The sequence below is a fragment of the Quercus lobata genome, chromosome 7 (genome assembly GCF_001633185.2).
Source record: "Quercus lobata isolate SW786 chromosome 7, ValleyOak3.0 Primary Assembly, whole genome shotgun sequence".
Lineage (NCBI taxonomy): Eukaryota > Viridiplantae > Streptophyta > Magnoliopsida > Fagales > Fagaceae > Quercus > Quercus lobata.
Window position 1 is genome coordinate 26,946,131 of NC_044910.1, and position 71,267 is coordinate 27,017,397.

At 34.6% G+C, this 71,267-nt stretch overlaps 6 protein-coding genes across 15 annotated transcripts; 5 read left to right on the top strand and 1 right to left on the bottom strand.

The window, feature by feature from the left end:
- The first annotated feature begins 2,809 nt into the window (after positions 1-2,809).
- On the top strand, positions 2,810-3,891 carry LOC115953148. The gene is made up of 2 exons (XM_031070674.1): positions 2,810-3,368; positions 3,608-3,891. Exons 1-2 carry the CDS (start codon positions 2,916-2,918, stop codon positions 3,722-3,724), a joined length of 570 nt encoding a protein of 189 aa, XP_030926534.1. The 5' UTR covers positions 2,810-2,915; the 3' UTR covers positions 3,725-3,891.
- A 102-nt stretch (positions 3,892-3,993) lies between these two features.
- LOC115953147 lies at positions 3,994-31,403 on the top strand. Its single transcript, XM_031070673.1, has 2 exons — positions 3,994-4,513; positions 30,995-31,403. The coding sequence occupies exons 1-2, from the start codon at positions 4,242-4,244 to the stop codon at positions 31,341-31,343; spliced, it is 621 nt and encodes a 206-aa protein (XP_030926533.1). The 5' UTR covers positions 3,994-4,241; the 3' UTR covers positions 31,344-31,403.
- LOC115953151 lies at positions 5,831-14,625 on the top strand. Of its 5 annotated transcripts, XM_031070676.1 has the most exons (8): positions 5,831-6,291; positions 6,746-6,841; positions 7,590-7,628; positions 9,089-9,144; positions 9,244-9,306; positions 9,415-9,475; positions 12,700-12,957; positions 14,289-14,625. In XM_031070676.1, exons 2-7 carry the CDS (start codon positions 6,816-6,818, stop codon positions 12,755-12,757), a joined length of 303 nt encoding a protein of 100 aa, XP_030926536.1. In that variant the 5' UTR covers positions 5,831-6,291; positions 6,746-6,815; the 3' UTR covers positions 12,758-12,957; positions 14,289-14,625. The 5 variants fall into 5 exon arrangements, 2 of the variants coding, with proteins under 2 accessions (XP_030926536.1, XP_030926537.1); XR_004083656.1 differs by lacking the exons at positions 5,831-6,291; positions 7,590-7,628 and having other exon boundaries at positions 6,333-6,841; positions 8,926-9,144; XM_031070677.1 differs by lacking the exons at positions 5,831-6,291; positions 7,590-7,628 and having other exon boundaries at positions 6,333-6,841.
- On the top strand, positions 29,299-30,255 carry LOC115953150. The gene is made up of 2 exons (XM_031070675.1): positions 29,299-29,852; positions 30,106-30,255. The coding sequence occupies exons 1-2, from the start codon at positions 29,391-29,393 to the stop codon at positions 30,211-30,213; spliced, it is 570 nt and encodes a 189-aa protein (XP_030926535.1). The 5' UTR covers positions 29,299-29,390; the 3' UTR covers positions 30,214-30,255.
- Positions 31,404-56,945: 25,542 nt separating the features above from the next.
- On the top strand, positions 56,946-58,726 carry LOC115954242. 2 transcript variants are annotated; one of them, XM_031072151.1, is made up of 3 exons: positions 57,183-57,463; positions 57,704-57,897; positions 58,201-58,726. In XM_031072151.1, exons 2-3 carry the CDS (start codon positions 57,801-57,803, stop codon positions 58,698-58,700), a joined length of 597 nt encoding a protein of 198 aa, XP_030928011.1. In that variant the 5' UTR covers positions 57,183-57,463; positions 57,704-57,800; the 3' UTR covers positions 58,701-58,726. The 2 variants fall into 2 exon arrangements, with proteins under 2 accessions (XP_030928012.1, XP_030928011.1); XM_031072152.1 differs by having other exon boundaries at positions 56,946-57,463; positions 57,704-58,722.
- A 4,634-nt stretch (positions 58,727-63,360) lies between these two features.
- LOC115953528 (pentatricopeptide repeat-containing protein At4g13650-like) lies at positions 63,361-70,324 on the bottom strand. 5 transcript variants are annotated; one of them, XM_031071244.1, is made up of 6 exons: positions 70,061-70,324; positions 66,737-69,953; positions 66,050-66,214; positions 65,565-65,670; positions 65,237-65,296; positions 63,361-63,647 (listed from the first exon to the last, which is right to left on the bottom strand). In XM_031071244.1, the coding sequence occupies exons 1-2, from the start codon at positions 70,184-70,186 to the stop codon at positions 66,855-66,857; spliced, it is 3,225 nt and encodes a 1,074-aa protein (XP_030927104.1). In that variant the 5' UTR covers positions 70,187-70,324; the 3' UTR covers positions 63,361-63,647; positions 65,237-65,296; positions 65,565-65,670; positions 66,050-66,214; positions 66,737-66,854. The 5 variants fall into 5 exon arrangements, with proteins under 5 accessions (XP_030927104.1, XP_030927103.1, XP_030927100.1 ...); XM_031071243.1 differs by having other exon boundaries at positions 63,361-63,701; XM_031071240.1 differs by having other exon boundaries at positions 63,361-63,704.
- Positions 70,325-71,267: the final 943 nt, after the last annotated feature.

Here is a 71,267-nt window from a genome sequence, read left to right on the forward strand (position 1 = left end):
TTTCATTCTTTTCTTAAATATTTTCCTTATTCATATTACATATATATATATATATATAATACATTCATAAAGCATAATTTGTGTAAGATTGCCATATTTTTTATTTAATTATATGATATAATCTTTTTTATTGCTGCAAAATTATCCCATAGCCCACAATAATAATAGTTTATAAGCTGTTCAAAATATAATCTAGCATCCGTCCTCTTTCTATAACCTACTGCGCAGTAATCGATTAATCAATTAATTTACAAAACACATGAAATAAAATTTGTAGTAATCTTAGTATATCTCTTTTTTTTTTTCTTTTCTAGCTTTCCAAACATAATTTTACAACCAACAAAGGTGCTAACAATATTTTAAACACACTCTGGTAATATTTGTGTGTGAAACGGAAACAACTTCAAAATCAAACAATTTCAAAACCCTAGAATTCGAATATAATAATATCGAAACAAATAAGAAACGGAAAATAATCAGAACTTAAAGAAGTTTGCCTAAATTTCTATTCAAATCAAACACAGAACTTAAAACCCTAAATTCAAAAATTGAAAACAAAAAATGAAAACATAATTACCTCTCTTAGCTTCCCTCTCTTTGTCTTCGACTCTTTGGGTTTCGCTCTCTCTCTCTATCCTTCTCTGCGAATCAACCGAAGATTTGAACGGTGAAGAGGTCCGACATGAAAGGTTTCAAAGTGGAGGGTGAGGGCTACGTTGAGATCAGAGAGACGGAGGGTTGAGATGGATTGGCGATGGAGGAGGGTGAGGGGTGAGATCGATTGGCGATGGAGGAGGGTGAGGGGTGAGATCGATTGGCGATGAAGGGAGAGGGGTGAGATCGGGCTTCAGAGATGGAGGCCGATATCAGATGGGTGGAAATAAGAGTTTAGGCAAAAAAAAATAAGAGTTTAACAAAAAAAAAAAAAAAACTACTGAAGTCCTTAGGCCTCGTTTTTAAAAACGGGGCTTTAGGGTGGGCCTTGGGCCGCGTTTTTTGAGGAAAAAACGCGGCCTCAGAACCTGTCTATGGCCCCGTCTTCAAAACGGGGCTTTAAGGTTCTTTGAAGCTGCGTTTTTAAAAACGGGGCTTTAGGGTGGGCCTTGAGCCGCGTTTTTTTCTCAAAAAACGCGGCCTCAGAACCTGTCTATGGCCCCGTGTTAAAAACGGGGCTTTAAGGTTCTTTGAAGCCGCGTTTTTAAAAACGGGCCTGTAGGGTGGGCCTTGGGCCGCGTTTTTTATGGCTGCGGCTAAAAAACGTGGCCCAAGGCCCCCGCGTTTTGTAGTGTGGGCCTCTTTGGGCTTGCTGTTTATTCTTCTCCTAATGGCGCAGTACGACCATTGGTTCTTTTATTACATCACTGGCAGGCTCCTGTGTCCCATTTGTTTTCTCTTGGGTGTCCCTGATCCATTTGCTTTTCTTGGGCTTCCTTGGCCATTTTCTTAACTTTGCATTCCCATGAGCTTTTACTGAGTTCTTTAGGCTTCCCCGGTTCAATTACATTATCCCTCATCCTTGAGGCTCATGGGCTTGCCATCAACCCTTTACTTTCTTTGCTTTTATTACTTTAGGTCTACTGTGGCCCATTCTCACTTTTCCACATCATATACTGCCCATGGTTTACTTATTTCTCTCTTTCTAGGCTCCTTTAAGCTCATTTACTCCCTCAAGGCCCATTTGTTTATCTCATGGGCCAATGATCCATTATTCATGCCGCTTGGGTTTAATGGGTTTTCTATCCATTTACTAATTTTTTTCTATCCGTGTTGCTGGGCTTCTCCTTTCCACTTGGACTTCCAAAATTAGGGCTCTAGATTGTTAAGTCCCACAATATTCAAATCTAAAGAAAATAAGACAATTTGGATCTGAATATTTGGATACTTGGTCTAGCCTCCAAGCTGTAAGTAGCTTTCTTGATCAATCTCCACTTTTAATTCTTCTAAAAAAAAAAAAAAATTACTTTGAGTACTAGTATTTTTTTTTTGGGATAGAAAGTGCTAGTTTTTTTTTAGTACTATTTAATATATACATAGACAAACACTCTCATGATTTCATCACATATTTCAAGTAGGACAAAATTTAATTACAAAATTAATTGTAGCCTAATTGCCTAAGGTTACAACTTTACTCAATAAAATAAACATTATTATATATTTTGGAAATCTAACTGTTGAATTACATGTTTTTTACCCTCTTAATACACATGTCAAATTTTGTGTTAATTGGATATTATTTATTATATAATCTATAAGCTCATATTTTATACATAATTTTAAACTACAAAAACTTGCAATTTAAACAATTTATTGATGACATAGCTATTGATCTTTAATTTTCTAAAAATTTTGCAAGAATGGAGAATATATGAAGAATATGTGATCCAATTGTAGATTTGTCAAAGTTCACCTTCAATAAAAAATAATATTGAATAAAATATTAGCTTTAGTTTACAATCAATTTTGTAATTAAACTTTATCATTTCAAGTATTATTATTTAATATAAATTCACAGGCAGCAAATCATTGTAAATGCTTTATTTTTTATTTTATTTATGGTCACATTTTTGTTAGATTATTCACTGTTCTAAACTATGGCACACGTGACATGACACCTATATCACTCACTCCATGGACCTAAATGAGAAAAAAGCAAAAAAGTAGGGCAAAATCGAGAAAAAGGTTAAGAAACTAGGGGTAAAGCAGGCCCATCACATTTAAAATTGAAAATGTAACGGTAACTTTCCAAAACTTCCTTTTGTTCTTTCTTCCCCACGTTTGCTTTAAACACAAGTCCCAAACGGGCCAAATCCCACCAAGGAAACTGAAAGCAAAAAAAAAAAAAAAAAGGCAAAAAAGATCACAACAGTTTATGTAGTATCTTATATAGAAGATTCAGAAGAAGATCTCTCTTAGTTATGGCTATGTCCAAAGTAGAAGAAGAAGAGACAGAGAGGCTTGTTATGGGCACTACAAAAGTGGTGTACTACTTAGAACCATTGATGTCAAAAGAGCTTCCCTGCAAATCCCCTGACAAGTCATCGGCTTTTGACTTCGACTACACGCAGAGCTCAATATGGTCCCCTTTGGTCCCTCGGGCTTACAGTGCCATGGACTTGGATTCTGATTTTGAAGATTTGGATTTCATGACACCCACAAATAGAAAGATCTCATTTGGTGGTGGTGCTATGGTGTTGAGCAACAAAACCAAGTTGAAGAAAGTCACTCACAACATCAAGAAGAAGCTCAACATCAATCTTAATCTTAATGTTTTGAAGATGAAGCACATGCACAAGAACAAAACCAAGGCATCTGAGTTCTCCCCAACTCCTCTAAAGCCCACTTTTACTTGTTTCCGACACACCACAAAGGTATTTCTATTCCTATTTCTTTCTGGAGAATTTCTATTATTTTATTTTCTTTATTTCTATATTTTTTTAATCTGAAATTTTGAGATAATTAACCGGAAATACATAAGCCCTTTTAAGAGAAAAAAATTGTAGGAAAACTTCGTCTCTATTGAGTGCAATTTACTTTTGGTTCATCATTTGATTAAAAACAAAATACAAAAAAGCATTTTTCTTATCATATTTTACACTGTTCATTACAGGCTTGGACTAAGGCGTTGAAAGCTGCCTCTAAACATTTCAAGAAAAAGAAGAAGAAAGATCCCACGGCCCATGTGAAGCTCCCCAACAATTTGAGAGATGGGAATATTTCAAGATGATAATTCAATTGGAAATTTCTCTCTGTTTTTCTTTTTGGTCAATTCATTCAAATCTGTATTGCCCTTACAGCAAGCAGGTACACCGTACAATACTATCATGTTATTCAAAAAGTGTAAAACTTTTATTAATTCTTGTAATGCATAATATTTCAAGGCCTTTTCATTCCTATTATGAAATCAATTGCTCAATTTAATCTTTTTATGGTGGAGGATAGGGTGGCAGTTTTGCATTAATATACGTGACAATGTCATAGATGCCTTTGGCCGTGTAAATTATTGTAGGAGTTTAATTTTACTAGAGTTTTACTGGGTATAGAAGAAATCCTTTTCTATGCTTGAATGAAATTAAATTCAGTTCTTGTAGTTGGAGAGTTGGAGAGGAGAATAAAAACTAAATAAAGAGATTGAAATAGTAACGGCTAGTTGGGGTTGCTTGGGATGAAAGTATTCCTCTGAGTCGGTGATCACAAAACAGAGAGTGAGAGTCTCTCCGTCTCCGTATGGGAGTTGGAGAGTGATGTATATATATATATATATATCCCACTTAGGCAAGAAAAAACTAAACGCAAAAATACTTTCTCTTCAAGATTTCAGTACGCAAAAATACTCTCTCTTGAAGATTTCAGTAGTCATGGCCATGGCTATGCTTTTGGGTTTAGATGCAAGAACTCGTGTGGCTATGGGGTTAGATGCTAACCCTCGTATGGGTTTGAAGAGGACTCTCTCTTCTGCTTCTGCTTCTGGGTTTCCTTCAAAGCAGCAAGATGATGGCGACAAGAAGGAAGCAATCTCAACGTTGTCTTCTGCTGCCAGTAATAGTGCCGAGAATGGTGAAAAGAAAGAGAGGATTGTGGTCAAGATTAATTTGGCTGCATGGCGGAAAAGGAAAGCGCAAAAGGAGGAAGAGGAGAAGAGGAAGTCATTGGAGTTGAAACTTGAAGCGTCAAAAAGAAAGCTACAACTTGGATACCAACAAGTTCAAAAGGCCAAAAGAAAGATTCAATTGGTGGATTTGAGAGATATCCCTAAGCCTGAGCCAGAGATTAATCTTTCCAAGAAATCCAAGTGCTATCACCGTCATTGATGATCTACATGTTGATGATGATTCTTTTTGTATATGATTTTTGAATTCTTTGTACTTAGTTCATGAAGTAATGAAGATGATAATTTTACAATTTTAATTTGTTACGTTTGAATGTATATCATTTGTTAGTATTGAATGCAAGTCTATCCGACTCCGAGTCGGAGTGAACAAAACAGAGGGATTTTTATTTATCATTCACATCGGTGAGAACCCTTTTTTATTTTATTTTTATCTTTTATGAGAGAGGTGGTTTCTTGTTGTAAAGGAGAATGGAAAGCAATTCATTCAAGAAAAGTCTTTGTCTAAGTCTGAGAATGAAGGTTTTATAATTCAAAAAACCCCCAATCCCTGAAATCGGTATTTCGAACCACAACATTTTTTTTTTCTTACTCCCCATTTTACCCTCACTTTTACAATTTTACTCATACGTGCCACTTTTTTTTTTTTTTTTAATACAAATATTTATTTTATTTATTTTTACTTCAATTACAATACATATACACCAGAGAAGAGAGAGAAAGAGTTGCGAAAACAGAATGTAGGGTTGGTGTTGGCGGGAATGGGGGATGATGGGTTTCAAAATTATTGTTTGGTGGTCATAGTGATTTGGTAATAGCAACGGTCAATGGTGGTTTCAGATGCCAATTTGGTTTCAATGTGGAGGAGCAATTCAATCCAAGTCCAAGGTTCCTCAATATTTGATTTTTTTTTTTTTTTTTTTAAGATATAATATTATTGATTGTGTTTTCTGTTGTGATGGAGCATTTTTAGCTCTTCATGTTAAGTTTAGATACTTGGTTTTTTCTTTGGCTTTGTGGGATTGTTTATTGAAGTTTATTTGCCATGTTTTTTAATCTAGATCTATTCAGAAATGTCATTGATCTTTGAAATGAACCACTCTGTTAGAATTTGGAATTTTCTTATACAATTAGAGAGGGTTTATTTAGTGGTGTTAGATTTAGATTGGCAAATATCTGTCAATAATGAAATCTAGGTAGAGGTTGTAATCCTTTGTCAAATTTTGAAGAAATAACTGACTCCTGAAACTGCTTGTGATGTGCTGTATGAAGAATCTTGCTCGAGTGAGAGCATAAGCCCACTCAAGCGAGCTTGTCAGATACTGCTACATATTTTCATCAGCGTGCTGAGCAAACCGTGCACAATCTTACATGCATGACTTGCCCAACCAATAAGTCTAGTAGGCATTCAGCCATTTGTTCTTGCTTCTTTGAACCACAAAAAGAGCCCACTTGAGCCAAAAATGATATGTCCTCTCTCTTTTGATTTATTTTGTTCAGGATCTTTTCCCTTGCTTTTGCCATCCCCATGTTGTAATCAAGATCATCAAGAATCCATGCCTTGTCCTTCATATAAAAATATATTTTATTTGCCCAATCATCTTTTGATTCGAAAAGAGTGTTTGAAAGATTGAAACCACAGAGCTAGCTTTCCAGTGAAGTTCACTGTTCCAAACTTACGAGAGGTACCTTGGAGTGCTAGAGGTTTTGATTTACAAGAAACTTGACCTTTTTCGACCCTTTCTTTTCAAGGGTTCACTAAAGTTTATCCAAACAAACACTAATATGACACTATTACTACACTTATTGAGTACCTTTGAAATCAGCTAACACAACTCTTTTTTTTGAGAAGGAAGCTAACACAACTCTTGAAATAACTTTCTCAACCGTTAAAATAATTGCTGGAAATAGGGCCCGCTGGTTTCCACTCTAAAATTTATAAAGATTTTTCAAATTCATCCATTGAAACTGATTCGAAGAGCCTAACTCAGTGGAAACAAAAGCCCTCTCTGAATTTACGCTCTTCCTCTCTGTTCAAATTTCTACAATCTTAGAGTATTTAGGCTCTTATTTTCTTTGATTTCTTTTTCATTTGATTGCTCTCTCTGTCATTTTCTCTGCAAAAATTTTGGTTTGCAGGAATCTCTGATCGGAGTAAGGAATATTCCGGCAAGTTAGGTCAGCAGCACCAACGAAGATCTGCTTCCACATGCATCTTCGCCAATCTCAATCAAGGTCTGTACCTTTTGATGCCCTAATTTTTTATTTTCTAATCTCTGATTGAATATTGTGCATTGCTTTTATTGCTGTATTTGGTTTTATTGATTGAATGTGGCAATTAGGGTTCAGTTTTGGTGTGTGATTTAGGGTTCAATTTTGGTGAATATAAGCTTTTGGTGTGTGATTTAATTTGCTCCTTCAAGCTTTGTTTAAATACTCATCTGATTTTTGGGAGATTTTGCTGTGTTTGTTTATACGATTTGATTTTGCTGTGTTTATACGAGTATTTTTTTTCTTTAATGAGGCTAACATTAAGAATGAATGACATTATTCCTTATTAAGAGTTTATATTTTGAAATATTTGGGAGGAGACCTCCAGAGGACGTAATTCTCCCATGGACTATTGATATAGGGGTGTTGGGTGGATTGGAAGTAAGCTGAGGTGCTTTGAAGCGTATGAATGGGTAAATATGCTAGGTCTAGATAGTTTTTATTGTGGATTTTTGTCCCACCTTGGTCTTGTTGGAGTATGATGGAGGTGATAGTATGCAGGTTTCTAGGGTATTTATGGGAATGGAACTCTATAAGCATCTAAATGTGTCTTTTGCTGCATTTAAAAAAAAGTGTATAACTGTTGTAGCTATAGCTAGCAACAGTCCTACTTCTTTCATAGCTTCTTATTAAAAACCCAGCTGAGCCCGAACCATGTCTCTCACTTGTCATCAACTAGTAACGCATTTCTTTCTATTTATATTTTCTGAAGCTATTCTATTTCTAAGAAGGCCCAAAGTCTTCAGGTAAGGTAAGTTTGATTAGTTACTTCCATGTATGCACCTTTCTTTCTTTTTTTTTGATAGATGATAGAACCAATCCTCAAGGACTAGGATGCTTCTTCATCTTTAACCAACTTTCTCTAATTCTTTTTGCGTTAAACACTGACATTTCTAGTGTGCCCCCCACATGTTCATCATAATGTCTATGTGATTTTGCTTTTCAATTTTTATGTTTCTCTGTTCCTGATATTTTAATAAGTAACATAATATCCAATCTTTTCATGAAGTATATATATGAAACCTTGGTTATTGTATTTCCACTTTTTTATTATCATTTTCTGTAGTATAATCTTTGATTTAGAACATAAGGGCTTTGAAATTGAATGGGTATTAGAAATTTTTATAATTTGAACTCTCTCTCCTACATGTTTATATATAGCATTTTAATTTGAGGTTGAAACCTTGAGTGCAAAAGCTTAGTTGCCCATGAAAATTTAATTGCTCCCATTTGGAATATAGAAACATTATATGCCCAGATGCAATGTATTGGAGAAGGGGACTCTTATGGCTAATGATTTTTTTTTGGATAGTATGTAGTTTGCAATCAGTGGCTCTAGAGGTATGCAGGAATTCGGAAGATATGCTGGTGTGAATGTGATTGTTATGAAAGAGCACAAAGCTGTAGGCCAGTACATAACTGTTTGTGTTGACTGGGGTATTTGGAGTATTTGCTTCCCTTTGAAAAGTAGCTGTCAAACAATTAAGTACCATCTAACGTAGCTTTTTTTGCCTTATCAGAAACTCTAGGACAGATCCTAAGACTACAGATTCTATAGTTGCCATTACTCACTGTTTTTCCCCACCACCGCAACACCCAATAGCCAACCTCTTCTTAGTCTATGTCAATCATCTTACTAAGCACCTCCATTACAAGAATAAACAAAATTAGAGATAACGTTAAAGAACCCAACAGGGCTTCCATTGGTAAGAGCAGAAAGTATGACTGAGGATATACATGAGCCTGTCCATTTTTCCCCAAAGCCATATCTCTAGCAGATAGAGGAGGGTCTCCCAGTTAACATGATCAAATCTCCTTTCAATTTCTAATTTGCAAATAACTCCAGGACTCTTGCTACACATTTTCACTGTATTTAACACAAATCACATATTATATTCTGGTAATTTTCTCTGATTTATGTCTTGCCTTGATCTTCTTCTTCTTCTTCTTTTTAAATAATCTTAAATCATGCCTTCACCACCAGTTTAAGTCATGAAAAAGAATCCACATTCCATTTATAACTATTTTTTCTTCATCCTTTCCAACAGAATTGTGCAGTTAATCACTAGACACTATCCATTAGCAGATACACCTATTTATTCAATATTCAAGTAATGACTTGGGTGTCATTACTTGCACTCTTACTTAATGCCATCTTGCCTTTTGGATCAACTGTGGTTATAATGCATATTTTGGAGTCGTCTTATGCAGCTATACAAAGCTCAAAGGAATATCATTTTGTGTGCGGCAACAATTCTTCTATATTGGTAATTGTCAACCAATGATGTCCTTGTCATCAGATCCTTTATTAGGAGTCTGCAATTCATTGTCATCTGTGGTTCTTATGTCTTTGAATGTGGGTGCAGGTCTGTGTACCGCATCTGTAAGTTTTACAAGGAGATTCAGAGCTTGGCGGCAGCGCAGAAGAGGTATAAGGAGCAGTAACTTTCTTATCTGTGCATAAGTACTTGTTACTAAATCTTGCTTTTCAGAATGTGAATCTGTTGTAAATCTATTTGAATTATTTTCTGTGACAGAGACTCCAAAACCTGTGGTGAAGAAAGATTCAAAGGGTAAATCAGTATCTGATTTGAACAGGTAAGCAATGGCTCATCCTTATAAACATGTAAATCAGAATCTGGAAAGCATTTTAAAATCCTTTGCTACTCTTCAGTTTCTTTGCATTTTCCAACTTACATTGTTACAACAATTACAAATAACAATTTTTTCATAGCTGTAGTAGTAGTAGTAGAATTTGGCAATTTTCTGAGAAAGACACAGGTCAATTATAGTGCGTATAATTGTCTATATCATATGCAATTTTCTCTGTTGTTGACATGCTAAACTATCAGATTTGGTCACCAAATACAGCAGCTCTAAATTTAATTCTTGTGTATATGTATAGCAAGAGTGAGGATCCCATTTAGGTTAGGGATGGGTAGTTTTGGGTGTGTGTATATACATAGTCATATTAATGGATTCTAACCATAACAAATATCTTTAATACACACACACACATACTAGTAGTGTTGATCGAACCACTTGGAAGACTGGACCAAACCAAAAATTTCTATCTATTATGATTGACTAGTCCAATTTTTTGATTTTCCCGAAGCTTCCCCAACTCATATGGACAGTATGCAGACTAAATTTTCAAATTGAAGTCCAACGTCTAGCACAATATATGTTGAATTCTGGGGCGGCATATCTTTATCTTCTTGCTATATATGTAGGTAACCATTAACTTAAAATTATGAACACTTTCCTAGATAACATGACTAAGAGTAAGAGATTGAACAATTTTTGCTATAACTATGTGGTAAAATTTTCTTTCTTAAGAAAGAAATTATGTTTGCCCAATATTTAAGGTTAAAGTTAAACTACCTTTTGAAGCCGAAGATGAACAGATTTTCAATCATAAAGTTGCATGCATAAAGAAAATTTTCACTTAGCCACGATAAGTCAAGTCAATGCTATATCTCTTGGGAAAGTTATTATAAAGTATATATGAATGTTCAACATAGTGAAAGGCAACTATATATGTTACTAGCTACTACGCACATTCCTTTTGTTGGCCTAGTCAACATACTTTTGATAAAATAAAAAAAAATTAACTATTCATTTTTAGGGTTTGGTATAACAAGCCAGACTAAAGGAATAAGCATATTTTGTCGTTTAGGAAGTTCTTGATTTTAATGAAATGCAAACATGAACCAAAAAGAATACAATGCTGCATTTCAGTCCCATCTGGAAGAAGCAACTGTAGTAATGTTAGGGGGTTAAGAGGAGAGCTGAGGCCAGATAACCATTGGTTGTCATCAAAGACTCACCACTTGGATTATATTTCAAAAGTGGGAAAACCTAAGCTCTTTCTTATTTCTATTTCATTGCCTTGCCAAACCTTCTCTCACTCTTTGTCTATTCTTTGTTGGTTGTTAAGAAGACTTTAATTAGTAAAGAAAAAGAACAATCTAAGGTCAACATATTCAACCTATAATTTTGTTTATTTAAGCTAGTTTACTGTACCAGCATGTGCACCCTTAATTTTTATTTTTTATTTTTTACTTGAAACTTTATTATTAGAATGATTTTTGAGGATCTACCCTGCCCAAAAGAATTTAAAGAAACGAAGATAAGGACAGTCACACCATAAAATAATTTTCCTAAGTATCATATTAATTTCTATATCAAGAATTTGTCCTGTTTTTTTGTTGTATGAACTCACAAAGAGTTCCTGCTTTTCATTTATGAACTCATATGAGTTCTTGTTTGATTTTTCAAGATTTTGTATTGCAATATTTATCATCAGAGACTACTTGTTTAACTTTATCAGGTCTTTATCATTAGATACTTTGTTATGTCTTTAGGGGCTTTTGTGTACCATGATGAGAATAAGAAATGCTAGGTAGCTGGCTTTCTTGGTTGCTTGTTCGTCGTCTATGTTGATTACCCTCGCTTGAACAGCACTGCCAAGTCATTGGTTTCATTGATGAATGATGAGTTACTATCTTTTCTTTTCTTTTTTCTTGTTAAATATTTTTGTTGATGCATAACCATTGCCAAATTCTAACCATGCACGAAGGAGAATGATTCATGAATCATTAAATACATTGGTTGGCAATGAAGGAAAAAACAGAAAAAGAAACATGCAGGTTATTCATAATGCCATGCCAAATAGAGTTTTTCTCTCCTACTATCTCATACATGCCATTTATCAAGGGCAGATCTGCCTTAACCTTGCACGCCTGTACTCTCAATTGCATTATGTGGTTAACTATTTCTTCTGGATGAAAAGCAATAAGATTGATTTGTTGGACTAGGTATATACTGTTGAGAAGTACCTGTCATAACAGAACAGGGCTCTGCTAATGTATTAAGTGCAATTTTTTTGTCTAAAACTCTGAGGACTAGGTATATAATTTTTTTGAAAAAAATATTCTGGTGTGTCGGCAGTAAATTCAAGAGCATGCTTGCATACATGCATTCACAGCTGTATTTTTTTTATTTGCTCTGTCTTGCACAAGTATTTCAATTTTAAATTTTTTTGGGTTTAAATAATAAAACATTTGTAATTAAAATTTAGTAAAAATTACTTTTAAAACTCTTTATTTAAGTTAAAGGTTTCATAGTGGATAAACTTCATGCATTGATTCTGATCATAGTCTTCTGCATTTCCCAGAGAATCAAATCCTAATCAAACTTGTTTTAATGGAAATTTTATGGTACTAGGATGTGTGTGCGATTTGTGTAAAGTTGCATGTGAGGAATTTGACTTTGTCACTGTTTTTAGGTGTTTAAAGTAATGTAATTTCCTGTAGGTTTTGCTTTAGTTATGACGAAAGATGCTGGGGATGCAATTACTATTGCTGCAATCCCTTGCTGGCTCTACATTTTAAAGCAGTCAGCTTCTTTTGACTGCTTGTATGGGTTTTTTGGGGGTAACTGATGCTAGATTGCTATAACTGAGAAAAAAAGCACAAATCCAAGGTGCTGTCCCTCTATTCTTCAAACTATGAAAGATTTGTAGCTTATTCTAGTTCTAAGCACTGTTGAATCTTTTTTCTTTTCTTTTTTTAAAATTATCTTTTGTTAGCACATCAATATATGAGTAAATTTTAGTTTAACATATATGTGTGTGTGTGGTACACAACTCATACATCTGTGTGACATGCATCTGATCCAAGGCCATTGAAAACATTTATAATATGTATCACATAAATATAAAATATAAAATATTTTTTTTCTTAGATGGTTCGATTATGTGATCCTAGCTGCCAGTGATATTGCAACAATTGTGCTCATGGGGTTAATGTCCTGTCTAGGTTTGCTGATTTGATTAGAAGTAAGAGGAAACCTAAAAGAATAACCTTTAAAGGCTGATACAGAGTTGAAAGAAGAAGTAAAGCACCTCAAAAGCATGCTCGAACAACAAGCTATTCAAATGGCAGAACAAAGAAGACATTTTGGGGAACAACAAGCTACTCAAATGGCAGAACAAAGAACACATTATGACAATATGATGATGCAAATGTTGAGTTATATCATCTCACAATCAGCTCAATCTAGTAGTTATCACTAAGGTATGAAGATCAACTCAAGCTAGTCACTTGTGGGGTGTGTTTGAATTGGATTAATCTGTGAATGTTTGTGTGTTTTTGATGTTTTGTTAGTCCCTTAGGTGTAATCTATCAAGCATGAGCAATGAACCTGATTGGGTTATGTAGACTTGGAAATTATTCTTTGGGTGAAAGTTCTTTTACTAATTTTAGTTACTCAAAACATGGCTGTATGTGATGAGAGATTCTATGTGACATAAACACCTCAGACATTTCAGATTACTGCATGCTGTCTCTTGTTCTTTGTCTAATATGTCTTTCTAGTTAATCCTTGGCTGAACAATTCTGCATTCCAAATACACTACAAGCATATTACTGTGGAATTGTAGTGTATTTAACAAAAGAATAGGTGCAGGTTAGCTTATAACTATTAAACATAAATTCTAGGCCTGGGTACTCTGTCCTTTCAACACTGAGAATTCACAGCTAGTTGAGATTCAGAGAGCAACATTAAAGCACATTCCAATTACGACGTTCATTCTTATCTTGCTGTTTTCTGAGGAGCAGTTCCGTTTAGTTCATATGATGAATTGGAGTTTGTCTGTGGCTTAATCAATTCTTTCATGCCTTAGTGTACATGAACCAAAACAATTAGAAAAAGACAACGAATTTCAGAGTCACAAGGATGCATCATATCTGATATTTGGGATGACTAGATGGACACTTTTTAATAAAATTTACTTAGTAGCTGTGGTTTTAAATGACAACGCTCTTGACTACTCAATTCTCTATTTAGTGCCCTTACATGTCAGTGTATTGTAAATATGATATTCTACATGGAGCAAGTACATTGCATTATAATCATTGCAGTTTTCAATATTATTTTCCATCACTTGCTTTCAAATTGTTTTTAGTCTATGTTAATGTTATGGTTTCATATTTGTTAATGAGGATAATTTCCTTTGAAAGATCACTGTATCCAGCAAGATTCTAGTGCAGAAATTTTAGTTATTAAAGATCATTTATAAAAAGTTCAAAAGTAATTATGCCAATGACCTTTGGGTAAAATGGCACTTCGAATCTGCATAAGAAAGGTTATTGGTGAGGTCACAGATTTAAGTCATCAGTACTAATGATTTCATTAGCCATTCATATATTCTTGTTCTGCACGCTTTTTCTTTCCTTTGTCTTACAGTCTTACTACTGATTTAGTTGAGTTAAAGAGATTTTGAAGGGTTGGTTTTTTGTGTAGCTAGTTATTTGTATATACTTGTTGTGCACACTTTTCCTATCCTTTGTTTTTAGTTGTGTCAAGAGTATGCCTCATGTTTTGGCTGTTAATGCATATGCTACAGATCTTCACTCAATTGGTGGTTTGGTTCCTCCCCTTGGTTACTTGAAAAACTCTTACTCAAATATTCGTGCAAAGGTGGCAGAAGTTGTAACAATTATTGTCCAGAATAATCCCTATAGTCAACAACTAGTCATGGGAGCAAATGGTTTAGAACCTCTCCTTTCTAATTTTACTTTAGACCCTGATGTGACCGTTCGAACCAAAGCACTTTGGGCAATATCTTGTGTTTATAATAAGGATGGTGAATTGTGGCTTAAAAAACTGTTAATTCAGTTCTTCAGCTAAATGGATTTATCTTCTATATTTGTATTTAGTTATAGTACATTGGACTTTTGATTTATTTGGTTTTATACATTGGACTTTTGATGTATTTAGTTGTATTATGTGGTTTTTGTGCACAATTGTGGTTTTTGTTTTTAAATAAAGAAAATCTTATTTTGAGGGTCAAGAAACCCTTAAATAACTTTATTTATCAAGGGTTGTACTTGTAAATCTTTTAACCCTTGGTAAATAAGGTTATTTAAGGGCCTCTTGATACTCAAAATAAGGTAGAGCACTTGTTTTGAGGGCCACAAAGGGCTTCAAAATTTCCTTTTTGACGGCATAAGTTTCGAAGGTTATTAAGTGTTGATTAGACTCTTAAAATAAATTTTCTCGAGGTTTTTTAATACATTTTTCAAGGATTTTGACCCTTGAAAAAAGTCAGCTTTGTTGTAGTGAGGATGCTTGATCTAGCCTCCAAGCTGTAAGTAGCTTTGTTTTCAACAACTTATGATGATGTGCCCTTGAAAAATTGGAGAAGCCCACACTAAATAAATTTGTAAGTACACCAAAATGAGAAAAAAAACGAAAGTCTTACTTTTTTACCACCATTATGTTGTGTGCTAATTATGCATTATCCCCAATCAAACCCAAGGCAACAATAAGGTTTGGTCAATATTTTTGAGAAAATTTCCTAATCCCCATAGAATGAAAAAAAATTGCATGTCAAAGAAGCCTAATAATTCTTTCACAAATTCAATTTTTTTAATGTTATTATTAGGATAAATTATACTTTACATGCCTAACATTTTTTTTATGTTTGATTTTAGTCCCACAAATTTTTCAAATTCAACTTCAGTGTTTAAAATTTCAAAAGGAAAAGTTTGGTCCCTTAATCAATTATTCAGTTTACATTATCCGCATTATGTTAAGACGCACCTCATTTTTTAGGAACCAAATTGAACCAACCACTTATTTAATAAACAAAGTTGAATGAACCCCATTTATGGAGGGGCGAAATTGATCTCTTTTTGAAATTTCAGAGACCAAATCCAACCTTTTTTAGATTTAAAGGACCAAAATCAACTTAAAAATTTTATGGATCAAGTATATAATTTACCCTTTGTAAGGGCAAGATTTTAAGCCCAAGCCCAAATGTATGGAATCCTGGTCTAATAAGCTCAATACAATGAATTTTGTAGAGTATGGGTCAAAGAACTAAGTCTTGATGAGTTGGACAACGGCTAGTATGGAGTTAAGAGACAATCAAGCACAAATAAAAGATGTCAGTGCCAATGAATTTTTAGTCCGAGGAGCTCAAGATTTAACGTATACTGATCACAATGTTAAGGTTGTTTAGTATGCTACAGCATTCTCTCTCACTCTTTTTTCCACCCCTTCCTCATGGGGGCTCTTCCACATTATATAGTTCATTTTTGATCATCTAGACCTTACACTTGTTGATCATCTGGATCCCCACTTGAGTACCCATCCCATCAGACACCCCTTTCAGCCCTCTGTCAGTTGTGGCAGCCAAGACAACATTGTTCAAGGGTCCTCTCCACATTAATGCGGTCAGAAAAGTAGCTGCAGTGCATTTAATGTGGTGGTGACAGTTTTTCCTTAGATATTTTGAGTTTTCTTCCTTCTCACATGTTCATGGGACGCATTCCAATTGCTAGAGTACACACTTGGTCTGCATTTGTCGTGTTCGAGGAGGAGTTCCTCCTTGGACCTTCTTCCCTTCATCCCCCACTGATGAGACTTGTAATGTGAATCATTTAAGTCATCTTCTCCTCCTCGGACTTGTTAGTGTCCTCGGACAAGGTCCAAGGCCCAATACATTATTTTGGGCCCTAGCCCCTACACCCTTAATATTGCTTTAAAACCAACTCACAAATTTGAATTTCTTTAAAAAATATGCATCAAGAAGGTTGATTTAGGGGAGATGAACTTGAGAAGGTTTTTGATAGAGTGGAAGTAAAATCAAGATAGGATGTTTTTGATAGATTGAGACGCATACGGTTTAGAGGGAGACGAGCTCATGACTTCCATAATCAAGTCGTTCAAGCTTGTTTTCGTTCATTGATTTTTCCCCACCACAATTGCTCAAATCAAGTTGAAGATGAGCTCATGAGAGAAGATGAAGATGAAGAAAACGGCAATGATAGTTGTTTCTTTGTTGAGATGACAAAGGCGAAGGCATAAATTTCCACCCAAGGTTGAGACCTTCATTTTTGCTGTGAGGTTTCAATATTTTTGTGTGATCACCTTTACTCTCTTTTTATTCATCTATTTATTTGAAGTAACCTTCCCCATTATCTTAAACCTCTAACTTTGTTCTACTTCTAATAAGATTTTGAGCTTGATACTCACCTCTTTGTTAGTGAGACTTACTAAAATGATAGCCAAATACTCCAACATTACATTAAGGGTAGGAAAAGGGAATAGTAGGGATGGGAGAGAGGAATTGAGGCTTTAATGGTTTGGAAATTAAGGTACAAGAGGAGGAAGGTGATTAAGGGATTTATTACATATTTATTGGTTTAAAGCATTCACACAATTTTAACTAAATTAACATAGAAAACTCCACTTTTGTTATATTAAGAAATAAACACCTAAATTAGCTTTAATCTTTATCTCTACTAAATTCTAATAATAATTTCTTTTTCTTTTCTCTACTCCATTTCTCTAACCATTTCAGCCAAAAAGACATAGACAACGTTGTCACACAAACCACCCAAACTACCATTCATACCATCGCTTGAAACCACAAGATGATTCTTAAAAATAGAGTCGTTGGCCAAAAAGACAAAACCACTGCCATTTGCAATTACCAAACTCATAAACAAACAAATAAAATAGATCAAACCCATAAATCACATTTGGCCATGAAGGTCTGATCAAGGAAGTTAATAAAATTATTGAATCATCCAATACAATTAGTAATTATCCTACCAGTCAGTCTACCAATACAAAAACACATTCAAATAGTACCATTCTATATATTAGACTTACTAGTGAAAATAGGCCATTCTAGTTGGTAGATTAGTACTGAACCGATATCTCATCTGTGTTTCTCTGTCTTCTTTTTATTATTATTATTATTTTTTTTTTATTTTAAATAAAACTCTTATTGTTTTGTTCACTCAATGTGAATGCTATTAAATAAATGAGAATGAAACTAAATGTTGAATTTAATTTTTCAAGCTTTTGTTGTTTGGGTCCAGTTAATATGTGCCCTTAGGAGACACATTAACCATCCATTTTGAGAAAGTTTTTATGGGGAATTGAAAAAACTGTCAAAACAATTAATTACTTTTTAGTTTTCCCATAAAAAAGTTTCTTAAAATGGTTTACTAATATATGTCCTAAGGGTACACATTAGTAAATCCCTTGTTGTTTAGGGTGAATGATGTAAATAAATTAGAAGAAATCAATTTAACTTTTCAAATTTTGTCATTTAGTGAGTATCTCCACCTAACATCACATTGATATATCAAATTAAGTTGCCTTATTGATATATCAGGTCATGTGATCAATGGTTTTATTAATATATCAAGTAACATGGTCGCATGGCCTTCTTACTATAAGCATATGATTTCATATATTTACCTAAAATTTTGTTTGGATATTTGTAAGACCTCTATTGAGGTAAAATTGAAATTTTACCATCCTTGAATATGGGGCTTAAGTTAGTCACCTTGTGCCTCCTAGAGAGTCCAAATAAGAGTGAGTGAAGGACAATATCCTCTATCGATCTTTCTGTATTATGGGTTAGAGAACTAAGCACCTGTAAGATTGATGGTCAATGAAATAATAAATACAAAAATGTGATGACTACAACCATACGGTAAAAGAGGTTTACTTAGTCAACCTCCATGGCTAGGGGTGGTCATTGAGGCAAGATCTTCTTGGTAGTAGGTCTACTATGTTCTAAGCCGTTAAGCTTGGACTCACCATTCATCCAAATTCCAAATTAGGGCTCTAGATTTTTAAGTCCTACAATATTCAAATCTAAAGAAAATAAGACAATTTGGATCTGAATATCAGGATGCTTGATTTAGCCTCCAAGTTGTAAGTAGCTTTCTTGATCAATCTCCACTTTTAGTTCTTCTAAAAAAAGATTTTTACTTTGAGCACTAGAATTTTTTTTTTTTTTTAGTACTAGTTAATATATAGAGAGACGAACACTTTCATGATTTCATCACATATTTCAAGTATTACATATAGAATATGTAATCCAACGGTTGATTTTTTAAAATATGAATTAAATAATAAGTTAATGGATAGTGTAACATTACTTAAAATTACAACATGCGTAACTTGAACCCAATTCATATATAATATATATATATATATATATATATATATAGCTAGGTAAAGTTCAGAGAAAATCCAATTAAATTATAAATTAGAGTCTAATTTTGAGCCATGTGACCAATTTAACTTTCTTAATTTTGGTGCACCAAGCTTCAATCTCAACACAACACTTATTGGATTTTTTTTCAAAATAAAACTAGTTTTCAAACAATTTCATTAGCTAGCATGTTTTCAAAACTATTTAAAAAACTAACATCTTGAGTGCAATAGACTTGATTTTGGTGTGCTAAATCGAGTATAATAAAGACGATTTCAACATGAAACTCGAGTGTAATAGAATTGAGTTCTGTCATATAAAACTTGAGTCCATAGGACTCGATTTCTTTTAAATTAGCCTTACAGGTCTTCATCTTCTCCAAACCACTTCTCCTCTTTGTGGGTCTCGAGTTCCTTCAATGCCCAAATGCACACATAAATAATTGTTCAATCAAACAAGGAACAAACCCAGATTGAACCAGGAACAAGGAAAAATAAGAGGAAAAAAAAAAAAAAAACGTTAGCCCAACTTGAACAAGGAACAAGGAAAAAAAAAAAAAGGCGCTAGTGAGAGGACCTACAAAATTAGTGCCACTGTGGTTAGTGGAGATACTTCCTGTCCTCCGCCAAATTACCAAGATTGATTCAGGTATTTGTTTTGGGTTTTGTGTTGGTTTTGTTCTTGGTTTTTGGGCCCGGAAGTGGGTGTTTAGTTTTGTTCTTGAGTTCTCCCCAATTTAATCTTTTTATGGTGGAGGATAGGGTGGCTGTTTGGCATTAATATACGTGACAATGTCATAGATGCCTTTGGCCTTGTAAATTATTGAAGGAGTTTAATTTTACTAGAGTTTTACTGGGTATAGAAGAAATCCTTTCCTATGCTTGAATGAAATTAAATTCAGTTCTTGTAGTTGGAGAGTTGGAGAGGAGAATAAAAACTAAATAAAGAGATTGAAATAGTAACGGCTAGTTGGGGTTGCTTGGGATGAAAGTATTCCTCTGAGTCGGTGATCACAAAACAGAGAGTGAGAGTCTCTCCGTCTCCGTGTGTGAGTCGGAGAGTGATGTATATATATATCCCACTTAGGAAAGAAAAAACAAAACGCAAAAATACTTTCTCTTGAAGATTTCAGTAGGCAAAAATACTCTCTTTTAAGATTTCGGTAGTCATGGCTATGGCTATGCTTCTGGGTTTAGATGCAAGAACTCGTGTGGCTATGGGTTTAGATGCTAACCCTCGTATGGGTTTGAAGAGGACTCTCTCTTCTGCTTCTGCTTCCGGGTTTCCTTCAAAGCAGCAAGATGATGGCGACAAGAAGGGAGCGATCTCAACGTTGTCTTCTGCTGCTAGTAATAGTGCCGAGAATGGTGAAAAGAAAGAGAGGATTGTGGTCAAGATTAATTTGGCCGCATGGCGGAAAAGGAAAGCGCAAAAGGAGGAAGAGGAGAAGAGGAAATCATTGGAGTTGAAACTCGAAGCATCAAAAAGAAAGCTACAACTTGGATACCAACAAGTTCAAAAGGCCAAAAGAAAGATTCAATTGGTGGATTTGAGAGACATCCCTAAGCCTGAGCCAGAGATTAATCTTTCCAAGAAATCCAAGTACCATCACCGTCATTGATGATCTACATGTTGATGATGATTCTTTTTGTATATGATTTTTGAATTCTTTGTACTTAGTTCATGAAGTAACGAAAGATGGTAGTTTTACAAATTTAATTTGTTACGTTTGAATGTATATCATTTGTTAATATTGAATGCAAGTCTATCCGACTCTGAGTCGGTGTGAACAAAACAGAGGGATTTTTATTTATCATTCACATACGTGACAACCCTTTTCCTTTTTATTTGAACCTATTTATTTGTCATAGGTGAGAACCCTTTTTTATTTTATTTTTATCTTTTATGAGAGAGGTGGTTTCTTGTTGTAAAGGAGAATGGAAAGCAATTCAAGAAGAGTCTTTCTCCAAGTCTGAGAATGAAGGTTTTGTAATTCAAAAAATCCAATCCCTGAAATCGGTATTTCGAACCACAACTTTTTTTTTTTCTTTCTCCCCAGTTTACCTTCACTTTTACATTTATTACTCATACGTGCCACTTATTTTTTAATACAAATATTTATTTTATTTATTTTTACTTCAATTACAAATTTACAAAACACCATCCCTAACCAATCGAGGGTTGGTGTTGGCGGGAATGGGGGATGATGGGTTTCAAAATTATTGTTTGGTGGTCATAGTGGAGTATGCCAATTTGGTAATAGCAACAGACAATGGTGGTTTCAGATGCCAATTTGGTACCGTATGTGAGAGGAGCAATTCAATCCAAGTCCAAGGTTTCCCAATATTTGATTTTTTTTTTTTAATTTTTAATATATAATATTATTGATTGTGTTTTCTGTTGTGATGGAGCATTTTTAGCTCTTCATGTTAAGTTTAGATACTAAGTTTCTTCTTTGGCATTGTAAGATTGTTTATACCCAATCAGTTTGTTTGGAGAGATTAATATTCCTTTTTTGTCAGGGTTTGGAATTTGGAACTCAGCTTTTTCTCCTTTGGTTTTCTACTTCGTTTTTCTCTAGTGCTTTAACTGATTTGGTTTATCATAACTGTGGGAGAATATAATGTGTGGGTTGGTTTAACCAATGTGTTTTTCCTTTAGATTTGATAATTTTGCAGTGTTAAACTGTTAATCACGTAGGGGTATAAATTTAGTTTTTCAAGTGGAGACTGTTATATTGTAATTCTGAATTAACTAAATCAAATGGTATAACTTTCTCTAATTATAAGGCATTCATAGTATTAAATAAACATATTCTTCCATGCTTCCCTTCTTCAAACTCTTAATATTTTATCAATTTTTTTGTTCAATAGGCACTTTGAATATATAATGAATACATGAATTAATCACATTTTACATTTTTACAAGTTTATCATATAGCTTTGAAATGTTTCTCATCTATGTTTCTCAGTCTTCTTTTTATTATTATTTTTTATTTTTTTATAAAACTTTTATTGTTTTGTCCACTTGATGTGAATGCTATCAAATAAATGAGAATGAAACTAAATGTTAGGGCACACATTAACCATCTATTTTGGGAAAGTTTTTATGGGGAATTAAAAAAACTGTCAAAACATTTAAGGGCATACGTTTGTAAATCCTTTGTTGTTTAGTGTGAATGATGTAAATAAATTAGAACAAATCGATTTAACTTTTCAAATTTTGTCATTTAGTATCTCCACCCAACATCACATTGATATATCAAATCAAGTTGCCTTATTGATATATCAAGTCATGTGATCAATGGTCTTATTAATATATCAAGTCTTATTATTATTGGTTAGGCCTGATATCATTTTAAAAACTCTTAAATTTTAACAAATTATTGAAACTTTGACTATAAGCTTATGATTTTATATATTAACCTAAAATTTTGTTTGGATATTTGTAAGATCTCTGTTGAGGTAAAATTGGAATTTTACTATCCTTGAATATGGGGCTCAAGTTAGTCACCCTATGCCTCTTAGAGAGTCCAAATAGGAGTGAGTGAAAGACAGTATCCTTTATCGGTCTTTCTACATTATGGATTAGAGAACTAATCACATGTCAAGTAGCATTAAATAAGATTGATGGTGAATGAAATAATAAATACAAAAATGTGATGACTACAACCATACGGTAAAAGAGGTTTACTTAGTCGACCTCCATGGCTAGGGATGGTCCCTGAGGCACGATCCTCTTGGTAGTAGGTCTACTATGTTCTGAGCCATTAAGCTTGGACTCACCATTCATCCAAATTCCTAATTAGGTCTCTAGATTTTTAAGTCATTTTCAAATCTAAAGAAAATAGGACAATTTAGATATGAATATCAGGGTGCTTGATTTAGGCTCCAAGCTGTAAGTAGCTTTCTTGATCAATCTCCACTTTTAGTTCTTCTAAAATAAGATGTGGGGGCCGGTTAATCAATAATTATTAAAACCGTGTTAATTGGGCCTGTGGCCCATTTGAGGACGTAAAACTGTCCGAGGAGGCCCATATCAGGTAATAAGGGTAACCAAACGAAAAGAAGAATAGATATCACGTGAGGTGAGTTCAGTATTCGTCTGAGAACAAAATCCTTCTCGGCAATATGAATCCGAGGACGACCTGAACGCCATATTGTTGCAAACACGCTTTAGAGCTACATTACCACTAAAGGTGGGGCATGAGACCAAGGGTAAGAAAGAAAAAGTAAACAAATATCTTTAACAACAGCTGCCTCTGCATTAATTGCCTCTCAACTAACTCTCTGACCGCATTAATCTGGAGGTGATGCTTGAACAATGATGAGGCAGCCTTACAACTGCTGGTTGGAGGTTCTAGAAGGTGTTGGATGTGACAGGAAGGGATCCCCCGAACCCAACTTACACGTGTGTGGTGAAGATGACACCAAGAGAGCAGTATATAACATGGAAGAATGAATTAAGAAAAAGGGATCGGAACTTCTAAACCAGGGATGCTTAGAGGAAAACCTTATGAAATAAAGAACTTAACTTATTTCAAGGAGAAATTGGCTGTTATATTGGTGTTAATCCATCTATAAACGTAAAGTGTAATCGTTTTTCTTTTGGAGTTAATCTAATTATTTGACGTCCACGCTCCACAAATTTATTGTTTGGGCCTTCAACGTTCGAACCCAATACGAATTTGAGATCGTTACAAATTGAATCCTTACATAAGAATTTTACTTTGAGCACTAGTTTTTTTTATTTATTTTATTTATTTTTTATTTTTAATGGAAAGTGCTAGTTTCTATTTTTATTTATTATTTTTTTGAGTACTAGTTAATATATAGAGGGACGAACACTTTCATGATTTCATCACTTATTTCAATTATTATTATTATAAGGTTGAGTTCAAGTTACACCTGGTATAACTTTAAGTAATGTTGCACCATCCAATAACTTATTATTGAATTCATATTTCAAAATGATCAGAGATCAATAGTCATGTTATCAATTAATTATTTAAATTCAAGTTTTTGTAGTTTAAAATAATGCATAAAAGATGAGTTTATGGATCGAATGGTAAATTATATCTGTTTGGCATGAAAATTGGCATGCATGTTGAAAACATATAGAATATGTAATCCAACGGTTGGTTTTTTAAAATATGAATTTAATAATAAGTTATTGGGTGATGTAACATTGCTTAAAATTACACTAGGTGTGACTTGAACCCAACTCATGTTTGTGTGTGTGTGTATATATATATATATATATATTAATAGGTAAAGCTTAGAGAAAATCCAATTAAATTATAATTTAGAGTATAATTTTGCGTCATGTGGCTAATTTAACTTTCTTAATTTTGGTGCACCAAGCTTCAATCTCAACACAACACTTATTGGATTTTTTTTTTTTTTCAAAATAAAACTAGTTTTCAAACAATTTCGTTAGGTAGCACATTTTCAAAACTATTTAAAAAACTAACATCTCGAGTGCAACAGACTTGATTTTAGTGTGCTAAATCAAGTATAATGAAGACGATTTCAACATGAAACTCGAGTGTAATGGACTTGAGTTCTGTCATATAAAACTCGAGTCCATAGGACTCGATTCTTTTAAATTAGCCTTATAGGTCTTCATCTTCTCTAAACCACTTCTCCTCTTCTTCTTCCTCTCCTCTTTGTGGGTCTCGAGTTCATTCAATGCCCAAATGCACACGCAAATAATTGTTCAATCAAACAAGGAACAAACTTAGATTGAACCAGGAACAAGGAAAAATAAGAGGAAAAAAAAAAAAAAAAACGTTAGCCTGGATTGAACAAGGAACAAGGAAAAGTAAGAGGGAAAAAAAAAAGCTAGTGAGAAGACCTACAAAATCAATGCTGCTGTGCTTAGCGAAGATACTTCCTCTCCTTCGCCAAATTACCAAGATTGATATAGGTATTTGTTTTGGGTTTTGGGTTTTGTGTTTGGTTTTGTTCTTGGATTTTTGGGGTTGGAAGTGGGTGTTTAGTTTTATTCTTGGGTATTTAGAGCTGGAAGAGGGAGAGAATGACATCCGATCCACTCTCCGTTTTCCCTTCTCATTGTCGCTGCCAACACCGTCACCGCCAATTGCTTTGAAAGTGATTGCCTAAGAGAAGATGAGAGTGTGGAATTGGGATTAGGATTGGGGTTTGGTTCTTGTTTTGTTGTTGTTTTTTGAGTTTGTTGTTGAGACAAGATAAGAGCTGAGTGGGTTTGTTTTTTGGGTTATTGTTAAACAAAATTGAGTTTTATATAATAAAACTTAAGTCTAATGGTCTCGAGCTTCATTGGATGTTGAAATTGTGTGCATTATACTCGATTTAGCACACTAAAATCAAGTCTATTGCATTCGAGATATTAGTTTTGTAAATAATTTTGAAAACGTGCTAACTAACGAAATTGGGACAAAATTGGCAAATGCCCTTTTTGGGAAAAAAAAAACAGCATTATGCCCCATTTCGCAAACTAATTAGGGAAATGCCCCTATTTTGAAACTCGATTTTCTCAAAATCAAGTCAAGTCCTATAGTGGCATTTTTAAGGAGTCTATAGTAACGTTTTACAGACCTATAGTGGCGTTTTAAAACTCAAGCTCCTTGAACTCGAATTATAGGTAAAAAAAAGAAAAAAAAATTGCATGTAACTCGAGTTCATGGAGCTCGAGTTACAAAACGCCACTATAGGTTCTTAAAACGCCACTATAGGTTCCTTAAAATGCCACTATAAGGCTTCAGAAATTTTTTTTTTATAACTCGATTTTGAGAAAATCAAGTTTCAAAAGAGGGGCATTTTTCTAATTCGTTTAGGAAATGAGGCAAAATGCTGAATTTTTTTTTTGAAAGGGGAATTTGCTCATTTTCTCCAACAAAATTGTTTAAAAATAGGTGTTATTTTGAAAAAAAATCATGAGAACCCTACAAAAGTGTGTCCCATTACATTGATCTGAAATGGAATTTAAGCCAACATTTTGAAACCACAAATGCTTATCTGAAGTGGAATTTAAGCCAACATTCTGAAACCACAAATACTTATCCCTGCCCATTTCCATTTGCTCACGCCATTTGGTTTTGTCTCTTATATAATGTACACTGCTAGGTTTTCCTAATATCTTGGGTAGTTACGATATCTCTCTAGCATTCTGAACTTCACTCTCTTTTTCCTTGCCTATTGTACAAGCGGAACATGGTGAAGACTTGCAGGGTTCTCTGGAAGAAGCATTACTAAATCAAATTAAAAGGTTAGGTTAGCATTTTTTTTTTTTTTTTTTTGTCGATCTAATTTTTAAATCAAATATCTTCTTCATTCTGAAACCACATTTTTTTTTTCTAATTTTTAAATTGAATATCTTTTAAATTCAGGTTTTAAATGTTGTATGCATAGCATTACTCTATTAAAATTATTTTTTAGAATTTTAATTTTTATTGTGTCCATAGCATTACGTTATTAACAATTTAACTCAATTCAAATTTTTTGTTGTCTTTAGTACAGTACTATTTTTGTTGTTACTCAACTTATTGGTCATTGTAATAGTGTTTACAGTTGATGTTCATTTTCTTTTTATGGTTGACAAAAAAAAAAAAAAAAAAAAAATTCTTTCAAGAAAACTATATATAAATTCGCGGACGCTGATTTTCTACAATGTGTTTGTTACAAGGTTTGTCTTCTTTTTTTATGAAAAAAAAAGTGTCATTCAAAATTTGAATGCTCTTCTATATTCATCAAGATGAAGTTTTTCTTGTTATAGATTTTTTTAACAGTTTCTTATTAACATTATGAAGTTTGCGCAAAATTAAAACCAAACAATTATTAATATGTTTAAAATGCATAAAATATATTTACAATATAATAACTCATATATTCATTTTAACTTTGATTTCAATTTTTTTAAAATCCCAATTGATAAATAAACAATTTCATTACGTCAATTTCTCTTTATAATAACTATTGTTAACCAAAGAGTTTTATATTATAATATTAAAAATAATAATCAATATTTTCATTAAAAAAAATAAACGGATGTTTTTGGGGTATTAGTTGAAGAAATATTTATGCAAACTTTTATGAAAAAAAAATTGATTTTTTTATATATATTATTTATTTTCCATAAAAGTGGCCTCAAAACCTTTCTTAAATAGTCAATTTAAAAATGCGCTAAAAGTTCCCGTTAATAAGACTCTAAAACTAATAAGCACCAATTTCAATGTTCACAAAAAATTTAAAACTTTTTCTTATTATTGTTCAAAATTTTTGTGCATAAGCTTGAGTTACGAGCTATTTTAATATAAAGGCTAAAATGCAAAGTTTTTTTTTTTTTTTTTGAGAAATAATTACCATATGTTGCTAACTCCGTAATTCGAACCTTTTTCCCCTTAGATCCCAAGCACTTTGTGCATGGAGAGGTGCTAATTTAGTTAAAGACCTTTGGCAAGCTAAAATGCAAAGCTGACATCATAAGTTTCACAAAAATTCATTTCAAACTTTGGTTTTAACCAATTCAATCCTCTAAAAAAAAAAAAAAAAAAAAAAAGATTTCAACTCAAGCCTTCCACTAAGGCTGTGTTTGGTTCGTGTAAAAGCATTTCCGAAAAATATTCCATTTTCCGGAAAGGAAAATGTTTTCATGTGTTTGGTTGCATTTCAAAAAATTTTCCAGAAAATATTTTTTGGTGTTTGGAAAAGAAGAAGGAAAAGACAAACTCAGGAAAAAAATCATCAACGATCGCGATCTGAGATCGCGATCTCGCGAAGGCGAGATCGCGATCAACGTCGCGATCTCGCGATGGGAACGCGAGATCGCGATCGACGCTTCGCGAGATCGCGATCAATGTCGCGATGGGAACGCGAGATCGCGATTGACGCTTCACGAGATCGCGCCGTCGATCGCGATCTCGATCCGGCGCGATCTCGCGAAGGCGAGATTGCGATCGACGGCGCGATCTCGCGAAACGTCGATCGCGATTGACGGCGAGATCTCGCGAAGCGTCGATCGCGGTCGTCGGACTGGAGCTCGCGAGATCGGCGCGGACTGGAGCTCGGAGTACGCCGGCAATTGTCGGACTGACTAGAGCTCGGTTTTCTCCTCTCACGCGCGCACGCTCTCTCTCTCTCTCTCTCTTTTTCCGGAAATACTTTGAAGTGAAAATGGAAGTGTAAATTGATTTCCGTGATCAAAGGCATTTTTTTTCGGTCTGAATTTTCCGGACCAACCAAACAACCTCATTTACGGAAAAGCATTTCCGGAAATGATTTTCACCCAAAACAAACACACCCTAACTCCCATAAACTTATAAAAAAATAAAATAAAAAAAATAAAAAAGCCTTCCACTAGCTTCTTCTGTTAATGATCTACTGTTAAGTGCATTTTTTTTTCCCTTAAATTTTTATATTAAAAAAAGTCAAAAAATTAATTTAAATTAAAAAAAAAAATTAAGAAATCCCAGAACACACAACGAACCCAGCACACAAACAACGAAAAATTTCTTTACATTCATCACAACCAAAAATGGCATCCAAACGGTCGCAAAATTTTAATACGCAAATTCAGATCAAAGCACAGCAAACTTGAACAATAGGATCTAACGTCAACCATCAGTATCACATAAAATTTACGAATTTGCTACCCACAACAGTGATTATTTATTCAACAATGAAACAATGTTTTTGGGTTTTTCTTTTTTGTGATCATTTGGTTTTTACAAACAAAATCAGAAATAAGAAAAGATTTGACTAAAAATTGAACTTGAAAACCAAAATCAGATCAAACAGAGAAAGAATCCGAGGAGACCCATATTAGATTAGAGAGAAATAATCCAACAACCCAGACCAGATCAGAGAGAGAGCTTAACCAGGTTGTTCACCAAATCCAAAAAACTTTGAAACCAACCAAAACACAGCAGCCCAGCCATGGGTTGGAACTCCAATGAAGGTTTGAAGTAGAATAGAGTTAAGAGAAAGACAACCACCGCCAAGGAACCGGACAGTGACCGGTGAGGAGCGGAGAGCGGTTGACCTTGGTGGTTGGCCATGAATGAAGCTTGAAAAGGAGCTCCTTGGGTCTGGCCTAGTGAGAGAGAGAGGAGAAGAAGAGAACTGAGTTGATAGGATTTCTTATGGATTTTTTTAACGGAGAAATTAACAAATTTTTTTAAAAAATATACGAAACTAACGGAACAGCTAACGGAATCAAACGGAAGGACTTGGTTGAACATTTTTAAACTTATAGAACTGAATTTACTGAATGCCAAGTTAAATTTTGGTAAAATTTATAAAATTTAGAGGCACATCACATTTAAAATCGAAAATGTAACGGTAACTTTCCAAAACATCATTTTGTTCTTTCTTCCCCCACGTTTGCTTTAAACACAAGTCCCAAACGGTCCAAATAAGGAAACAGAAAGCAAAAAAGATCACAACAGTTTATGTAGAGAGTATCTTATATAGAAGATTCAGAACAAGATCTCTCTTAGATATGGCTATGTCCAAAGTAGAAAAAGAAGAAGAAGAGACAGAGAGGCTTGTTATGGGCACTACAAAAGTGGTGTACTACTTAGAACCATTGATGTCAAAAGAGCTTCTCTGCAAATTCCCTGACAAGTCATTGGCTTTCGACTTTGACTACACGCAGAGCTCAATATGGTCCCCTTTGGTCCCTCGGGCTTACAGTGCCATGGACTTGGATTCTGATTTTGAAGATTTGGATTTCATGACACCTACAAATAGAAAGATCTCATTTGGTGGTGGTGGTGCTATGGTGTTGAGCAACAAAACCAATTTGAAGAAAGTCACTTACAACATCAAGAAGAAGCTCAACATCAATCTTAATCTCAATGTTTTGAAGATGAAGCACATGCACAAGAACAAAACCAAGGCATCTGAGTTCTCCCCAACTCCTCTAAAGCCCACTTTTACTTGTTTCCCACACACCACAAGGGTATTTCTATTCCTATTTCTTTCTAGAGAATTTCTATTATTTTATTTTCTTTATTTCTATATTTTTTTAATCTGAAATTTTGAGATAAATCAACCTGAAATTAATAAGCCCTTTTGAGAGGAAAAAAAAAAAATTTGTAGGAAAACTTTGTCTCTATTGAGTGCAATTTACTTTTGGTTCATCATCTGATTAAAAACAAAAAAAAAAACAAAAAAGCATTTTTCTAATTATATTTTACACTGTTTCATTACAGGCTTGGACTAAGGCGTTGAAAGCTGCCTCTAAACATTTCAAGAAAAAGAAGAAGAAAGATCCCACGGCCCATTTCAACAATTTGAGAGATGGGAATATTTCAAGATGATTATTCAATTGGAAATTTCTCTCTGTTTTTCTTTTTGGTCAATTCATTCAAATCGGTGTTGCCCTTGCAGCAAGCAGGTACACCGTACAATACTATCATGTTATTCAAAAAGTGTAAAACTTTTATTAATTCTTGTAATGCATGATATTTCAAGGCCTTTTCATTCCTATTATGAAATCAATTGCTCAAGTTAATCTTTTTATGGTGGAGGATAGCGTGGCAGTTTGGCATTAATATACGTGACAATGTCATAGATGCCTTTGGCCGTGTAAATTATTGAAGGAGTTTAATTTTACTGGGTATAGAAGAAATCCTTTTCTATGCTTGAATGAAATTAAATTCAGTTCTTGTAGTTGGAGAGTTGGAGAGGAGAATAAAAACTAAATAAAGAGATTGAATTAATAACGGCTAGTTGGGGTTGCGTGGGATGAAAGTATTCCTATGAGTCGGTGATCACAAAACAGAGAGTGAGAGTCTCTCCGTCTCCGTGTGTGAGTCGGAGAGTGATGTGTATATATATATATATATATCCCACTTAGGCAAGAAAAAACTAAAAAATACTTTCTCTTCAAGATTTCAGTAAGCAAAAATACTCTCTCTTGAAGATTTCAGTAGTCATGGCCATGGCTATGCTTTTGGGTTTAGATGCAAGAACTCGTGTGGCTATGGGTTTAGATGCTAACCCTCGTATGGGTTTGAAGAGGACTCTCTCTTCTGCTTCTGCTTCTGCTTCTGGGTTTCCTTCAAAGCAGCAAGATGATGGCGACAAGAAGGAAGCAATCTCAACGTTGTCTTCTGCTGCCAGTAATAGTGCCGGCAACGAGAAGGAAGCGATCTCAACGTTGTCTTCTGCTGCTAGTAATATTGCCGAGAATGGTGAAAAGAAAGAGAGGATTGTGGTCAAGATTAATTTGGCTGCATGGCGGAAAAGGAAAGCGCAAAAGGAGGAAGAGGAGAAGAGGAAGTCATTGGAGTTGAAACTTGAAGCGTCAAAAAGAAAGATACAACTTGGATACCAACAAGTTCAAAAGGCCAAAAGAAAGATTCAATTGGTGGATTTGAGAGACATCCCTAAGCCTGAGCCAGAGATTAATCTTTCCAAGAAATCCAAGTTCCATCACCTTCATTGATGATCTACATGTTTGATGATGATTCTTTTTGTATATGATTTTTGAATTCTTTGTACTTAGTTCATGAAGTAATGAAAGATGATAATTTTACAATTTTAATTTGTTACGTTTGAATGTATATCACTTGTTAGTATTGAATGCAAGTCTATCCGACTCTGAGTCGGAGTGAACAAAACAGAGCGATTTTTATTTATCATTCACATAGACAACCCTTTTCCTTTTTATTTGAACCTATTTATTTCTCATAGGTGAGAAATTATTATTTTTTTTCATCTTTTATGAGAGAGGTGGTTTCTCTAAGTCTGAGAATGGAAAGCAATTCAAGAAAAGTCTTTCTCTAAGTCTGAGAATGAAGGTTTTATAATTCAAAAAACCCAATCCCTGAAATCGGTATTTCGTACCACAACATTTTTTTATTCTTATTCCCCATTTTACCCTCACTTTTACATTTATTACTCATACGTGCCACTTTTTTTTCTTTTTTTTTTTTAATACAAATATTTATTTGATTTATTTTTACTTCAATTACAATACACCAGAGCGAGATAGAGATAGAGAGAGAGAGAGAGAGAGAGTTGCGAAAACAGAATATAGGGTTGGTGTTGGCGGGAATGGGGGATGATGGGTTTCAAAATTATTGTTAGGTGGTGATAGTGGAGTGTGCAAATTTGGTAATAGCAACGGGCAATGGTGGTTTCAGATGCCAATTTGGTACTGTATGTGGAGGAGCAATTCAATCCAAGTCCAAGGTTCCCAAATATTTGATTTTTTTTTTTTTTTTTTTTTAAATATGTAATATTATTGATTGTGTTTTCTGTTGTAATGGAGCATTTTTAGCTCTTCATGTTAAGCTTAGATACTTGGTTTCTTCTTTGGCTTTGTGGGATTGTTTATACCCAAACCCAATCAGTTTGTTTGGCTTGTTTACAGATGTCAAAATTATGTCCTAATGGGGGAATTTGGAACTCAGCTTTTTCTCCTTTGGTTTTCTACTTCGTTATTCTTTAGTGCTTTAACTGATTTGGTTTGTCATAACTGTGGTAGAATATAATGTGTGGGTTGGTTTAACCGATGTGTTTGTCCTTTATATCTGATAATTCTGCAGTGTTAATCACGTAGGGGTCTAAATTTAGTTTTTCAAGTGGATACTGTTATATTGTAATTCTGAATTAACTTAATCAAATGGTATAACTTTCTCCAATTATAAGGCATTCATAGTATTAAACAAACATATTCTTCCATGCTTCCCTTCTTCAAACTCTTAATATTTTATCAATTTTTTTGTTCAATAGGCACTTCAATCTATAATGAATACATGAATTAATCACATTTTACATTTTTACAAGTTTATCATATAGCTCTGAAATGTGAAAGAAGAATGGACTGAAAAAAATTTGCAGGACTCTGTTCTTTGTGAGTTGCAAAATAAAATTGGGGATATTTTATTTTTCAGGGATCATAAACTTCAAGCCAAACAATTTTTATTAACTGATATTCCAATCAGTTTGATCATATATCGATGTTCATTGATATGAACAGCTGTTGAAAGATCATTAGTCTGTCAATCCTGATCTCTTAGGTAGGGTTTTGTCATCTCCAATAAAATCTTCATTTTGTAATCTATTTTGTTCCCCTTTAAAGGAGGAGGAGGAGGAGGGATGTATTTGACAAATCTTCATTACTACCAGATTTGTCCATTTCAATGTGGAAATAGTGTCTTGCATATGCTGGCTTGGAAGGTCGTAGGGCATGGAATGATGAATCTATCTTTTGCTAGTGCGTGGTTTGGGAGCAAGTTTCATTGGATAAATGTTATTATAGTACGGTTATAGTTGTTAAGATTTTGATTATGATTTTGTGTCTTGGATTTTTCTGTTAGCAAAAAGAATGATTTAAATCAAAGGATTATAATGCTGCTCCCTTCAAAATTTTGAGTCTACTAGTACACTAAAATTGTGTAGTTTAATATGAACATGTCCCGAAGGGTTATTTTATTCCAACTTCTACTAGATTTATTGAAAATACATGTGTCCTTCATCTAGAACAAGTTGTCCTGTTTTTGGCCCCAATTCTTTATGGTATTGCACACCATTCAATACCTCTATAACAGACACAGGTTCCTACATTTTATATAATACATTGAGGAGCCATAGCTGACCCCAAAATTTTGGGACTAAGCTTTGTTGTTGTTTTTGTTGCTGTAGTTGTTGTGACATATTGATTGGTGGTTGGTACAGGATTTACCAGTTATGGATTTAGGTCCTGTAGATTGCAGTGTGTTAACTAGACAGAATACAGATCTCTCCACAGATATGTGGAGGGTCAATTAATAATCGAGGATAATTATTCTCATAAAAGAGGATGATGTTGATAAAAATAATAATAACAAATTTATTGGTAAATTGTCATGACAAGTGCTTGGCGTTAGTTGTCAATATTATTTAATGCATTTTCATTTTAGGTACTGTTTTGTTTATGTGATTTTTTATAATGATAAAAATAAAAAAATAAAAAAGTTAAAAGGGTTGTGACATATTGATTAAGTGGGTGGTGCAGGATTTATCAGCTATGGATCCAGGACCTACGGATTGTAGTGTGTTAATTAGATAGGATACACATCACTCCACAGGTTTAGAGAGGCAACATATTATTTTACTTTTTAGTAGCAATAATAATCAAGGATAATAATTCTCGTACCAAAAATTCCAATATACTAGTAATTTGAACAATAATAGTGCAGTAATAAATAGTACTTGATACACAGACCCCAGATCAGGTTAATATACTAGTGTATCATATAGCAGTTTTGTTCTGAAATTGTGATATTAATATGTTGTTCCATGTATACATAGGTGGTCTGGCAGTGGCAGCCATATTCAGAAAATGTCATTGCAGGGCTGCCTAAGTATTGTTTAGCTGGCCAAGACATGGTGTCTCCTTTGATATGCTTTCACATGGTGGAGCTCCATCAACCGGATCTAGTATTATGCCAGTTTGATCTTCAGCAGGGTATACCTGTTGCTTGTGACACTCGTGTTGACTTGCATGAGATTTATTTGGAACGTATATGTCACTTGTCTGATCAGAAAGAGATACAGGAAATAGCCTGTGATGCACTCCAAGCATTGTGTGACCATCATGAATTCTTGAAACCAAGAGTAGAACCTGGTCCAGAGGCAGTAGAGTTAGTCAATGGCATCCATGTCTACATCGGCAATACCATTCGAACATGGGTCACAGTAACCTGAGTAAATGGTTGTTATAATTGTTTGTCTTAGAGTAAATGGAGTAAGCTATGCTTCATACAAAGAGTCTTATAAGTAATAAACAGTTCTGGGTCTTTACTCTTTATCTCAGATTAGTATAGCTTTGGATTTAGTGGCCAAACTCATGTGAGCTTAAAGGTTAAAGCTTTTATTTCTTGAGGCTGATATGCTTGTTTTCTGGCTCCTTTTTTGTGTTACACCATCTTGTTACAATGTCCTAAAGTAAAACTTGCTTTGAAATTGCTTCAACAAATCTGTACTGTGCTACTTGACAAAGCTTCAGGTTTTAATGGAGTATGGTAGAAGTAGACAGGTGCAATACTTGTTATCAATTTGTTATTTCATTTCTCTATTTACAATTTTTCATTTTAGTGCCAATCATTTGCAGATACTTGGTTTCTTCTTTGGCTTTGTGGGATTGTTTATACCCAATCAGTTTGTTTTGCTTGTTTACAGATCTTACAGATGTCAAAATTCTATCCCAATAGGGGTTTAAGTGGGTTCTGTTTGGACTTTGGAGAGACAAATGTTCCTTTTTGTCTAAATTTCAAGTCTACTGTGTTTGTATGCATGGAACTTTTCAGCTTCCGGTTTACTTTTTATGGAAACTTAATCAATTCATTTATTTTCTTTTCCTTTGACATTGAGAATCAAATTCCCATCATAGATGACTTAATTGAGTTTAAAATAATATCATATAGATATATTTTTAGAAGTTTATTTAGTAATTAATTGTTTTAGATTAACCCTTGACTTAGCTTTGTTGTAATGCATTCCAAATAGGGGCTGCCTACAAAAATTACCCCTATTATATTTATTCTTAGATATGGTTATGGTGAGATTCTCCTTCTGATGGATAGAGCTTTTTTGTGACCATCTACAATACGAAAAAATTACCCCTATTTTTTTCAAGCCAAACAACTTTTATTAACTGATATTCCAATCAGTTTGATCATATGTCGAAGTCCATTGATATGGACAACTGTTGGACAATAATTAGTCTGTCAATCCTGATTTCTTAGGTAGGGCTTTGTCATCTCCAATAAAATCTTCATTTTATACCCCTTTAAAGGAGGAGGAGGGGGGGGGGGGGGGGGGGAATGTATTTCTTTATGATTGATATTGTCCATATGAATCCTATTTCTGTTTGTTAATGATTTTATTTGTAATGATCAGCAAGATATCTAAAATGATTTTACTTTATTATAATCTACAATGGTAGCTATTTTTGTGCTTATTATTGTGTTGAAAATCTAATAATTCTGTGAATTTACTCAAATTTTTTAACTTAGCCTGTCAATATTGTGAGGATGTTAGAATGTATTAATATAAAATACAAGACCATTAGCTCGTACATGTGCATGCATACTTCCTATGACAAAGCTGTGTTACTTGACAAAACTTCAGGTTTTAATTGAATGTGGTAGAAGTAGACAGGAGCGCAGTTCTTATCAGCTTGTTATATCATTTCTATATTGACAATTTTTAGTGCCAATCATTTGCAGATACTTGGATTCTTCTTTGGGGGGATTGTACTCAATCAGTTTAGAGATCTCACAGATGTCAAAATTCTGTCTGAATGGAGATTCTATTTTTGTGGTAAGCTTAATTACTTGTTTGCTTTAGGTGCCACTTTTGTTGCTCTTATATTGTTGGAACCAATTGTTGTTGTTAGAAATACAGAATAATTGTATTGTATTTCATGAATGAAAGAATATACATCACTGCCGTTATATAGGAGGCATATGTGTGCAGTACAAGTAGAGTGTAGTACAAGTACAAGTGTGCTATACAAGTAACCTAATTGGGCCTAAAGCCCATAACATAATACACGTTAACAGCCCCCCTCAAACTCAAGGTGGATGTGAGACCAACTTGAGGTTGTCAACCAAATCACGAGTGCGTCCCTTAGGAAGTGACTTGGTGAAGATATCTGCAAGTTGATCTTTGAAGGAGACGGAGAAAAGCTTAAGAGCACCATGGACAAGATGATAACGGATAAAATGACAATCAATCTCGATGTGTTTAGTCCGTTCATGAAAGATATCATTATGAGCAATATGAATGGCACTCTGGTTGTCACAATAAAGGGAAATAGCAGAGGAGGTGGACACACCTAAATCCTTAAGGAGCCATCGTAGTCAAAGGAGCTCAGATGTGGTATCAGCAAGAGCACGATATTCTGCTTCAGTACTGGAACGGGCCACAAAAGTTTGTTTCTTACTTCGCCAAGAAATCAAAGAAGAACCAAAGAGAAAACAGTAACCTGTAGTAGACCTACGATTAGTAGGATCTCCTGCCCAATCAGCATCAGAGAATGCATGGAGTACAAGAGGAGACTGAGCTGAGTAGAAAAGGCCATGAAAGAGGGTGCCCTTCAAGTATCGAAGAATGCGCAGAACAGCAGCATAGTGAGTTGATCGTGGAGCAGACAGATACTGGCTCACCTAATGAACAACATAGGAGATGTCTGAACGAGTAACTGTAAGATAAACTAGGCTGCCAACCAATCGTCTGTAAAGAGAGGGATTAGACAATGGTTTCCCCCTTGAGGGAGTCAGATGCGCATTAAGCTCAACTGGAGTGTCAACAGTCTTGCTATCAGTGAGTCCAGCTCGAGACAAGAGTTCAGAAGCATACTTAGCTTAAGTAAGATAAAGTCCATCAGTAGAATGAGTGATTTCAAGACCCAAGAAGTAGCTGAGATGTCCAAGATCTTTAATCTCAAATTGTTGACTGAGAAAATCCTTGAGTTCTTGAATGCCACTGAGGTCATCACCAGTTATGATCATATCATCCACATACAGGAGAAGTAAAATAATGCCTTTGTCAGTGCGACGAAGAAATAAGGCAGAATCATAATGACTAGCCATGTAACCCAAATGAGAGATGGTAGAGCTGAATTTGGCAAACCAAGCTCGTGGAGCTTGTTTAAGGCCATAAAGTGCACGTCGAAGGTAACAAACCTTGTTTGAGTCAACAGAGAGACCAGGAGGAGGTTGCATATAAACTTTTTCATGTAAATCCCCATTAAGGAATGCATTTTTGACATCCATCTGAAAAAGATCCCATTTACGGGCAGCAGCAACAGCTAAGAGGGCACGGACAGATGAGATACGAGCAACCGGAGCAAAGGTCTCTTCATAATCAATCTCATACTCCTGTGTAAAACCTTTTGCAACAAGACGAGCTTTGTAGCGCTCAATGGACCCATCAGAGCGAGTCTTAATCTTGTAGATCCACTTACAACCAACCACAGATTTCCTGGGAGGGAGTGTCACCAAATCCCAAGTATGGTTTTTAGATAATGCATCAAGTTCCTCTTTCATTGCAATCTGCCATAAAGGGTCAGTGGAAGCCTCACGATAGGTGTGAGGCTCATGTAATGTAGCAAGAGCAGTGTAACAATGATAGTCAAGTAAATGTGTAGGAATAGATCTTACTCGAGTTGAGTGACGAGGTGGAATGTCTTGTGCAAGATCTTCAGGCGGAGCAGGAGCAGGGGACCCAAGCTCAGGGTTGGGGTTGGGTAGCTCGTCTTCAACCTATTCAACCTGTTCATTAAAGGGTGAACTAGGAAAGGGATCAGTGATATCTGGTGGTTGGACAGAGAAGCCTATAAGAGAATCAGGAGCAACTACAGGAGGATCAGGAGCAGCTACAAAAGGAATATGTGCCTCATGTGGAAAAAGATCTAAAACAGAGGAGGAAGATAGGGAGGCATGAAAGTGAGAGAGCTCGACAAAGAGGCGATGTTCCCAAAAGACAACATTACGAGAAATACGAAGACGATGAGAGACAGGGTCATAATACCGATACCCCTTTTGAGTTTCGCCATAGCCAAGAAAACAACAAAACCTTGACCGAGGCTCAAGTTTGTTATGCTCATGTGGCTGAAGAAGAACGAAACAAGCAGAACCAAAGGAGCGAAGGTGGTGATAGTCTGGACATGACCCAAAAAGGCGCTCATATGGAGTTTGATTTTGGATAACCGGATTCGGAATGCGATTAATAGTATGAACAGCATGAAGAGCAGCTTCGCCCCAAAAGGGAGCAGGAACTTTGGCAGAGAGAAGAAGAGCACGAACAGTGTCAAGAATATGACGAAATTTCCGTTCAGCTCTACCATTTTGCTGAGAGGTACCTGGACAAGTTAGTTGATGAACAATGCCATAAGAATGCAAAACAGCTTGGAAAGCATATTGAGTATATTCAAGAGCATTATCAGATCGAAAAATTTTGATGCGTTTGGAAAACTGAGTTTCAACCATTTTTGCAAAATTAGAATATACTTGCAATAATTCAGAACGATGTTTCATATTAAAAATCCAGCTATATCGAGAGTAATCATCAACAAAGACAACAAAATATCGAGACCCACCAATACTAGAGACAGAAGAAGGGCCCCAAACATCAGAATGAATAAGGTCAAAGATATCAGTGGATATTGATTCACTAGTATTGAAAGGCAAAGCTGGTTGTTTTCCTAATTGGCACGAAACACAATCAAAATTTTTTGTAGACACTAAACCTAACAAACCTTTAGAAGCTAATTGTTGTACCCGAGAGGAAGATGCATGACCAAGTCGAGCATGCCAAAGTGCAAGGGAAGGAATTGAAGAAGCTGGAGCAGCTGCAGCAACAGAAACAGGAGCAACAAGTGGAAGACAAATGTTGTCCACGGGAAACATACGCCCAACTCTGGGACAAGTCCCAAGCTCCTGTCCTGTCCTCGGATCCTATACAATACACCCAGAATAATCAAAGATAATGCGATAACCCAACTGAGCTAATTGTCCAACAGAAAATAAATTATAAGAAAGGTCAGGAACATTAAAGACTCCAGGAACCGAGGGATTGGAGGTCGCAACGGAACCTATATTATGACCAGACATTGTGGAACCATTTGCTGTGCGAATATTAAGAGGGTGCGGTGCAGGTTTAAGGTCAGAAAATAAGGACGAGTGAGGTGTCATGTGATTGCAACAAGCAGAATCCATAAGCCAAGAGGTAGGAGACATACCAGATAAAACTGAGAGAGAAGAGGAATAAGATGCATTACCAACCGTACGAATGACATTGGCGATGATATTTATAAGGTCATCTCTAGAAATGGTGAAAGTGGATCCAGAAGACTGAGACTTTGCAGAGACGGGAGCCATAGGTTGGACACTCTCAGTGTTAGTAACAGTAGCAGCAGAAATGGAAACAACTGATTTGTTGCGTTTATAGCAAGTCTCAATATTATGGCCAAAACGTTTGCAAAAATTGCAAAAACGTTTGTTGGATTGTCGGCGACGATTGTTGTAAGAGGAAGAAGACTTGTCCTTATTCTTCATTTTGAAGCAAATTATGCAAAAATAGACTGCACAAATGAAATCTACGTGAAAAACTGGATAAGGAGAACCTGGACAGAAAAAGTCAACCCAGAAAAAGTCAATGGTCAAAGTCAACGGTCAACGGCTGGTCAACGGTCAACGGTCAACAGTCACGGTCGGTCAACGGTCAACGGCCAGCAGATGACGTCACAGGATGACGTGGCGATGACGTCAGCAGAACAATGGATGCTGACGCAGTTAGGGCTGACGTGGCAGAGGGGATGACGTCAACAGATCAGGTTCCGGCGCATGAGAGCGTGTGGCAGCGCGTGGAGGCGCGTGGACGGCGCGTGGTGGCGCGTGTAGCGCGTGATCAGTGTCGCAGTAGTTTTGAGCGGCGCGTGGGGGCGCGTGCGGTCTCCGATGGCGGTGAGGCTTCCACGAATGTGTAGATCGGCGCAGGCGATCTCAGTGGTACCTTCAAAAATGAAATCGGAGCAATATTCGCAGCGGTGATGCAAAGGGCAGTGGTCTGTGCAGTGTGAAACTCCTTAACGACGGCGGCTGCAGGTCCGGAACCCAAGGACGACGGCTGGATGACGTCGGAGGTTCAACGGCAAGAGGCTGCGGCGGCAGTTGTGATGGCGGAAGCGTTAGTAAAAGAAAGGAAGTCACACTAATGAAGACAAGACTGCTAAGAAAAGGTCAGAGTAGTGGCTCTGATACCATGTTAGAAATACAGAATAATTGTATTGTATTTCATGAATGAAAGAATATACATCACTGCCTTTATATAGGAGGCATATGTGTGCAGTACAAGTAGAGTGTAGTACAAGTACAAGTGTGCTATACAAGTAACCTAATTGGGCCTAAAGCCCATAACATAATACACGTTAACAGTTGTCATCACTACAAAATTTGAATTTCAATTCTGTTGCTATTCATGATCATCATCATCATCATCGCATGCATGTGTGTGGACACAGACTCAAACACACCCGTTTTCTGATAGTAAGAAATGAACCTGAGACCTACCATAACCACAACTAACTCTTTTCCATCTCAGCCATCCTTGTCATTAAAATCTGCGTTTTTGTTCTTTCTCAAGCAATAGTGAACCATACTTTTGAGGGTTAGCCCTGCTCCAATCCCTAAAACCTCCCTTCCACCGGTTCACCTGAGACCTCCCTCTTTTAAATAGAAGTATCAATTTTCTATAGCAAATTTTTATTACTAAAGTTTCACAAATTTATTGGTTTTTTTTATGAGAAGTATTGCTTGGCTATAGCCACTGCCGCACTTGCAGCTGGAGCCACAACTAAAGTTTCCTCCATAGGAAGACATTTTCTTCAGAATACAGTAAAGGATTGGGAACCATTTTACTGAGTGGAATTCACATACAGAATCTGCAGTTATTAATAATATGGATGAACAGAACAAATTTCTGTATTAATACAAAAACAATTTCTAAGTAAATTTGTATTGCTAAAGTTTTCACAAATTTCTCTAAGCAATATGACATAATTTCGCCGAGGGTGATAAACAGCCATGACTTTCATTGAAGATTTGAAGGTAATAAAAAGCAAAAATGTTAGACAACAAAGAGAACTTTTTTAGAGCATGACTTACATTGAAGGTAAAAACAAGCAAAAATATTAGACAACCAATAGAACTTTTTTAGAGTTTCTTGTATGCAATAGGAACGGAGTCACAATTTGATATGAAAAAAAAAACTATTATATTGTTCTTTTCCGATAAGTCACACCAATTGTAATGCCCCATATTACATGGATTAGATTTGGATTGTATGAATATTTATTGTGTGAGTATGTATATATTATTGAATACCATGTTGAGACATACTAGGTCTATTTGGACTCTAAATAATTTTGAGATTGAGAAGTCTTTGTAATTTGATTGATGAATTTGGGAATAACTATAAGTGATTATGAAATACCTTAATTAATCGTGACACATTTTAAGGAGGTATAAATATGGCCTATCGTAGCAACTAAAACTACAAGCCTTGGTCACTTTTAGTAAACAACCTATAGTACTGTTCTATGTTATATGTTATCTAATTGGAAATTTGGAATCACAATTAGGATGGAGAAAAGGCAAAATGATTGGCCCCTAAACCTTTTTTTTTTTTTTTTTTTTTTTTTTTTTTTTTTTTTCTTAAGTTCAATTGTGAGAACAAATGGGAAATGGGAGATTCAACGTATCAAAATAAAGTTTCCTTAATCCGGCTACTTATTTATAATTTTTTTAATCCTTTTTTTTTTTTGGTAGGTAATATCGAAAAAGGAAGGTTTATGCTCTTTCCGATTGCATGTTCAATTGGTCATGCATTATGAGCTGAGAAAAATAAAATTGTAATGGCCAAGTGCCAAGTGTCAATTTTCTTTTAATCAAGGAAAAAAAAGGCAAGGAAACTGAGATTTCAGTCTTTATTTGGAAACAAAAAAGCGAGGCACATAACTTTGCTCGGTAGGTGGGACAAGGATTATAAATTGAATTGAAATCAAATCTCGTTACCCTAATTCGTAATGTAAATTTGGCATGTTAAACATTTATTCTCTATCCAAGGCCGGAAAATTTGCCATACTGAATGTATTTTTTTGGAATAAAATTAATTTGTCAGGATAATGATGATCGGTGAAGTGAATATGATATCTGCCAACACAAATTGAAGTGTTACCTTTCTTAAATTGGTTAAATAGCAAATGCCAATTCACTATTGTACATTATTATACACTAGTCGTTAACTCGTGCAATGCACATGCTAGTTGTGAAAATATATATAGAGAAATGCTATGTCTACAATATTTTTACAACAAATCACAGGTGGTTAGTTGTTATTGGTTCAAATTTCAAACTAATGCTAAAATTACTTTTTTGTCTCAACAATAACCACTAGTAACAACTTGCCACTTAAAATTTGTAGTAGAAATATTGTAGACATCATTTCTCATATATATATTTATAGACAATTGATGGTTAAAAAGTATGTTAAAATAAAAAAAATGAAATTGGACTATTTGCAAAAAAAATAGCTTACCTAATTTAGTTAGAATTTATTTATAGAAACTCAATCCTAATTTGTTCAGTGTTGGATCGCTTTATTTTGAATTCTAAATAGTTCTAATTAGCATAGTTGAAGACCATGTGTTTGTTTGAATATCGTTTATTTTGTTGAAAATTGAAAACACTGTAGCAAAATAATTTTTAAATATGTGAATAGTACCGTGGGACCCATTTTTAATGAAAATTTTGTTAAAAAAGAGGTTTGTGAGTCCCTTGAATCTTGCACGAGACCCACTAAACAATACATAATCACGTGAAAACTGACTTCTCAAAAAAAAAAAAAAAAAAAAAAAACCAAAACGCCAAATGCTAGGACATGGAGATGTATCCATACGGATACTATATGCAACTTTTCTTTTCTTTTTTGATACCATAAAAAACAATTACAAGAAAAAAGTTATATTACATTTGATTTGGAGAGATCCAACAGTAATGGGTTGAATAATGAACAGCTAGAGAAGCTATTTCTAACACATTACATGTGATAGTTTTTGGTACAAAAATGGTGCGAAAAGTTAAACCTTGTTAAGTTAGAAAATGCAAGTCTATCATCATAGGTTGTTCCTGCAATCTTGGTTAACTTCTTCCATTACAAACCTGTTCAATCCTTTTGCACTCATTGACAAACGAAATTTGTCTAAATCTAAGGTCTCTAGCTTTTATTGCAACCTCCATGATTGCATCCTGAAATGTTGCTGGGTAAGATGTTGACACACTGCTAGGCTCCCCCACTAATATTAGATCTCCCTTCAAGTCCTTTGCTTCATATGCATAGCCACTTTGTTTGAAATTTCTTTTCCTGCAACAAACTACTTTGATAATGAGTTGCCAATCCCTATTGGAGACATGTTTATGAGTTGGTATGCTGTGATCTAGAGATTAGGATTGTCCATTTCTAAAGGCCTCCTGGTACCTGCATACAAGAGATTTGGCAGTGAGCGAGAACAACATTTATTGGATTTGGGGTCTCCCCATCATGAAGCACTTGATTTCATTGGTTCCATAAGGACCATAGAATGGTAAAAAGAGATTAAAGATATAGGTCCTTTTCCTAATTGACTATATGTAACTTTGAAAAGTAAAATTTTAAAATATAGATTAGAATGACAATGTAGAAAAATAGCTTTTCAAATGGTTATTTGTAGGAAATCCTAAGGGATACAAATTAAATCACAATCAGCAACTTGCCCTATCATCACTAAGGGATGCAAATCCTGAGAAGATTGTTGTTTGTTAAAGATTTGAAAACAGCTTACATTGAAAATATGAGGTAGAAATAGTTCAATAACTTACAACAGAACATTAATTATTCAATAACTGAAAATATACTTGCATTTGTTTATAGTAAAATAATAATAATAATAAAAAGAAGGAAAAGAAGAACAATTATGAAAATTTTCAATTCACAATTAACAATAATACTTTGGAAAGGAACTCATTATCTCAAGTCTCAACCAAAGAAAAAAAATGAAACTTAGAAACTCATATGGTCTATATAGATTCAATACTTTAGATCAACACATAACATATGCAACAATGATAATTGACAATTATCAGTGGTATACTTAGGCTTCCCAAGCATTAGTGGTATACTTTTTCCTTATTCTCATATCTACATCAAATTGGTTGAAATCACAAACATGAATTCTATTTTTTTACAAGTACTATAAAGCACTCAAATCAATGAGTGTATAATAAAAAATGTGTAAATTATTTATCTATTTTTGCCTAAAAATAACTCACATTAGTGAGTTTTTAATTATTTAAATTTACAAGTTTGCTACACATTAGAGCACTAACATTAACGAGTATATAATAGAAAAAAGTGTACAATTTACTAATTTTTTCCTAAAAAACTACATAGATTAGTCCTTTCCACTATTTTTTTAACTAGTGTGAAAATTACAGAATTTTTCAAGACACATATCAATACTTGACTTAAAAACTCAAGGTTCTCCATGAATATTTATTTCATAAAATTTACCTGAAAGAGAGTTTAATAACGAGTGACAAGTGTGCATATGCTAAAGCAGAAAATAAAGTGCATATATGACTTTTATACAATTGAGAATTTGACACCACAATTTTTCATGACACATATCAATACTTGACTTAAAAACTCAAGGTTCTCAATGAATATTCATTTCATAAAATTTACCTAAAAGAGAGTTTAATAACAAGCGACAAGTGTGCATGTGCTAAAGCAGAAAATAAAGTGCATATATGACTGTAAGGACACAATTAGTAGCGACCCCAAAATGATATTGGGTTCGTACGTTTAAGGGCCCAGACAATATAATTTGTAGAGCGTGGGCTTGAAAGGCTAGGCCTAGATCACCGAACAGCGGTTAGTCGTGGTTTCTATGGAAATTTACATGAAGATGAACCTAACATGTCTAACAAGACCTTCCTGATGTGTCTAACAAGACCTTCTTCTGATGCGACATGAGTGGTTCCGGTCTTTAGACCCCGTCCGAGGAGCTTAGTGCTCTTATTATTCTCCTTCTTAAAGACTTCATGGTCTGGGAGACGACCCCTTTTCCATTGGTTCTTTTTCCCTTTTATACTAACATTTACCCTCCCTCCAGTGTCCACGTGTAAGCTCCACTTTCTGAGATTGAGACTTGTCCTATTAGCCCGTACTTAGAGTGGTTAGGGGTGGTTGTAAAAGTTGAATAGTATGGTGAAGAGCATGGACCTGTCAGATGCAGAGTTCTTTATTACAGTATTGGCAGCTTTTTCACTTGGCCTATTCCTGCACTGGGCTCGTCCTTTCCTTTAGGGGTTTTATGGAGTGTCGAGCATAAGATCGTCCTCGGCCATATCCTTAGCCCTTTTTCGGACTTTCATTATGCGTCCTCAGTAATAGTTCTCCTCGGCTCAGGCTTTGGGCCCTAATGTAAAGTGGGCCGGGGCCACAAATTCTCTGGCCCCACAATGACTTTTATACAATTGACAATTTGACACCACAATTTGCATTTATCTCAAAATAGTCATGCATTAAGTTATGCTACACATACTTTCAAGTTTCTCCACAATATTAAGCATGTTTTAAGTGAAGAGAGAGATATTAAAATTCATGTAATACACCTTAAGAAAAAATAAAACAAGACAAAATAAAATATTTTTGTCTTTTTGCAAATTTTCAATGTTTTTGGATTTTTTTGAATAATCAAAACAAACTAAAAATAGAAAAAAATGTCCTTAAATAATTGAAAGAATTAAATTAGGGACAGTTCAAAAAACACTCACTTCAAAAAATCTTTTATCACCCACACTACAAAAAGTCTTTAGCTTTGTAGGTGAAAAACATGAAAAATAGAGTGTTTTTTGGGGGAAAATAAAATCCTTTTCAATGGGAGATCATTTTTTGAATTTTCTATCACCTGTCAATTGACAAGCTTAAATTTTTCAAAATCAAACCAAGCAATTTTTCAAGACTTGTGGAAGGGAGTACAAATATAAACTTTGTCATATTTAGGCTTTAGGGGTTTGAAAACTAACTCAGTCACAACAACAAGTTTGGCACTAGACAATTTTTCTAGTTTAGCTTTAGACTAATCTAATTCTTGTTCCAAGCTTTTGTTCTTTTCAACTTCAAAGGCATAATGTGTGTGTGTGTGTGTGTGTGTGTGTGTGTGTGTGTGTTTGTTTGTTTGTTTGTTTGTTTTGTTTGTTTGTTTTTTGTTTTTTGTTTTTTTGTTTTTTTTGTTTTTTTTTTTTTTTAATTTTTATCACATTCAATTAATTTGATTTATTCAAACATACACTCAATGCCTCTTTTTCAAGTTTAACCATGTTTTGCTTTTCTTGGAATTTCTTAGCAATTTTCAAAGAATTAGATAATTCCCCACAGAGAGTTTCACGGACATCAATTAAATCAACAGACTTAGCCCTAAGGGAAACATATCCATTAAATAGAATTGAAGTTTATGCAATAAACTTAACCCTGAATCTATTGCAACTCTCATGTAGTACTTACTAGCATGATGACACATAACTCCGAATCCACGAACTCTTCTACCTTGGATTGTTGCCTATTTGTGACTTTGAGATTTCCACTCAAAGGTTTTTAGATCAGCAATTGTGGTTAACTAATTTCACACAAACTTCTCTATTTGTGACTCTAGGAAATCCACTTAAAGGTTTTGACTAGCAACTGCTATAGACTGGATTGATCTATGGCTTCATACAGATCCATAGTATGGCAGCAACAACACGGTGTTGATCTTTCTATATGTGCTATTGAACTCTCACGGGTTGAATAGATGGAGTCTCAAATATACTTTGAAAGTTTCTAGTATAGTGAGATTGAGAGAAACTTGGTTATACAAACCCTAGCTACACAAACAATGATTTCTCTCTCTGAAAAACCTCTTTAGGTATAGCTTATGATATCCTTTAAATACCACAAAAAAAGGACCATGAATTGGGAAACAAGCAAGTTATGGGCTTTTTCGTGTTTCAGATTTTTGCTGATATTGCAATCTTGATCAATCGAAGTAAGTGTTGATATTGCAATAAAAAAATCTTGATCGGTCAAGCCAAGTGTTGAGCCAACAATCGAAGTGACAAAAACTTTGTTTTCTTGCTCTGAACTTGATTCTTTCTTGATCGGAACTTGGGTCTTTGTTTTGGACTATAAAATACACCTTTAACATACTCAAGACTCACCAAAAACACTATAAATGGATTATATTTAATCGCAGTTCGTCAACCTAAAAATATGGACTCTACACACATAATATCAGTAACCTCACGGTTGTATCACACAAAGGGTAATATAGAACGTACATGAAGTCACAACACAAACAGACAAACATGCCATGATTGTTTCTAGTTTAATCTCAAGAAGCTGGGGGGGAAAAAAAAGACAATGAAGAAAAACCCATTACAGAAAACTCAATAATTCCTATTCTAAAACTAATAATGCCACTCAAATCTGAAATAAAAGATAAAGCTCGACAAAGAAAGAAAGAGAATATAAACTAGGCATATAATAGAACCACGTCAATTATAGATGAATAGAAACCCACATTATGTATTACAAAAATAAACCAGGCATATAATAGAAGCCCACATGATGTATTACAAGAGTACCTGAACAGGCCTAAGGCTATCTATTATTCTAATAAAGTTCAATTTAATGGGTTTTTAAACAAGCCTATGAGTGGGGGTTAAACAGGCCTATGAGTGAAATTGTATGCTTTAGTTCTCAGGTCCACTAGATTTCTAATTGGCAGACAATAATATTTATTCAAACTTTTTATTGCGGAGTTTTAATGAAGCTCTTCCAATAATATTCAGCAAACTATTCTTGGTAAAGTTTTAATGAAGCTCTTCCAAAACCAATGCTTGCACAATCAGGATGTATAATATTCAAGTGAATCTGTACATAATAATATGAAGTACGTGTGGCTGACAGCCTAGTGTGTGTGGCCAATTGCCAAATAAGGTTTGATCAATATTTTTGAGAAAATTTCCTAACCCCCATATATAGAATGAAAAAAAATTTGCATGTTAAAGAGGCCTAATAATTCTTTCACATTCTAATTTTTTATATGTTATTATTAGAATAAATTATACTTTACATGCCTAAAATATTTTTATGCTTGATTTTAGTACCACAAATTTTTTAAGTTCAACTTTAGTCCTTAAAATTTCAAAAGGGAAAGTTTGGTCCCTCAATCAATTATTCAGTTTACATTACCCGCAAATATGTTAAGGTGCACCTCGTTTTTTAGGAACCAAATTGAACCAACCACTTAATTAATAAACAAAGTTGAATGAAACCCCATTTATGGAGGGAAGAAATTGATCTCTTTTTGAAATTTTAGAGACCAAATCCAACCTTTTTTAGATTTAAAGGACCAAAATCAACTTACAAAATTTTATAGATCAAGTATATAATTTACCCTTAATATTGCTTTAAAACCAACTTACAAATTTGAATTTCTTAAAAACATATGCCAAGAAGGTTGATTTAGGGGAGATGAACTTGAGAAGGTTTTTGATAGAGTGGAGGTAAAATCAAGATAGGATGTTTTTGATAGATTGAGAAGCATACGGTTTAGGGGGAGACAAGCTCACAATTGCCATAATCAAGTCGTTCAAGCTTGGTTTCAATAGTTGATTTTTCCCCACCATGATTGCTCGAATCAAGTTGTAGATGAGCTCATGATAGAAGATGAAGACGAAGATAATGGCAATGATAGTTGTTTCTTTGTTGAGATGACAAAGGTGAAGGCATAAATTTCCACCCAATGTTGAGACCTTCATTTTTGCTGTGAGGTTTCAATATTTTTGTGTGATCACCTTTACTTTCTTTTTATTCATCTATTTATTTGAAGTAAACTTCCCCATTATCTTAAACCTCTTACTTTGTTCTACTTCTAATAAGATTTTGAGCTTGATACTCACCTCTTTGTTAGTGAGACTTACTAAAATGATAGCCAAATACTCCAACATTCTATTAAGGGTAGGAAAAGGGAATAGTAGGGATGAGAGAGAGGAATTGAGGCTTTAATGGTTTGGAAATTAAGGTACAAGAGGAGGAAGTGATTCAGGGATTTATAATTTATTACATATTTGTTGGTTTAAAGCATTCACACAATTTTAACTAAATTAACATAGAAAACTCCACTTTTGATGTATTAACAAATAAACACCTGTTCGGGGGCCTTTTTCGGTTGCTTGTCCACGAGTTATCCACTGGATTAGTGACTTTGCTAGGCTTGGGTTGTGTTTGGGGAGTTGTGTCCAGAACTCAACATTGGGCCACGTGGTCCAATGGCTACTGGCATATTTTTAAGCCTACAAAACCATTAAAGCCAAAGTCTAAGAATCATGATAATGGTTGAACAAACATGTTATTTGTGTTTGATATAATGGCTTTGATTAATAGTTGTAATAGTAGTTGAAATAAAGTAATATGTATTTAAAGGTGAAGTAATCATATATTCAATGATGTAAATTTAAAGATATGGAAGCAAAGTCACTTATCTCTGATGGTTTGTAGCCCCAGCGGTGTAGCATCAGTGAGTAGACAGCATCCTAATAGAATGACTCCAGTGGTAGAGGGGCAATTTGCCATGATAACTTCAAGATTGAAGGGAATAAATGGGTGCAACTGGAGGAAGAGAGAGTATGTCTAGCTATGTGTAGGGGTTGGTTAAGCTTGCCCCTCTTGTCATGCATTTGAATGAGTTTCCCCCTTGACAATGCTCTTTTGGTTGTTGTAAATTTATGAATAGTGTTTCCTTCCATGAGAAGAACTTTTATATGAAGTATTTGTGCCTTCTAAGAGAAGGGCTTTATGTAAGATAGATTTGTGCCTTCCGTGAAAAGGGCTTTGATATGAGATCTTGATGTCTTCTAGGAGAAGGACTTTAATATTAGAAGTTCGTGCCTTCCATGAGAAGGGCTTTCATAAGATAGGTGGAGAAAAGTATTGAGATGTGTTTATGGACAGCAAAACAGTAGAATTTCAGAGTGAGAGAGTATGAGAGTGGAATTTAGAAGAGTTGTGGTGTGTTATATGTAATGGTGTAGTAAGTGTGTATGAGATTGCGTAAGAAAAGTGAAGAAAGAGATGTTTAGAGATATGGGCAGCAAGATATATGTATTTTCAAAATATGGAGAGTGAGATAATGAGTATAAGAGAGTAATAGTATTGTAGTGTATTTAGCAAAGCTGCTGGGATTTTTTGCTGGAGGATGTATAAGGGCTTATAAAGGGCATTTATGGGTTAAGGGCTGGAAAGTTTAGTTTCTAATTTGGGAACTAAAAACCCAGAAGCTCAGTACTTCATTAAGAGCTTAAGAAGATAATTAGAGGGAGAGAGAAGTTTATGAGAGAGATCTTCTCTATTGATGTCCCCCCCCCCCCTTTTGAGGTGTTGATGGGGTGTTCTTTTTATAGCTAAGTTTAATGGGGTATTTTTTGCAAAGAATATCAACCACAATCTGTCTCAACTAGCAATGAATCTTCAGAAAATCCATCCTAAGATTTGGCCAAAAATGGTATGTTTTGGTTTAAGGTGTTCTTGCTGCTTTTGGTAAGAGCTGCTGGGGAAAGAGCAGTAGAAAATGAAGGTATTTTGGCAAGAAAAAGATAGTTATTTTAGTTGGTTTTGGTTTTAGTCAAATGTGGAAAATTAATAATGCTAAGGCTGTTTGGTCAGCTATTACATCTATGCTGAAAAAACTGTCCCTACTGTCAGGAAAAGCTGTGATAGCTATCATGAGACAGCTATCATAAAATAGCTGTTACTTTAGGTAGAAGTAGATGAGGTTAGCTGGGTGATTTCAAACTGCTAGAGAGGACATGCAGTATTTATTTCATGGATTTGGCTAAAAATGGTAAAATCTTTTTCAAGGGTATCTTACTATTTTGGGTATAGCAGCTAGTTGCTGGGATTTCAACATTAAATGACTGATGATATCACTTCTAGCCAGGTGTCAAGTGCTGAATACATTGCTGGGATTCTGCTGGAAATGTTTCCTTTTTGGGTGTTTGTGTTTTTGGTCCAAGGTTCCATTACAACACGTTTTTAGTAAGTAATAGAATGGTTGGTTGATAGTTAATGAAGCTTTAGAGATCTAGTTAAGGTCTCATTGTGTTGTGACTTGATCTTGGTGAGCAAGAAGAGCATTTAATGCTCTGCTCTGGTAGCTGGCAGCTGGCAGAGAAATATATGGTCTGATTGTGGCAGGCAGCAGTTGGGTATTAGAGATATCATGAATATTTTATATATTTGGAGATAGCCAATCAAATTAGGCCATGTGTTTGAGTTGGATTTTAGCTGAAAGTAGTAATGTAGTTTATGTAGAATAGTATAATGAAGTTTCTAAATTTGTATAGCAACAGTTTGGGATTGAATGAACAATTATTTTCTTAGCATTTAGATGGCTGAAGATATTGAGTATTTGTCATGTGATGAATGTTAAGTTTTAGGAAAAAAAAGCAATGGGGTGCATGGTTTTGAAACCCGGACCGTTCATTGAATCGTAAAAGAGAGAGGTTTAAGGTTTTTGAGGTCAAACCAGGGTCGAATCATGATGATGTCATAATTAATTTAATAATTATTTTAAATATACTAAATTAATATAAATACAAAATTTGACTAAAATAATCCCTAAATAATTATAAAAATCTATATTTCAAATGTATTTTTTATATCATAACTTTCATAAGATAAATAAAAAAAATTAAATTCAAAGCAAACATAATAAACAAACAAATATATAATTAAATGCATAACAATGTCAAGGTTGATTTGCCGATTATAAAAAACATAGTTGATATATTTAAATCACTAACCAAACCAAATAGTAAACCATTACTATCAATTTTAAATCTAATATAAAATATTATTAAAATATTAAAGAGGATAGTTGATGAAGCTTAAGTTACTGTGGTAGTAGTGCTACAGTGGTAATAGGTAATAGTGCTATATCAATCTCATCAAAAAGAAATGGATAAATAAATATATCAGTACTTATGTGATCTGACGTTTGTGGTACACGATGGGCGGGAAAGTGAAAGCGTGTTTTACTAATTATAAGTGATTAATTGATATTGGTCCAAATTTGAACTTAACATTAAGATTATTTTTTTGCTTCAATAATAACAATCAGTAACAATTTACCACTTAAAATTTGTTATAATAAGTTATGAAAATACTATGGATATCTCGTTTCTCTTTTAAATTTCTTATACTTTTCAGAGAGAAATGATATGCCCACAACATTTTTACAACAAATTCTAAGTGGTAGGTTATTACTGGTTGTTATTGTTGGGTTAAAAAAGTAATCTCAGTGCTAAAATTAAATTTAAACCAATAACAACTAACCACTTGTGATTTGTTATGAAAATATTGTAAAAATATTGTGGATGTAGCACTTTTAAATTGCCTAAGTACATCCCGTTTTTCCTTTTTCTATTTCTTTTATTTTTTTCTTCCTTTTTTCTCCACTGTTTGATTGATTGATTTATCTCCACCACCATTTATAATTCTACATCTTTATCACTTTTTTTTTATTTTTTATTTACTAGTATCTTAAATTTTTCTCATCCACCCATTTAAAAATTTTACCTTCCCAATGCCCCTTTTACTTTCCTAATGCCTAGTTGCCTACACGTTTCTTAGGGAACTATTTCTCTTTTTTGATGAGCACTCTTCTCTCTTTCTTCTTCACAAATCTTCTCAATCCTCTCAAAACTCTTTCTTTGCTCCTTCTCAGTCTCACTCACGGAAACAATCATGGGTTTTGATTTTTTGGTCAAAAACTCTTGTAGAGCATTGTGTTGTCACCGTGCAGTGGCTGCTCCTTTCTTCTTCTTTTCTTTCTTTTTTTTTTTTTTTTTTTTTTTTAAAAAAAATTTCACAGAAACTGATTGCCTTTCGCCTGAAACTATCCAGAACATTGATGCGAGTTCAACATTTGACAGAATGTTATGGTTGAAGCTTCAACAATGGTGATTTGGTGCTGTGAGTCTGTAATATTTTTATTTTTTAAATAAAAATAGCTCTGACTTGAACCGTGAAAACTGCTCACGGTTCTCAAACCTGGACGGTTCAATCGCGGTTTGAACGGTTCCCTACTTTTCTTACTTAGAACGATTTATAGGGATAAAAGAATAGTAATAGTGAGAGGTTCGCAGTTTTTCCGATCGGACCGTACGGTCCAGTCCGGATTTCAAAACCTTGATGGGGAGTATTATCATTTTAAGTGCTATGTGATAAGAGATGCTTACCAAATTTTACCCGCTACACACGAACTCGTCAGAGTTCAGGGCGTTGAAGAAGACACGCCAAGCAATATGTTTCTTTTATCAACTTTGAACCACTAGAACTTTACTAAACATATCTCTTGGCCCTCCAAACCACAACTTCCAAAGTTTCCCCGAAGAGACTCATCATAAGCCAAAGCTGAGATGACGTACCTTGGGTTTTGTTATTGTTTTGTGTGAATATGGGCTTTTGTTGAAAAAGCCGCTTTCCATGAATATGAGAAGGGTAATATGGGTCATGAGCTTTGAATCATTGTGTGAGCTCGATCCATATGTTGATGTTGATGATATCATAGGTTATGATCCCAATTGATGAAAAGAAAATATGGACCATGAATCCGCCTCTTGAAGTAAGGATCTCACGGGCCATGTGAGCCCAATCCATGCAGTTGAATGAAATATGAGCTTATTTTGGGCTTTAAATAGATTTACCCAAAAAATCAATAATATGTTGATGTGGCATTGGTTGCCAATGAAGTAGTGCCACGTGGGGCGAAAAAAGAGTCCTCAACAACACCTAAATTAGCTTTAATCTTTATCTCTACTAAATTCTAATAATAATTTTTCTCTCTCTTTTCTCTACTTCATTTCTCTACTCATTTCAACCAAAAAGACACAGACACCGTTGTCACACAAACCACCTAAACTACCATTCATACTGTCACTTGAAACCACCAAATGATTCTTAAAAATAGAGTTGTTGGCCAAAAAGACAACACCATTGCCATTTGCAATTACCAAACCCATAAACAAACAAATAATATAGATCAAACTCATAAATTATATTCGGCCACAAAGGTCTAATCAAGGAAGTTAATAAAAGTATTGAAATCATCCAATACAATTAGTAATCATCCTACTAGTCATTCCACCAATACAAAAACACATTCAAATAGTATCATTCTATATATCAAACTTACTGGTGAAAATAGGCCATTTTAGCTGGTAGATCAGTATCGAACCGATATCTCATCTATGTTTCTCTGTCTTCTTTTTATTAAGTTTTTTTTTTTTAATTTTTTTTTTATTATTATAAAACTTTTATTGTTTTTTCCACTCGATGTGAATGCAACTTTTCAAACTTTTGTCATTTATTGTGAATGATGTAAATAAATTAAAAGAAATTGATTTAACTTTTCAAATTTTGTCATTTAGTGTGAGTATCTCCACCCAACATCACATTAATATATCAAATCAAGTCGCCTTATTGATATATCAGGTCATGTGATCAATGGTCTTATTAATATATCAAGTTATGTGGTCACATGGTCTTCTTATTTTTATTGGTTTAGGCCTGATGTCATTTTAAAAACTCTTAAATTTTAACAAATTATTGAAACTTTGACTATAAGCTTATGATTTCATATACTTACCTAAAATTGTGTTTGGATATTTGTAAGACTTCTGTTGAGGTAAAATTGGAATTTTACTATCCCTTGAATATGGGGCTCAAGTTAGTCACCCTATGCCTCTTAGAGAGTCCAAATAGGAGTGAGTGGAGGACAACATCCTCTACCGGCCTTTCTGTATTGTGGGTTGGAGAACTAATCATATATCAAGTAGCATTGAATAAGATTGATGGTGAATGAAATAATAAATACAAAATGCGATTACTACAACCATACGATAAAAGAGGCTTACTTAGTCGACCTCCATGGCTAGGGGTGGTCATTGAGGCACAATCTTCTTGGTAGTAGGTCTACTATGTTCTAAGCCATTAAGGATGGACTCACTATTCATCCAAATTCCAAATTAGGGCTCTAAATTGTTAAGTCCCACAATATTCAAATCTAAAGAAAATAAGACAATTTGGATCTGAATATCTACATACTTGATCTAGCCTCCAAGCTGTAAGTAGCTTTCTTGATCAATCTCCACTTTTAGTTCTAAAAAAAAAAAAAATCTTTACTTTGAGTACTAGTATTTTTTTATTTTTGGGATAGAAAGTGCTAGTTTTTTTATTTATTTATTTTAATTTCGAGTAGTATTTTATATATAAAGAGACAAACACTTTCATGATTTCATCACATATTTTAAGTACACTATTCATCCAAATTCCAAATTAGGGCTCTAAATTGTTAAGTCCCACAATATTCAAATCTAAAGAAAATAAGACAATTTGGATCTGAATATCTGGATACTTGATCTAGCCTCCAAGCTGTAAGTAGCTTTCTTGATCAATCTCCACTTTTAGTTCTAAAAAAAAAAAAAAAATCTTTACTTTGAGTACTAGTATTTTTTTATTTTTGGGATAGAAAGTGCTAGTTTATTTATTTATTTATTTTTATTTATTTTAAGTTTGAGTACTATTTTATATATAAAGAGACAAACACTTTCATGATTTCATCACATATTTTAAGTAGGACAAAATTTAACTACAAAATTAGTTGTTACCTAACTGCCTAGGGCTACAACCTTACTCAATAAAATAAACATTACTACATATTTTGAAAATCTAACCATTGAATTGTATGTTCTTTATGCTCTTAATACACATGTCAAATTTTGTATCACTTGGATATAATTTATTATATAATCTATAATCTCATATTTTATGCATAATTTTAAATTACATAAACTTGCAATTTAAACAATTTATTGATGATATAGCTATTAACTTTTAATTTTCTAGAAATTTGCAAGAATGGAGAATATATGAAAAATATGTAATTCAATTGTAGATTTGTCAAAATTCACCTTCAATAAAAAAAAATATTGAATAAAATTTTACTTTTAAACTGCAGTCAATTTTATAACTAAACTTTATTCTTTCAAGGATTATTATTTGATATAGATTCACAAGCAGCAAATCATTGTAAATGCTTTATTTTTTATTTTATTTATAGTCACTTTTTGTTAGATTATTCATTGTTCTAAACTGTGATGGGCATGGCGACATGACACCTATATCACTCACTCCATGGACCAAAATGAGAAAAAAGCAAAAATGTAGGGCAAAATCGAGAATAAGGTTAAGAAACAAGGGACAAAGCAGGCACATCACATTTAAAATTGAAAATGTAAGGGTAACTTTCCAAAACTTCCTTCTTTCTTCCCCACGTTTGCTTTAAACACAAGTCCCAAACGGTCCAAATTCCACCAAGGAAACTGAAAGCTAAAAAAAAAAAAAAAAGGCAAAAAAGATCACAACAGTTTGTGTAGTATCTTATATTGAAGATTCAGAAGAAGATCTCTCTTAGTTATGGCTATGTCCAAAGTAGAAGAAGAAGAGACAGAGAGGCTTGTTATGGGCACTACAAAAGTGGTGTACTACCTAGAACCATTGATGTCAAAAGAGCTTCTCTGCAAATCCCCTGACAAGTCATCGGCTTCCGACTTCGACTACGCGCAGAGCTCAATATGGTCCCCTTTGGTCCCTCGGGCTTACAGTACCATGGACTTGGATTCTGATTTTGAAGATTTGGATTTCATGACACCCACAAATAGAAAGATCTCATCTGGTGGTGGTGCTATGGTGTTGAGCAACAAAACCAAGTTGAGGAAAGTCACTTACAACATCAAGAAGAAGCTCAACATCAATCTTAATCTTAATGTTTTGAAGATGAAGCACATGCACAAGAACAAAACCAAGGCATCTGAGTTCTCCCCAACTCCTCTAAAGCCCACTTTTACCTGTTTCCCACACACCACAAAGGTATTTCTATTCCTATTTCTTTCTAGAGAATTTCTATTATTCTATTTTCTTTATTTCTATATTTTTTTAATCTGAAATTTTGAGATAATTAACCTGAAATTAATAAGCCCTTTTTAGAGAAAAAAATTGTTGGAAAACTTTGTCTCTATTGAGTGCAATTTACTTTTTGGTTCATCATCTGATTAAAAACAAAATACAAAACAGCATTTTTCTTATCATATTTTACACTGTTCATTACAGGCTTGGACTAAGGGGTTGAAAGCTGCCTCTAAACATTTCAAGAAAAAGAAGAAGAAAGATCCCACGGCCCATGTGAAGCTCTCCAACAATTTGAGAGATGCGAATATTTCAAGATGATTATTCAAATGGAAATTTCTCTCTGTTTTTCTTTTTGGTCAATTCATTCAAATCTGTATTGCCCTTACAGCAAGCAGGTACACCGTACAATACTATCATGTTATTCAAAAAGTGTTAAACTTTTATTAATTCTTGTAATGCATAATATTTCAAGGCCTTTCATTCCTATTATGAAGAGGAGAATGGAAACTAAATAAAAAGATTGAAATAGTAACGGCTAGTTGGGGTTGCGTGGGATGAAAGTATTTCCTCTGAGTCGGTGATAACAAAACAGAGAGTGAGAGTCTCTCGGTCTCCGTATGGGAGTCGGAGAGTGATGTATATATATATATCCCACTTAGGCAAGAAAAAACTAAACGTAAAAATACTTTCTCTTGAAGATTTCAGTACGCAAAAATACTCTCTCTTGAAGATTTCAGTAGTCATGGCCATGGCTATGCTTTTGGGTTTAGATGCAAGAACTCGTGTGGCTATGGGGTTAGACGCTAACCCTCGTATGGGTTTGAAGAGGACTCTCTCTTCTGTTTCTGCTTCTGCTTCTGGGTTTCCTTCAAAGCAGCAAGATGATGGCGACAAGAAGGAAGCGATCTCAACGTTGTCTTCTGCTAGTAATATTGCCGAGAATGGTGAAAAGAAAGAGAGGATTGTGGTCAAGATTAATTTGGCTGCATGGCGGAAAAGGAAAGCCCAAAAGGAGGAAGAGGAGAAGAGGAAGTCATTGGAGTTGAAACTTGAAGCATCAAAAAGAAAGCTACAACTTGGATACCAACAAGTTCAAAAGGCCAAAAGAAAGATTCAGTTGGTGGATTTGAGAGACATCCCTAAGCCTAAGCCAGAGGTTAATCTTTCCAAGAAATCCAAGTTCCATCACCGACATTGATGATCTACATGTTTGATGATGATTCTTTTTGTATATGATTTTTGAATTCTTTGTACTTAGTTCATGAAGTAATGAAAGATGATAGTTTTACAATTTTAATTTGTTACGGTTTGAATGTATATCGTTTGTTAGTATTGAATGCAAGTCTATCCGACTCTGACTCGGAGTGAACAATACGGAGGGATTTTTATTTATCATTTACATATGTGAGAACCTTTTCCTTTTTATTTTTTTTTTTTGAAAGCCTTTTCCTTTTTATTTGAACCTATTTATTTGAGAACCCTTTTTTATTTTTTATGAGAGAGGTGGTTTCTTGTTCTAAAGGAGAATGGAAAGCAATTCAAGAAAAGTCTGAGAATGAAGGTTTTATAATTCAAAAAACCCCCAATCCCTGAAATCGGTATTTCGAATCACAACATTTTTTTTTCTTTCTCCCCATTTTACCCTCACTTTTGCATTTATTACTCATTCGTGTCACTTATTTTTTTAATACAAATATTTATTTTATTTATTTTTACTTCAATTTCAATACACCAGAGAAGAGAGCGAGAGAGAGAGAGAGAGAGCTGCGAAAACAGAATATAGGGTTGGTGTTGGCGGGAATGGGGGATGATGGGTTTCAAAATTATTGTTTGGTGGTGATAGTGGACTATGCCAATTTGGTAAAAGCAACGGGCAATGGTGTTTCAGATGCCAATTTGGTGCTGAATGTGTTTTCTATTGTGATGGAGCATTTTTAGCTCTTTGTGGGATTGTTTATACCCAATCCCCAATATTTGATTTAAGATCTTAGATTATTTTTTGTTATAATTCTAATTAGGATGCTATTAACTCCTTTTGTTTTTTCAGTTTTAACTTTTTAGTTGCAAGAATTTTTCGAAACTCTATCTGTGGAGATCTTTGTCAAACTAATAAAAACATTAGTTTGAGTGGGAGCTCCAAGATTCAAGTTCTTATCTTTGTGAAAAATATTAGAAAATGTGTAAAATGGCTTGCTTATGTCACAAGCATTGTAGACTATTCAGAAATTGTAAAAATATCACTCCCCATTTGAATTTTATTCAATTGTTTGTTTGGTAATTGGGACACATGTGCAAAAAACAAAGGGGCTCTATTTTTAAATTATTTTTATTGATAATAAGCTTAAGTTGAAAGAATTCTTTTCCCTCAATAATGGAATGAACAGTAAGATTGGGTTCAAGACCCATGGAGTGTGGGTGTACCTTATCAATTAAAATAAATAAATAAAACTACAATGTGTTTTTATTTTTATTTTTATAGATGCAATAGAAAAATGATGAAATTCTTCTATTTTGAACTAGGAAGCATGGACGCTAATACAGGTATAGGTACGACATGGTGACATAAGTAATTTTTGAAAAATTACACGGCAAGGCACTCCAATGAAGTGTTCGTGCTTCCTAGTAGTTTTGAACTTGGTGTAAAACCACATATCATATGTAAGTCATTACTACCAGATTTGTCCATTTCCAAGTGGAAATAGTGTCTTGCATATGCTGGCTTGGTAGTTCGTAGGGCATGGAATGATGAATCTATCTTTTGCTAGTGCGTGGTTTGGGAGCAAGTTTCATTGGATAAATATTATTATAGTATGGTTATAGTTGTTAAGATTTTGATAATGATTTTGTGTCTTGGATTTCTCTGTTAGCGAAAAGAATGATTTAAATCGAAGGATTATAATGCTGCTCCCTTCAAAATTTTGAGCCTACTAGTACACAAAAATTGTGTAGTTTAATATGAACATGTCCTGAAGGGTTATTTTATTCCAACTTCTACTAGATTTATTGAAAATACATGTGTCCTTCATCTAGAACAAGTTGTCATGTTGTTGGCCCCAATTCTTTATGGTATTGCACACCATTCAATACCTCTAAAACAAACAAAGGTTCCTTCATTTTATATAATACATTGAGGAGCCATAGCTGACCCCAAAATTTTGGGACTAAGCTTTGTTGTTGATTTTGTTGCTGTAGTTGTTGTGACATATTGATTGGTGGTTGGTACAGGATTTACCCGTTATGGATTTAGGTCCTGTAGATTGCAGTGTGTTAACTAGACAGAATACAGATCTCTCCACAGATATGTGGAGGGTCAAATTGTGATTTTGCTTTCCAATAGCAATTAATAATCAAGGATAATTATTCTCATAAAAGAGGATGATGCTGATAAAAATAATAATAACAAATTTATTGGTAAATTGTCATGACAAGCGCTTGGAGTCAGTCGTCAATATTATTTAATGCATTTTCATTTTAGGTACTGTTTTGTTTATGTGATTTTTTATAATGATAAAGATTATTAAAAAAAAAAAAAAGTTAAAAGGGTTGTGACATATTGATTAAGTGGGTGGTGCAAGATTTATTATCAGCTATGGATCCAGGACCTACAGATTGTAGCGTGTTAACTAGACAGGATACACATCACTCCATAGGTTTAGAGAGGCAACATATGATTTTACTTTCTAGTAGTAATAATAATCAAGGATAATAATTCTCGTACCAAAAATTCCAATATACTAGTAATTTGAACAATAATAGTGCAGTAATAAATAGTACTTGATACACAGACCCCAGATCAGGTTAATATACTTGTGTATCATATAATTATAGCAGTTTTGTTCTGAAATTGTGATATTGATATGGTGAACGTTCCATGTATACATAGGTGGTCTGGCAGTGGCAGCCATATTCAGAAAATGTCATTGCAGGGCTGCCTAAGTATTGTGGAGCTCCATCAACCGGATCTAGTATTGTGCCAGTTTGATCTTCAGCAGGGTATACCTGTTGCTTGTGACACTCGTGTTGACTTGCATGAGATTGATTTGGAACGTATATGTCACTTGTCTGATTAGAAAGAGATACAGGAAATAGCCTGTGATGCACTCCAAGCATTGTGTGACCATCATGAATTCTTGAAACCAAGAGTAGAACCTGGTCCAGAGGCAGTAGAGTTAGTCAATGCCATCCATGTCTACATCGGCAATGCCATTTGAACATGGGTCACAGTAACCTGAGTAAATGTTTGTAATAATTGTTTGTCTTAGAGTAAATGGAGTAAGCTATGCTCCATACAAAGAGTCTTGTAAGTTATAACCAGTTCTAGGTCTTTACTCTTTATCTCAGAAGTAGTATAGCTTTGGATTTAGTGGCCAAACTCATGTGAGCTTAAAGGTTAAAACTTTTATTTCTTGAGGTTGATATGCTTGTTTTCTGGCTCCTTTTTTGTGTTACACCATCTTGTTACAATGTCCTGAAGTAAAACTTGCTTTGAAATTGCTTCAACAAAGCTGTACTGTGCTACTTGACAAAGCTTCAGGTTTTAAAGGAGTATGGTAGAGGTAGACAGGTGCAACACTTGTTATCAATTTGTTATTTCATTTCTCTATTGAATTTTGTACTTCAATTGGGGGCTGTAATGTAATTCAATTGCTGAATTTTTAGACCACAGTAGTGAATATTTGAAATTCTTTAAAGGCCATTTGATTGGGATGATTTTAGGAGAGATGGAGAAGGGGAGAGAAAAGTGGAAAGAAAGCAATATTTTGATGTGTTTAATTGGAGAAGAAAATGGAAAGGAAAGCTAGTAGGGTTTCAGTGTTTTATTTTCTCCCCGGCACACCAAAATGCTACCCCCCAATTTAAGGAGAAAACTCGAGAAAATGGGAACAAACCGGTCTTGCCTTAAAAAGACCAAAATAACCATTTGTTGTCGTTTTTGTTTTTACCACATGTTTCTTCTTTCCATTTTTTTTTTTTTTTTGTTACCTTTCATTTGTTTGTCTTTTTTATTTCATCCATTTTTTCCTCTTTTGTTTTGGATTTTTGTGTATATATATATATATATATATATATTTTTTTCACCCGTTTTTCTTTCCTCATCTGTTTTGTTTTGTTGTTTTTTATTTTTTAATCTGCTTTTTCCCTCTTTTTTATTTTTATTTTTTGCATTTTTATACTTTTTTTTTTTTAATGAAGTGCACATCTATACACAATTTTTTTAATAAATTTATAATTTATTACTTTTTTAAATTTAGTAAGTGCATGAAAGTAAATTTATACAAACTACATTTTTCATTCTCTTAATTTTCTTCTCAACTAAACAAAAGAGTTTTTATCCTTCCATTTTTCCATCCTCCAACCAAATACCACGAGAGAAAACTAAAATTTCTTCTATTCTCCTAATTTTCCATCCCCTCAACATTTTTTTATCTTTTTATTTTTCCACTCACGCAACCAAATGAACCCTAAGGATGCTTGCATTTGAGCAATCCTTCCTTCGGATAAATATTCATTTTACTTTTAAAAAATATATAATGAAAGCATTCCATTCTGTGTATAACGGTCAATTTTCAATTCATGACAAGTGGACATTCTCACTAGAATCACTTTTCAAAATACAATGGTAGCTAAACCTACTCACTTCTCCTCTCATTACAATCTTGTTTTCTTTTTCTTTTTTTCTTTTTTTGGCTACTTTAGGAGCAGGACTATACATGTGGATCGAGTTTGGACTCTCCCAGTTGGGAGAGCCAGACGTGTCCACTAAGCTAGAGGCTCAAAAACCTCTCATTATAATCATAGTACACAGTATCTGGCTAATCACATACTCATCACAACTGAGTATATTATAAAGCCTCTACTTTGCAGATATCCAAGAATCACATACCATAACATCATGAAAGTGTCTCTTCAATGTTCATAGTTTTAATGGATAAAGGGGCTCCAAACCTCTTCCCGTGCCTAAGTGATGGCGTTACAAGGACATGGGGAGAGCCAGAGAGGGATGGCTCTCCTTGATGCTAGTAATCACGTTGACCATTTTCTGTGCTTCTTTCAATGACCGAAAGAGAACAGTTTTCTTTTTCTCTAATCTTGGACTTGCCTCCAGGTGGAGGGCAGATGAATAAAATCTCTCTCTTTCCAGGACCTAGGCTTAGGTGCCATCAAATAACTTGTTAGTCAGTAAAGCCCACGGCAGGTGCTGCTGTTGGTACAGAAAGTAACACATTTTCAATGATAATCATGATTTGCATAATCCAACAAACACACAAGTTATTAAACATTATCAAACATTGTCATAATTTGTTATAGTCTTTACATAGCATTGTCATTACATTTACTCATTTTCTGCCCATAATAATTTTACAACCATTAACTATTAACAGAGGCAAGGAAAACATTCCCTAACTGCAGATCCTAAAAAGTCCTAAGTTAGATACGCAAGTCCTTTTCCCTTACTGCATGCCCGGGTCTACAGGAGCAGGGGATCTGGATGAACTATAGCTGTGCACCTAGCCCCCTCGAGGACACTAGTAAGCATGAGCCTGGGATTCAAACTTGGGACCTCCACCTCCCAAACCCATAGGAGTGAGCCTATGACCACTAGACCAACCAACCCCCGATGGTGCTACATAAAGAACCATAAGTCATAACCACCGTCAACTAAATATTAAAACCTGGAAATTCACATTACAAGTCACTTTCACTTAAGATGTGAGGTAGTTCACATTTGTTTTTTTGTTTTTTTCCTTAGAGGCCTTACCTTAAAGGAGGCATATAGAAATGCTTATAAAGTGGCTACATACACACAAAAATCTTGAAGCCTTAAAAAAAAAAAAAAAAAATTTGTGCTTAAACCAATAATTTGCGCATCCAAAAAACTGCCATGAAGAATTATCATTATTCCATGAAATTACTTGCACAGCTCTTCTCCCACAGTAGTAAAGTCTTCTTGTTCAAGAAGTTACTGTTGACAAAGAGAGCTGATCTCACAGACGCACTTGTCAAGGAGAACATTTGTTTTTGATAATCACTTGTCAAGGAGAACATAATCAGCTGGAATTTGGGTTTTAGCTTTTCATTGAAGTTCTCTCTCTCTCTCTCACTGCCCGATGGAATTTATGGATTTTAGGCCAGCCTCTACCCCTTTTCACTCAATATGGGGAGGAAGGTAATTGTCACATGTATCAGTGTATGCATGTGACAATTATTCAGTGACATAGCATGTCCTCTGCCAAGTCACCAGCCTTAATTTATCAGTATCACAACTGAGCAATATAACAGGTCATGTCAGCAAATATGATCAAGTTTAGATTCAAATAGAATACAATTCCCAGCCAAACACAAAATAAAATTCACCAGTCAAAGCGCTGCAAAACACAAAACCCATAGACCCACCACATCATTCCACCTCCACCATGTTCCCATCACTAGAATTGGCATCGTAAGGCAACCCAAAATGGTGATCTAAGAACAAATCAACCCATGAAGCAAAACAAACAAACCCATTTGCCACAAATCGACCAAAACAAACAAAGAACTTTAATCGGAAAAACAAAACAAAGCAAAACAAAACCATGCTCAATTTGTAAATTTGTGAGCTGAATAGTGATAGAGATTTACCCTAAAATAAAACATGTACCAAAAACTAAAAAGTTTCAGTGTAAACAACTTTATAGTGGAGAAAATTTAGAAATTGCTTATTGAGAATAGCAAAGAGAGCAAGTGCAAGCTGACCTTTTGGTTTGCATGCTCTTTCATCCACCAAAACTGATAGGCAAAATTAGAACTTCATTCCTGCTTTAAAAATGGCACTAAAAATAAAGATCTTTCACATTATCCAAACATGGAAAGAAAAACATCACAACAAAAGAAAAAGAAAACTGAAGTGCAATATTGATTACTCAAAGGAAAGGAGAGACTAGTGATGGAAAGAGAAGCTGGTCAACACCATGTAATGTCCAAAGATTAAGTAGAAGAAGAAGGAAAAAAAAAAAAAAAAAAAAAAAAAAAAAAAAAAAAAATCACCAAAACAATCTTGTGGAAAGGGTTAGGAGGTCATTACCTTCGCTAAATTTTGATTTTTCTAGCATATTTCCACCAAATATGCAGCTGGTTAAGCTAGGGGATGATGCTGTGCTAGGCAAGGGTGCCCAAATGCCTTTCTTTGTCTGAAATGAACGGATCATTAGATTGACAAGAAGGTGTTTTGAATTTACATTTTTCCCTTCGTTTATTTATAAGTTTTCCATTAATGAGGTGGTGTATCTCTGTGATTTTGAGAATAAATTCCAAAAGCAATCTGAAAACACCATTATGGGGGTTCTGAAAACTTTTTTTCCACAGTTCTTTCTGAGGTAAGTCTTCCAAAAACAGTTTTTGTTAAAACCCCTTGGCAAACACTTTTCTTTTTTTTTGGGTAATGGTTTAACTTTTTTTAAAGTGGAAAACAGTTATTTGAGAACTATCCCAATCAGGCCCATAACTACGCAGACAGAATTTGATGAGAGAAGTCGTTACAAAATATCATGCTCAATATTGTGTGCCCACCTCCAATCTTCTTCAGGTTTCACAATCACTGGTACCAGAATTGAATCAGGTCCAGTGCAAATAAAGTAGTCCTTCCAATCTTTCTCTGACATGGAGGTTGTGCAAATAAAGTATATAAATGTCTTCAAAACCCATCCATATAACCCTGAAGAAGAGTTCACTTCCCTAAATGTGCAACAATCAATTAGAAAAAAAATAAAATATGAGTATACAGTATTCATCTCTACTGAAAAAAACACACGGAGTTTCATTTCATCTACTTTTAGCTCATAAAAGTTTAATAGCTGACGGAAAATGTAGTTGAACATAAGCCTGTAGATGAAAGCTAGATATGTGGCATAAATTTATCAGTCCAGTTCTTTTCTTTCCCAGTGTTTTCTGTTCCAAGGCAGTTGAATTAGACATCTGTACTTATAATTCCTCAAACACAACAACTTCCACAGCACCCCAAGTTTTTAATCAATGCCGGTATTTTGATTGTTCAAGGTATTTGATAATTTTTAAAATCTTATTTGTCACAATGAAACACTTAAAAGAAAGACAGACAGCCCAAAGAAGGCTGACTGCAGTGGACAAAAGAAACTTAGCATCAAACAGGCAAGGAACAAATGGTGTCTAGATGAAAAATTATGGAAGTATTGATGTACAAAGTAGCAATAGTAAAAGAGGTTGAGGTTGGAGTCATACCAAAATCTTCAGGTAAAGGAAACCTAAATAGAGGGCACAAATCCTACATTGACAATAGATGCATTTTGTAGGCTCCAATGAAGCTCCTCTTCCCTTGATATACTTTCTCATGTCACACTTACCAGTAATCTCTACATGAACAAGTACCACCTTCAAAATGATGAAAACGATATGCATCCCTTACTACAATAGCTCGATTTGAAATCTTTGACACGTACTTAATCCAATTATGGCAATCATTACAGACACGAAGATTCTTAATCACACGTATGGGAATTGAATTAGACAAACTAAGGAGTCCAAAAGTAATTGCTAACTTCTCACTATGAATATATACTGTTGGATCCTTATGGCCTTGCTCTACATCATTCAAAAGGGCATACCGGTCCTGCACATAACCAATATTAGCTGCTTGTTTATTCAAATCTCCTAAGTATTCATATATCTTATCTGCTAGTGGGTGGAGACGGTCACCAACAAAAAAGGCATGAACTGAGTTCTTAATTTCAATCCAGCTACGGCCAGGCTCTTTCTTCACGCCCATATTTTTCATCCTTTGCCTTGTCCTATCCCTAGAGTCCCATTTTCCAGTCACTGCATATATATTTGATAAGAGAACATAAGTGGCTGAGTCTTGAGGTTCTAATTCTAGTAGATGACAGGCAGCAAACTCTCCAATTTCCATGTTTTTATGAACTACACAAGCACTTAAGAGGGTCCTCCAAACCAGAGCATCAGGTTTAATTGGCATATCCTCTATAAATTTCCTTGCATGAATCAAAAAACCAGCCCGACCAAGAAGATCCACAACACATACGTAATGCTCAGGTTTAGGCACTAAGCCATGCTCTTTTCTCATTGAGTCAAAGTAGCCAAGCCCCTCATTCACCATACCTGCATGGCTACAGGCTGACAAAACTCCCACAAAGGTAACATGGTTTGGCATCACCCCAAGCTTTTTCATCTCCTGGAAAAAATCGAGTGCTTCAATACCAAATCCATGTTGAGAATATCCTGTAATCATGGCATTCCAAGAAACCTCATTTTTTTCAGCCATTGCATGAAACTCTCTTTTGGCATCATCTATGATACCACACTTGGCATACAACGTGACTAAAACATTAGAAACCTCAATTTCTGAATCATAACCAGTTTTGATAATCATAGCATGGATCTGCTTCCCTTGTTTAGTATTTGCTATATTGGCAGCTGCACTAACTGCAGAGATAAATGTGAATAAATCAAATTCTACTGTAGCTTTTTTCATTTGAGTAAATACCTGCAGTGCTTCCTCACAGTACCCACTCTGTGCAAACCCTGATATCAATGCATTCCATGATATATTATCTTTATCATCAATTTTCTTGAATGCTAAGTATGCTTCTTCTATTCTACCACATCTAGCATAAAGACTAGCAAGTGCATTACCAATTGAAAGATCATCTGAGTAACCACAGACGCAAGATTGAGCATGAATCTGTCGTCCTTGATTGAGTGCTTGAATACCGGCACTTGCACTGATTGCACTTGAAAATCCAATATTATCAGATTGGATCCCTCGATTTTGCATTTCTTCAAAAAGTTTAAGAGCTTCGGCAAACATATCATGTTGCACATAGCCTGCAATCATAGCTGTCCAAGAGACAACATCTTCCTCAGTGAGTTTTCTGAGGATTCCCAGGGCAGTATCAAGTTTTCCATGCTTAGCATACATATCAATAAGCACACTGCAGACATACACATTGAGCTGAAAGCCAGTCTTTATAACTTGACTATGAATCTGCTTTCCTAGATCAAGAGCTCCCAAAGCAGTACAAGTCCTCAGTATACTAGGATAAGTGAATTGATTGGGTATCATGCCTTCAATCTGCATCTGTCTAAATATCTCAAATGAATCACTCAAATTATTTAACTGCCCATAAGCGACTAGCATCACATTCCATAGGACCACATTTTCAGTCTCTGTTGTAAGGAAAAATTCACTGGCAGTTTCTATATCTGAGCATTTCACATAAAGATCCAGTAGAGAACCTTCAAGAATAATATCTGAAGACATTCCACCTTTAATTGCATATGAGTGGAGCTGTCTTCCCATATAAAGAGATCCAACAGATGCACATGCACTCAACAAACTTGCAACCGTCACACAATCTGGTTTCAAGCAATCAAGCTGCATTTTCTTAAACAATTCCAGAGATCTATCACTAGACCCACGCTGAGCAAGCCCTGAGATGAGTGAATTATATGAAACCTCATCCCTGTTTTGCATTGTGCTGAAAATCTGTTCCGCAGATATAAAGTTTCCTGAGCGTGAATACAATGTTACAAGAGCGTTGCACACATATGTTTCTGATGAAAATCCCACCTTAAAAACAAGGCCATGAAGCTGCTTGCCCACCTCAAATAACTCTATCTTGGTGCAGGCACTTAGAACACTTGAAAAGATATAAGGAGTAGGGGCAGTTCCTGTTGTCTGTATCTGGCAGAATAGGAAAATACATTCTATCTCATGTCCATTCTGTGATAAGCCTGACATTATTGCCACCCAAGAAACACTATCCTTCAAACATAATCTATCAAAGATCTTTTTAGCAGAATCTATAAACCCATTTTTTGAATACAAATCAATCAATGGATTACATACACGCGTGCTAGCACCAAAACCATGACAAGTAATCCTAGCATGAATCTGATGCACATACTGGAAAACAACATTCCCGCCACCACATGCCCTTAAAACTCCAGCAAATGTCATTTCATCCGGAATCACATTCTCGGCTGTCATTCGCTGAAAGAGACCCAATACCCGACCGCTCAACTTATTCACCACAAACCCATTAATAATTTTATTCCATGAAGACACACTTCTGTCACACATTTCATCAAAAACCTTAACTGCACCATCTAAATCACCGCACCCCATGTAAATATCAATAATTCGGTCACACAAAACGTTTTCCAAATCAAAACCCGACTTCAAAATCTTTCCATGAAGCTTCTGAGCACTTAATAAAGACCCAGAATTGTAACAGCCATCTAAAAGCCATAGATAGGTCTGAACATTGGCACGGATTCCACGCATTTCCATGGTATGAAGAAGATCAATTCCCTCCGAGCTCCCATAAGTTTGTTGTTGTGGAAATTCGTCGAACGCATGAGATACGGCAGTGCTGCTAAAACTAGCTAAATTCTTTCTACTGACATTCCCACCAACATACTGCAACAATTTGTATATATATAAAAAAGAAAAAGCAAAACCAGGAATGAGAGATATAAATTAGATTAGAAGCAATATATATATGTGGGGTGAAGTCAAGGTGTTACCTTATTGAACTTTGAAGAAGTGCGTTTGAGATTGAGATTGAGAGTGGTTGGGTATTTGAATGCACGCGGGAAGTGATGGAATAAGGAATTCGAGAAGGAAAGTGGTGTGAGAAGAAACATGAACATGGAGGATTTCTTGGATTAGAATCACTCACCCACTGCACTGCAGCGTCTATCTAACTTAACTCTCTCTTAGCATTCATGGCCACAACCACGAGTTCAACTGTACAAGAAGAACACGCAAAATCTACGTTTAACTTAAACTGTTGGGGTGGCCGCGGGTACTTAGTTTAGTACAAAGGAAAATAAATAAGTAATAACCATTAAAAAAAAAAAATTTCTTCTTTTACTAAAAGAGTAAGTAATAGTGGATTCAGTTAGCTTAACTAGTAAAGTTTTTTGCTTGTACCAAAAATTAATTAATGTTTTAATCTGATGATAAAAAGTAAGCGATGGAAAAAAAAAAAAAAAAAAAAAAAAAGAGGCATTAGAATTTTGGATTGAAAGTTGAAATTAACATATATTTTTAAAGAAAAAAAAACATATTTTTTGACAATTCATGAAGAATAATACAAAGGTATTTTTATTCCTATTTCTTTATAGAGAATTTCTATTCTTTTCTTTTCTTTATTTCTATATTTTTTTAATCTGAAGTTTTGAGATAATTAACCTGAAATTAATAAGCCCTTTTGAGAGAAAAAATTGTAGGAAAACCTCGTCTCTATTGAGTGCAATTTACTTTTGGTTCATCATCTGATTAAAAACAAAATACAAAAAAGCATTTTTCTTATCATATTTTACATTGGGCTAATATGTCTAATATATATCTCTAACACCTTCCCTAAAACTCAAGGTGGAAGCTAGATTAAGGTTTGAGGTTGGATAAGTATGAGAAGATCACTTGGAGATGCCATGAATAATGCCTTTTGAAGAAACCACAATGAAGAATATGCCAATTGACCAATTTTGGAGCTTCAAATGAAGAAACGGGGTCCAAAATTGGAATCTACGCGAAAAACTGAGCAAGATAGGCCCTTTCGGAAATTTTAACTTTTGGTCAAAGGTCTATGCAAAAGTCAAAGTCAACGGATCCTGGTCAAATCAACAATCAGTGCTCACGGGTCAGATTCGGGTGGACCGGGTTGGGTCGGCCGGGTCAATGGTCAGCTAGGTGACATGTCTAATGACGTGTATAAGGCTGCGTGGC

Bases quoted from the DNA above. Each gene is read 5' to 3' on its own strand.
- LOC115953150 (XM_031070675.1), top strand. From the start codon at position 29,391: ATGGCTATGTCCAAAGTAGAAAAAGAAGAAGAAGAGACAGAGAGGCTT. The intron at 29,853-30,105 runs GTATTTCTATTC...GTTTCATTACAG, and splicing joins GTTTCCCACACACCACAAGG to GCTTGGACTAAGGCGTTGAA.
- LOC115953528 (XM_031071244.1), bottom strand. From the start codon at position 70,186: ATGTTCATGTTTCTTCTCACACCACTTTCCTTCTCGAATTCCTTATTC. The intron at 69,954-70,060 runs GTAACACCTTGA...AAATTGTTGCAG, and splicing joins CTTCTTCAAAGTTCAATAAG to TATGTTGGTGGGAATGTCAG.
- LOC115954242 (XM_031072151.1), top strand. From the start codon at position 57,801: ATGCGAATATTTCAAGATGATTATTCAAATGGAAATTTCTCTCTGTTT. The intron at 57,898-58,200 runs GTACACCGTACA...TTTCTCTTGAAG, and splicing joins ATTGCCCTTACAGCAAGCAG to ATTTCAGTACGCAAAAATAC.
- LOC115953148 (XM_031070674.1), top strand. From the start codon at position 2,916: ATGGCTATGTCCAAAGTAGAAGAAGAAGAGACAGAGAGGCTTGTTATG. The intron at 3,369-3,607 runs GTATTTCTATTC...TGTTCATTACAG, and splicing joins GTTTCCGACACACCACAAAG to GCTTGGACTAAGGCGTTGAA.
- LOC115953147 (XM_031070673.1), top strand. From the start codon at position 4,242: ATGTATATATATATATATATATCCCACTTAGGCAAGAAAAAACTAAAC. The intron at 4,514-30,994 runs CTCAACGTTGTC...GAAGGAAGCAAT, and splicing joins GGCGACAAGAAGGAAGCAAT to CTCAACGTTGTCTTCTGCTG.
- LOC115953151 (XM_031070676.1), top strand. From the start codon at position 6,816: ATGCATCTTCGCCAATCTCAATCAAG. The intron at 7,629-9,088 runs GTAAGTTTGATT...CGTCTTATGCAG, and splicing joins GCCCAAAGTCTTCAGGTAAG to CTATACAAAGCTCAAAGGAA. The intron at 9,307-9,414 runs GTATAAGGAGCA...TTTCTGTGACAG, and splicing joins TTGGCGGCAGCGCAGAAGAG to AGACTCCAAAACCTGTGGTG.